Source organism: Cibotium barometz, chromosome 8 (genome assembly GCF_041138505.1).
Source record: "Cibotium barometz isolate CiBa-2024 chromosome 8, ASM4113850v1, whole genome shotgun sequence".
Taxonomy (NCBI): Eukaryota; Viridiplantae; Streptophyta; class Polypodiopsida; order Cyatheales; family Cibotiaceae; genus Cibotium; species Cibotium barometz.
The window spans coordinates 23,188,709-23,260,797 of NC_141053.1; the positions used below are offsets into that span (position 1 = coordinate 23,188,709).

General features: G+C 39.6%; 1 protein-coding gene and 1 long non-coding RNA gene across 2 annotated transcripts; one reads left to right on the top strand and one right to left on the bottom strand.

Moving 5' to 3' along the window:
• Positions 1 to 25,217: 25,217 nt before the first annotated feature.
• LOC147636058 (putative serine/threonine-protein kinase PBL21) lies at positions 25,218 to 29,735 on the top strand. The gene is made up of 7 exons (XM_086801083.1): positions 25,218 to 25,761; positions 26,553 to 26,851; positions 27,183 to 27,309; positions 27,420 to 27,488; positions 27,781 to 27,964; positions 28,836 to 28,974; positions 29,352 to 29,735. The coding sequence occupies exons 1-7, from the start codon at positions 25,488 to 25,490 to the stop codon at positions 29,628 to 29,630; spliced, it is 1,371 nt and encodes a 456-aa protein (XP_086657209.1). The 5' UTR covers positions 25,218 to 25,487; the 3' UTR covers positions 29,631 to 29,735.
• Positions 29,736 to 65,484: 35,749 nt separating this feature from the next.
• Positions 65,485 to 66,135, bottom strand: LOC147636059 (uncharacterized). Its single transcript, XR_015266387.1, has 3 exons — positions 65,969 to 66,135; positions 65,831 to 65,886; positions 65,485 to 65,725 (listed from the first exon to the last, which is right to left on the bottom strand). It is a non-coding gene; the product is annotated as an uncharacterized LOC147636059 (long non-coding RNA).
• Between the last annotated feature and the right edge of the window lie 5,954 nt (positions 66,136 to 72,089).

Sequence of the window (72,089 nt, forward strand, 5' to 3'; positions counted from 1 at the left end):
TCCATAATAGCCGCTTCAGCGCCGGTACACGGAGGAGGAAGAAATGGCGGAACAGAGCCCTCTGCTGCTGACTGTGAGCTTGAATTTTCCAGAAGCACATCATTGAATAGCACTCAACTTTCCCATCATTTCTAGCACCTAAAAGCAGTACACAGAAGATAAGCCCTTCCCATGAAATTCACTGGTCGCCAACGACGCTGTTCTCTTAACTCTGCAAAAATCCCCTTCACTCTGTACTCGCCGTTCTCTTTCCGGCCCTTTTTCTCTTTCCCCGCGGCGAACTCGGCGGCCCCCCCCACCACCTTCTGCCAGCTATACATGCCATAAAAAAAACTGCGCGTTTTCTAGAAAACCCCCAATGTTTTGTTAACCTTAGCACTAAGGTTATAAAGCATAACCTTAGCATTAAGGTTAAAGTCCTCAATGCACCTATTATTTCCCTTTTTTCCATTGTTATGGAGTGTTGACCATATATATATATATATATATAATCAACTCCTTTTCACCTTTACACCATAACCTTTCTAAAGGTTTTTCTCACGCCTTAGCTCCATTTAGCATCCTTATTGTGCATATGATTTTGCCATTTAAAGCATACAATCAAGATCCCGACCAATATGCACCATTAGGTTCTCTGTCTCAGTGCTAATGTCACAAGCAAAATCCAGTCCTATCAAGGCACAAGATATCTGCTAGCTCCAAAATTCTCCATAAGCATAAAAAAAAATCCTCCACAATTCACACCACACTGTCAAAGGCTTCAAAACCTAGCTCAGCCTCAGCTCATCTTATTGAACCTTATCTACAATATGAACATATATACTCAGGCATCATATAATGATTCGTCATGGCACTTAACCCCATGCATCTGGATGTGTATTTGATGAACTCACATGCACGGTTTCACATCATAGACGTGCCATGGCACGACATCCACCCCCTCTAAACCTGCACATCCTCTGGTATGTGCCAAATCATCATCAAGATCTACATATAGCTGGATGTCGTTTTCATCTTCTGCATTGTCAGGAAAATCATCCTCTTCCTCTTCAACCATATCCATACTACCACTGTCAAGCCTCTCATCCTGAATCTTTTGTGAATCAAAAGGATCACCATCATGCCTTCTTTTAAATATCTTGATTCTTTTGCCAGCCACAAGATTCTTTACTTCTGTTCCATCAAGCTCACACAAAGTATACGTGGCATTTCCATGCACATGCCTGACAATATAAGGGCCAAACCATCTTTTTGCAAATTTTCTTTGAACAGTGAATTGGTTGTCAAGGCTACTGTCATACATTAGAACCCAATCACCTTCTTCAATAGGTTTTGGCCGAAGTCTGTGTCTACTATCAAATCTTTCTTTATTTTTCAACCTTGCATCTTTTAAGCGAGCTTTAGCAAGCTCTACATCTTCAGGCCTCCTCTCCAACTGTCTTATTCGCAATGCAAGGAGGTCATCTCTGCTCAATCCTTCCACCCAGGGTAATACATTCCAAGTTAGAATTACTTCTTCAACTGGCATCACTGGCTTCTGACCATACATTAATTCTGCAGGCATGTATCCTGTCACTGAGCTATGAGTTGTACGGTCAGCCCACAAGGCATATGGTAGCAGCTTTGGCCACTCTCTTATCCTTTCTCTACATGCCTTAGCCAAAGCTTTAATGATTGGAGGATGTCCTCGTTCACTTTTCCCATTGCCCTCAGGATTGTAAGCACATGTTAGAGACAGTTTGATACCAATTCTAGAGAAGAATTCCTTTGCTTCTCCAACATCTAGCTCACCTCTATCAGCTGTTATTTTCCCAACACAACCATATCGGCAGATCACATCTTCCAAGAGAAATTTGCATACTGTTTTCGTACTCTTTGTTCTAAGAGCACGCCCTTCTACCTGATTTGTTAAATCTTCTCTTGCAAGTGCTATATACCGCATCTGCCAAATTCCCAAAGGCATTGTAACTAGATCCACTACCCATTTGTAGTGCATAGCAGGTGGGTAGGTTGGTTGCAAGCCATCACGATGCCGCACATTTGAGTACATTTGGCATACTATGCATGTTTCCACATATTGGGAAATATCCTCGTACATTCCTCTCCACCAATATTTTTCCTTTATTTTGGTAAAGGTGGCCCACACACTTCTATGCCCATCCCAGAGACTCTCATGGAATTCTTTCACAAGCTTTCCTTGAGTCTCTTTATCACATATGACTCTCTGTGGCATAGCATTTCTCTGTTTAGGATGCTTCCAGAGATATCCATCCTTTAGAAAGTAACCATATGCTTTTCTGCGGATCCTCTTAAATTCTGAGTCAGACCAATTCTCTTGCCTTGTCAGAGTGCTCAAATATTGACCAATAAGCAACCAATCCCCTTCATATATTTCCTCAATAAAAGACTCAAGTGCATTTGATAGGCAAATATGATCCCCCTTTGCATATGCTGTAGTATAGAACTTTGTACCCACATCATCAATGTCACTAACCATCTCTTCCTCTTCTTCATACCTGGCTCGTGATAGCATATCTGCAACTGGATTATCTTTTCCCGCAATATGCTCAAACTCAGGATTTAGTGACTTGATATAAGCAATCCACCTAAGCATAGCAATATCTGGAGTGGTACAACTTGCTATCATCCCAAGAAGTGGCAAGCAATCAGTCTCCACAAGTACAGATGCCCCAATAAGATATTCTTTTTCACATTTTAGAGCAGTGACAATCCCCCATAATTCTCTCTTGATCTGTGGATACTTTCGCTGCCGAAAGCTTAATACCTTTGCTCCAAATCTAATTACATACCTATGATCATCCTCATCATCTTGCCCTACTGCCCATCCAATCCCAGTAGGACTAGTATCAACTGTAACAATCACAGGCCTGCCACACTCATAATCTGCCTTTCTCAAAATGGGTGATGATTGGAGCAAATATTTCAGCTTCCGCATAGCTTTAATATGTACTGCACTCCACAAAAATTTTTGATTTTTCCTCAAAAGCTGATAAAGAGGATCTGCTACATGTGCATAATGTGGGATCCAAATAACATAAAAGACACATGCTCCAAGAAATCTCCTCAGCTCTGTAACATTAATGCATATTTCCTTCATTCTTTGTATTGCATCTATTTTGGCTGGACAAGGACGGCGTCCACTAGTACTACAAAGATGTCCCACTATTAGCACTTCACCAACCCCAAACACTGATTTCTACCCAGATAAAGTAAGATTCACTTCTTCAAGCCTGGATAGAATCATGTCACAATCCTTTATATGATCTGCCACAAACTTGCGGCACCCTTTTGAATCCAAATTCCCATCTTTGTCTTTCTCATCACAGCCCTTTATTGGCACATCATCCAAAAATGGCATAGTTTTTTGTGGTATGAAGTCCCGTAAGACTTTATTCATTCCATTCATCATATGTGCCACTGAGTTAGTGGCTCCCTGTGGTAAGGTACACATCCTTACTAATCCCAAAGGAGTTCTCATTGTGGTCAAGTCCCTGCTTTGTATATCCAGCTGGAACTGATCATATCCCGAATACAGATCACCCATAGAGTATATAGCTTTCCCTGCAAATGCTTCTGCAAACTCATCCACAATTGGACCTGCTCCCACATTCCTGATTGTGACTTTATTTACAGGTTGCATGTCTTGAATAAAGCGCAATGTCCCATTTTTCTTTGGTACAGTAAACCATCTGTTGGAATATGGGGCACATGAAGGCTCCAAGATTCCCATCCTGATCTTTTCCTTTAGTAATTCCATCAACTTTGGCAAGAGAGCCTTTGGTACTGGAATTGGCCGCAGGTTCCAGGGTACATGTGGAACAGTAAAGATCACCATTGGTGCTGTTACACTTGGATCAACACATCCTATCTCATGCGGCTGAAAGGCAAAAGCTTTCCCATGTTTTACAAGCATCTCCTTAAAGCATTCCCTTTCAACTGGCAACAGAAAATCCCTCTCACCAATCTTCAACTCTTTCAGAGTTTCTTGAGTAAATTTATGCCCAATTTTCTTCGGATCTCTAAGATTTGGCTGCATAGAAGCTTCATCTATCTTCTCCTTGCTTCCTGGTGGCAAGGGCAAGGCAACTGGTTTCACCTTCTTTGCAACCATTTTGTACTTTGTATCCACATGAGCATCCATTTCACAATTCATGTTTTTACATTCCACCCCCTCAAATTCCTGGATTATATCATACATCTCCACAGATGATACCTTTATCATTTCATTTCCACCCTGTAAGCATGCTCTTCTCATATCAAAAAGCACATCCATAGTATCTATAAATGACACCTCATCAAGCACCCCTGAAATAAACTCATTCTTCTCCAAAAGACCACACTGCTCAAAACTTTTTTGTTCATTTTGTATATGTTTTTGCATGCCACGCTTTAAATCCTTGCTTTTTACAAAAACCAGTGACCCATAGCTGGAGAATCCCTGAAAATTTGCTGAAAAACTATTTACATTGATTGAGTCCTGCGAGAACTCATTTCCCCTTGTACCATTGGAATCCCGCTTTACAATGGCACCTGGCCAAAATCCCTCATCTCCCTGTAATTCATGAACTCTCTGTTTATCTTTGGGAGTGACTGTGCCCGAAGAGATTCACGATTCCTTTCATGATTAATGCAAACTGTCAAAAACTGAACAGCTTTTTTGCCATCTTTACTCCTTATTCTTGCATAAGCTGAACCATCATCCAAAACCTTTGTTTCCATCCTTACAGCTGTAATGTAGGGTTGCCCAAGAATGAGGGGATACGATGATATCTCCTGAACAAAGAAATTCTGATCATCCTTCACATCCCCTATAGTTACCCTTACATTTGGACATGCTGCATAAAGCTCTCCAGATAAATTATTAGCTGCTTTAATCATCCACCCATGATCCACATCCATTGGCCACTTACATTTGTTGTAGAGATTTTTAGCCATAAGATTTATTTCAGACCCATGATCAATTAGAGCGACATATGGCTCTTCCAAATCACCTATCTTGACAAGGGTTTCAGTGGTGGCTCTTGCCCAATGGCTCCTGGAGTAATGACTCTTTGTAAGAACTTCTTTTTCATCATCTTCTTCCACAAAACGCACTTGTCGTGCCCCATCAGCAGAGTGATTACATTCCACCACATTTTCTCTCTCTTCCTTTTTCTGTACCTGTACACCATGAGTCTTGGAAGTGCTTGCTTCCCCTTGTGATGGAATAGATTCAATTATGGACTGCCTTTTTCTTCGTATAATATCAATTATCTCATCATGAAATTCTTTCTTTGCAATCCCCAAGACTTCCCCTAGTGTGAATTCCACCCTGCTGTTTAGAATTCTCTCTTCAAGCACCTTTTTGAGATCTGTTGCAACTTCAATATCAGATTGAAGCTTGTAGAGTGGACTTTTCCCTTTACCCTTCTCCTTCATTTTTGCTGGCACTTCTTCCATTGAAACATCATGTGGAGGTCTGCTATGCTGTGTAGGCATATGTGATGGCCCAGGATCCTTCTTTTCACTTCCACGTGTAACTCTTTTTGATGGCCCTCCTTCCTCATTTTCCCTTTTACGTTTCTCCTCTACCTGTGCCTCATTATTTTGACATTTGGCAATATAGGCATGAATGGATAAAGAATCCACAGGCTCCTCCCAGCCAGTCTCAAGACGTATACAATCACCTGCCTCATGCAAAGCTTGCTTTGACACTTTCTTTGATGCAATTAATTCCATTGTTGACGGCCAAAAATTCTCATTCTCATAATCCTCATCATTCTCAAATTCCTGCTTTTGTTGACCAACCTTTAATCCATAGGTTGCTGCCTCAACCATAGAAATGGCATGACTAGCAGCCATATCCTCTACCAGCTTTTTCATCCCTCCTTTTCCAAAGTTTGTACTCAGCGGAAGACCAGTCTCTGTAAGATGAATTTTCCCTTCTTTGAAGAACACAAGTTGATTTTTAAGAGCTTCTTTATAGCTGGTACAATCCTTCTTTGCATGCTCTGGGTCATCACACCATATGCATCTATATGTAAACCCTTCTTTGCTTTGAGGCCTTTGCATAGAAGCCTGCCCCAATGGTAGACCTTTTTCTTCGATCCTGGACATCTTCAATTTTAAATCACGCATACCCTTGATAAGCTCATCCATCGGCCCATCTATCTTAGGAATTGTGGCAGCTGGCTTGGATAAATTCTCAGGGGTAACAGCAGCTATGGGGGTTGCAGAGCCCATCACCATTTTATCCCTCCTCCGCTGCCGCTTTGCTAACATAGTGACTGCATCCTCAACATCATTCCAATCACTCTTTAATCCTTGCTCTGTATTTTTATCCTCAAGGAGGATTTCCAATTTCTCCTGGAGATCTTTCCCAGCTGCCTGCAAGAAGAGCTCTGTCTTTTCTCTGTCCAAAGTTGCACGCTCTATTCTTGACAACTGGGCATAACGCTTCTCAAACTCCCTTAGCAATTCTGTGGCAGAAATTCCCATTTTAGGTTTTGTGACCCATTCCAAAAAAGTTCGTTTGGTCACTCGCTCAGAATCCTCCATGAAATATTCATCCTTTAAAGCAAGCTTAAACTCTTCCCAATTTCTGCCACCCTGCGCTGTCTGCAATCCTTTTATACGCTCTCTTATTTCAGGAACGCACACCAGCTCGAAACTTCGAACCATATCCTCTTCAGTTACCCTGTTTAGCTCCATCTCCTTTATATAATTGCGCAGATATTTTGTAATGTCCTTCCCATCAAATTGATCCACCTTTTTCACAATTGATTGTAAGGCTTTGGTCGTGGATATCTGTCCCCTCTCAGCAGCTTGTTGCTGTTGCATGTACATGGTAAACATTTGGAACATCTGCATAACTCCGGGGTCAAAATGAACCCCCTAGCCCTCAGAATTCTCAGCCATAGCTTCCCTGTATATTTCACCACACTCTCACCCCAGCAGTTTCACGTCGGGTTCACCAAAAAGCTGTCGTGACGTGTGCGGTACAGCCAGGAAAGTACGAAACTTCTAGCTGTGAGAGTGAATGTCAAATCCGACAAGGAATTTCACGCACAAATTTTCCCAAGGAGTATTGAACATCGTTATTTCCAATAACAAATACATGTGTCAACTCCCCTCAATACATCCTTGAAATCATCCAGATGATTGCACAGAATTGCATGAAATCCTTTGAACCATTCACATGTGAGCATAACAAAGCTTTCTAATTTTTCCAATATACATGTGGCCAGCTACATCCATTACATCCAGTGCCCTCAAAACCATTAAATCATGATGCTCTTTTTCACCTGAAAACCTGCCTTAATATTCTAACATTTCACAAGCAAAAGATAGAATACGGCATAGCTATTTCATGTACATAATTTCCAAAACTCAGTCAAGCAGACACAAGGCCATCTTCTGTGATTTTACAAACTCCAGTTCTTCCAAAATTATATCTTGTTCATCAACCTTTGCCCATATATTCCAAAACCTTTAAAGGGCTTATTTGCCATGCCCTTTTTCTAAGTAACAAAGTAAATTTTAAATTAAGCTTATCTGAAATAAGCGAAGAGTGAACACGTCGATTTTTTCTTTGTTTTTATTAATCCATAATAGCCGCTTCAGCGCCGGTACACGGAGGAGGAAGAAATGGCGGAACAGAACCCTCTGCTGCTGACTGTGAGCTTGAATTTTCCAGAAGCACATCATTGAATAGCACTCAACTTTCCCATCATTTCTAGCACCTAAAAGCAGTACACAGAAGATAAGCCCTTCCCATGAAATTCACTGGTCGCCAACGACGCTGTTCTCTTAACTCTGCAAAAATCCCCTTCACTCTGTACTCGCCGTTCTCTTTCCGGCCCTTTTTCTCTTTCCCCGCGGCGAACTCGGCGGCCCCCCCCACCACCTTCTGCCAGCTATACATGCCATAAAAAAAACTGCGCGTTTTCTAGAAAACCCCCAATGTTTTGTTAACCTTAGCACTAAGGTTATAAAGCATAACCTTAGCATTAAGGTTAAAGTCCTCAATGCACCTATTATTTCCCTTTTTTCCATTGTTATGGAGTGTTGACCATATATATATATATATATAATCAACTCCTTTTCACCTTTACACCATAACCTTTCTAAAGGTTTTTCTCACGCCTTAGCTCCATTTAGCATCCTTATTGTGCATATGATTTTGCCATTTAAAGCATACAATCAAGATCCCGACCAATATGCACCATTAGGTTCTCTGTCTCAGTGCTAATGTCACAAGCAAAATCCAGTCCTATCAAGGCACAAGATATCTGCTAGCTCCAAAATTCTCCATAAGCATAAAAAAAAATCCTCCACAATTCACACCACACTGTCAAAGGCTTCAAAACCTAGCTCAGCCTCAGCTCATCTTATTGAACCTTATCTACAATATGAACATATATACTCAGGCATCATATAATGATTCGTCATGGCACTTAACCCCATGCATCTGGATGTGTATTTGATGAACTCACATGCACGGTTTCACATCATAGACGTGCCATGGCACGACAACGTGTTCATGTGTGTATGCATTGGTGTATGTGTGTGTGTGTGTGTGTGTGCGCGTATGTGCATGTGTGTGTGTGTGTGTGTGTGTGTGAGAGAGAGAGAGAGAGAGAGAGAGAGAGAGAGAGAGAGAGAGAGAGAGAGAGAGAGAGTATTTCCTCATAAGTAATTTCTTTAAAAACCTTATATTCAAAGAGAAATGATTTTTTAACATTAGTCTCTTAAAGTAGTGAATATAGCTATTTTCTGATAAGATAGTATGAAAAGTTATAATTTCAAAACATTTTAACACCAATTGGTTTCATTTTTTATTGTTTAAAAAAATCAAATATAAATATATGACTATATGTAATTTTTAAAATGGTATACTTACATCATCATCACTGTATCATCATCATGTATACGTCTCCATAGTGCTACTTGTGTTAGTAGAAATTTAAAGCTAAACTAGCACATGGTGTGTTAATTTGATCAAAGAAATTATTTTTCTCTTAAAGTCATTTACTATTAAACAATATAAATTATTTTTCTCTTAAAGTCATTTACTATTAAACAATATAAACTAGAAATTCTATGGCTATATGTAATTTTTGAAATGGTGTACTTGTGCCAAGTATATATTTCCATATTACTACTTCAGTCAATAGAAATTTAAAGATAAAGTAACACATGGTGTGTCAATTGGTCAGAGAAATAAATTTTTAGCATTAGTCCCTTAAAGTCATGAAAATAGTTTTTTCTTGTAAAAGCAATAATTTCAAAACCGTATTGGTGCCAGTTGGTCGCAATTTTTGTTTAACAAAATTGACTATAAATTATATGAGTAGATGTAAATTTCGAAATGGTGTACTTTCACCAAGCATATGTTTCCATAATAGTGCTACTTGAACTAATAGAAGTTTAAAGCTAAAGTATCATATGGTTTGTCAATCATGTTACTTTTGTGCGTAAAATAACATCATACAATTTTACACAAGAATTTTTATGAATTCTTACTTTTAACATCTAAAGCTTCATGAAACTACCGTGTAAATTCTTAATTTGATCGTGTAAAGAAGCTTCATGACACTACCATGTATCTCTTATATGTAAATCTTCATGAAACTACCATGTCTCTCTTATTTTGTTTTCAAATTTAGTTATATGCAATTTTCTATAGTGGTAGAGTGTTATCTTACTCACCCTATATGAGTTCTAAACAGAGAAAAATGATGCCATTATTTATTGTACACTTATTTTGAGAACTTAAAAGAGGAATCTAGTTGTAACAATATGTTACACAATCAACACTAAATTTCATGTATATAGGAAAGACATAAATATAGATATTAGTTTTTACAGCTATATATTATCCTTCAAGTCAATATTTTATAGATTAATCAAATAAAATAAAAGTTATGTAATGGAAACTAGTAAGAAAGTAAAAATCCAAACATAGCATTCAATATGAAAATATGAAGGTTTTTCCTTCCATATGTACTTCTTCTTGAATAATTTGAGTGGTAGGATTGTTGCATGACTTATTCTTCCACCTTGGTCTCTACCCCTTTGTTTGATTTTTCTTCTTCTTGTTGGGATATTTCTATGGCTTCTTTGAGGGTCTCTTTGGGATCCGTACTTTATTGTTCCATAAAAGTAGCCTTAGGTAGAGAGGAGAGGTTTGGAAACCCACCACCATTGATTGTTTTGATCATAGTATAAGATAGGGGTGCACCTTGTAATGGTGTCAAGTGGAGAGGCATGATTTTAAGGGAGAGGTAGGATTATTGCATCACTTATTCTTCCATCTCGGTTTCTACCTCTTTATTTGATTTTTCTTCTTTTGGTCTAATTTTATGGATTCTTTGAGAGTTTCTTTGGGATCCATATTTTTGTGTTTCATAAAAGTAGCCTTGGGTAGAGATGAGAGGTTTGGAAACCCACCATTAACTGTTTTCATCATAGCAAGATTGGTGTGCACCTTGTAATGGTGTTAAGTGGAGAGGCATGATGTTAAGGTGGAGGAAATTCAAGGTGAGGCCATAGAAGTGGTGGAGGTTATTGGTGATGATAAATTAAAGGAGTAATATCAAAGGTAAGGCCTTAGATGATATTAAAAGAGTAATATTCAAGTTGAGGCCTTAGATGTGGTGGAGGTTATTGGTGCTGATATTGCATGGATGTTGTTCTTGTTCAGTTTCTCACTAACAATATGATTGAGTCTGTGTCCTTGGGGGGTTCGCCTAAAAATATGTAAGTATACCACGTGAGTTCAAATGAAAGAGTATTTCAATTCAAAATTTTAAGGTAAATTTCTAGAAATACATTTATAGAAGGGGTTTTTTAAATCGATTTTTGAAAAAAAAACTCCTAAGTCCATAAAGAAAAAGGGGTCATTTTATTCATGAAAAAAATCATAGAGGTAAGGGGTTTTTTAAATACCCCTTCAACGCACAAGATACATAGGGTTTCTTAGTAGTGCACCCCCCGAGAGTCCATTGGACATGTTTGCCTGCAACAACAACAACCATAAACCTACATAGGGTTTCTTAGTAGTGCACCCCACGAGAGTCCATCGGACATGTTTGCCTGCAACAATAACCAGAAACCTACAAATAGATAATTTTCATATGCAACTTGTAACATAGCAGTATCTTTTGTTGTGACTGCTATATACAATAGTACTTCAACACAACCTCTATGTCACCAGATGTGACCAGAGTACACCTATATACACCCAAGTTTAGCAATACATTTTCAAACACTGTCTGCACTCCAAAATGCACTACTGCACTACTATAACCAGATTTTGACTAGAGATATTTCTCAAACAACACTTCCTAAAGCTGCCGAAAACACCTTACAGTGAGACCGAACATGCCCGAAATTTAATTTTGGCCAAAAAGCAAGGGTACAAAGTACTATGCACCTCAGAGGCACCTCCAAGCCTACGAAGACATTGGAGATGTGTAGCTCTTGGAGCTACCCACGGGGTGTCATACCCAAACAAAAAGGGGAAGAGATGATGATGCTCTTACTGTGTACCACTTCCTCGCTTGCTTTGTTCATACCTCTTGCTTGCATCCTTAGCTCTAAAAAGAAAGTAACATCTAGGTCTTGGATTAGCCTAATTATATTGGAGTAGGAAAATCTTGAGAGATTAGCACTAAGAACAATGGAAAGTAAAGTGTAACGATATTCCAAAAACTCCAAAGGTTCAAGAAGGTACAATAGTCCTAGAGCACATGCCTTTTATAGTCTCGAAGGCCCATGTGCCCTAATCCCACCTGTAAATGACCCTAAGCCCATGTGCCCTAATCCCACCTGTAAATGACCCTAAGCCCATGTGCCTAGGCCCATCCCATGTGCGTGTACATCCTAAAAACACTTTGTTACAAGCCATCCCCTCCTAACATGTGATCCTAAGCCCATGTGCTTAGTCCCATCCCCTATGCATGTGCATCCTAAAAACACTTTGTTACAAACCATCCCCACCTAACATGATTTCGTCCTCAAAATCTAAGGGTGGTCGTGCATGAAAATACACATACAAGAGGCTTTATAGAAAAGTCAAAAAAATCGCACAATTAAGGAAATAGATCTCATCCCAATGAAAGAAAGTAACATCTAGGTTAGCCTTGGGTGGATTAGCCTAATTAGCCTGGATTAAGAAATGCTTGAGAGATTAGCACTAAGAACAATGTAAAGTAAAGTGTAATGATAGTCTAAATACTTCGGCTAAAACCGCATGCTTATGGTTAAGAGCTGGGCACCACGAGCACACACACTAAATGAACCAGAAATCAAGGTAATGGTTAAAAAAGGTACAATAGTCCTAGAGCACATGCCTTTTATAGTCCCAAGGCCCATGTGCCCTAATCCCACATGTAAATCATGATCCTAAGCTCATGTGCCTAGGCCCATCCCATGTGCATGTGAATCCTACAAACACTTTGTTACAAGCTCTTACACAAACTAGAGCTCTGATACTGTAAAGAGAATGGGGGGGAGAGGGAGAGCTTGAGCTCCTTGCAAGAAAACACACACACACAAAGAGAGAAAAACACAAGAGAGAGATGGATGGCTGAATTTTTTTCTATCTTCCTCTCATCTCTATAACCATATAACTAGAAAGATAAGAGTACATACTATAAGGTAAAGTACTTCCTACAATAACGTACAATGGTCGGCGGTCCATAGTGTGAACCCGACTATATAAGCTCACACTATATCTATGCCATAACTCTAGTACTCCAAAGTGGCTGTCACATAGCCTATCATAACTCTAGTACTCCAAAGTGGCTGTCACATAGCGTGTCATCCACTAGTAGCATCTCAACCATAATCTCACCAACCATGCCAGTGGCATAAATGCAAAAGCTATCACCCAGGCGGGTCATCAATGTCTGTCGAACTAGTTAAGCTTGATATCTCAACATATTTTATAGTGATGTCTGTGAACACACTAGGACCAACCCCGAACACTTTTTCCCTCTTTAGGAGGCTTTTCCCCCCATGCTAGTATAAACCCATCTTGGGATGTACTTATAGTCTTTGTATAGCACACATTGATTATCTATCTATCATCTCATTGTGTGCTACCTTGAGCTTCTCCATTCTCTGTGTGTGTGTGTGTGTGTGTGTGTGCATTCGTACTACAGACCTATTTCCAATAAAAATGAGATGACCATAGAGGGACATGTGGTTGAATGTATATGGCCATAAAATGCCCTGGCTCCACATAGTTTGTCTCTCTCCTTTGTGGTGGAGAAATGGAAATAGCCCTCAAGAGGGGAGAGAGGGATCTCCGAAGAGAGAGAGGCTGAACCTAACGTCTAGTTTTCCCCCTCATATTAAAGAGGCTGGAGTAGCCTTTCGATTGAATTTGAAAAGAGAGAGGGAGGACATGTAAATGCTAGTCTAGAAAAGTGGCATTAAGGAGGAGAGGCCTAAAATGTTTGCCATGTGGCACAAAGAAAAGCACGCCCTCTAATATATATATATAGATATATATAGATATATATATGTTGACAATGAGCTAAATTGTTTGTGCGCACAAGTATACATGTGTACGAGAATGTGTTGTGAGCTCCATCTTGGTTAATTTTATGTTCTTTTATCATTAAATTATCTAACCCACAAAAGATCCTCTCATGAGACACCTCAACAATTTTCTTGACTTTTAATTGAAAATTAACCAAACCATTTGCTCTTCTATTTAGGGGTGAGATCTAAAACTTATAGAACTAAACGATGAGTAATTGTTCTAGATATGCTCTATTATGGGCTGATTATGGCTCCCCTACATGACAATTAGCCCTAATCGAAGCTCTAAGAATATTTGTTGGGTGTCTTGGGCCATGACGCAGACCAATGGGAGCCCTAGTTTGGTAAACTTTAAGCCAATCTATTGAGGGGAAGGAAAGTTTACCTTTTGCCCTTCCAAAATCCTCCTTCTTGTTAAAATTGAGGCCGCCTCCGTCTCCTTTAGAGACAAGTCCATGAGATTGTGTCTCTCCCCAATGACAGCTTTATGTGAGATTGATATCAATTGTTCAATCAGTTCCTCCTCTAGATTCCCATCCATCTTGATTTGATCTTTTCTTCTTCCATTGGGCATCGTGGGGTGGATGACAAAAGCACCTACATCGCTCTAGAATTCTTTACCTGATGAGCATGAGAGAACTCTAAAGCCCTCTTGTGCTATGAAGAGCAAGTTAAAGGGTAGGGAGGCTTGAAGCTCTGACTGTCTTGAGGGGTTAATGACATTGACTTACATGGCTCCCTACATGAGTTGAGGAGTTGGTAAAGGGGGTTGAAGAAGAAGTTAACTAGAGGTTAGACTGGCTTAGGCAAGGAAAGCTTTTGTATTAAGTATGGTTGAAGAAGTAATTAACTAGAGGTTAGATTGGGCTTGGCAAGGAAAGCTTCTGTATTAAGTATGGTTGAAGAAGAAATTAATTAGAGGCTAGACTGGGCTTGGCAAGGAAAGCTTCTATATTAAGTATGGTTGCATAGCTAACTGGATGTTGTGGTAGGCTAGGCGCCACATGCCATGTAGCCTCTTGCATGGAGTGGTGGGCATCATTGGGAGAGGTCAACAATACACTTGGTGAAAGCATGCGCTATGCTGCATCCCCGACCAACAAATCTTAATGAAGATGAAGAAGCCTGATGAGGTGGGGCGTTGATGCACCTCCTATTGCATCACGACAAGAGGGGGAGGACCATTTGGTCTTCCCTAGGTGCTACCACTGTGGGGCAGGAATATTAAAGGCAAAGCAAGTGGAACTGTTCTAAAGACCTGAAACTCTAAACACCTAGGGTTGTCTTACCATCTCCCTAGATTAGAATTTTAAAAGTTCTCCTCCTCTTGTTTGTAATTTTACTTTCATCCATTCTTTGATCCTAGTTTGTGTTTTTTTTCCATTTTTTGTTCTTAATTTTGTGTACTTGTTTTTGTGTTTTTGTTTTGTTAAGCTTATTTTAGGCTAAATTTTTTTGTGTATTCTATTTCCTTTTATTTTTTGATCTCTTAGTTTTTAGTTGGTGCATGAAGCCACCATAGTTTTGCACTTATTTTTTCAAATCAGAGTTGATTCTAAAAGTTGTTGATTTTCATCAAATCTACACTGTCATTATGTGAACTGTGGCCCACATAATGACGGTGTAGATTTGATCATTTTATTTATTTATAGAATTTTTTATCCATTGCTTCCAATATCGCACATTTGAACATAAATTTTTTTTCCCTATTTTGTTCATAATCCTATACTAACAACAATACTAATCTAAGGTGGATAAAAATGGACAATACTCATGGTGATGAGTGTGAGTTGATTAAGTTTGGACTCAAGTTCAGTTAGGTTACAAGATGGAAACTTATACTCATATAAAGACTTGTACTCATGGTGATGAGTGTGAGAGATGATTAAGTTTGGACTCAAGTTCAGTTAGGTTACAAGATGGAAACTTGTACTCATAGAAAGACTTGAGATGTTGTGCTTGTATTTCAATGCTTCAAATGTCTTTCTTTAATAATATGAGGAAAGTACAACAAAGCTATGATAGCTCATGTGGGATAATCTTGGCTAAGTGACTTGGCACTCTAGCATCACTCATTTCAACACCCCCCCTTAATGCTAGATTGGGTACAATTTTTAGGCTTTCTTTCTTCCTCTCTCTCCCCTTGTGCTAGGCTACTTTGGCCTTTATGCTACTTTGGCTAGGAATTTCAGCTTGAATGCATCATATGTCCTCAGAAGCTGATTACATCACACTTTTTGTAGAGACAAGAGGGGTGAAAAGTACAATGGTTCTTTCTCTAGAAGAGCACGTCTTTAGCTGGGATAGCTTTGGCCTCAATGCAGTTTGCCTGCTTCTTTCATTCTTGGTATGAGCAAGATTTCCACAGTAGCAGACCTAGGCTCTAATACCATGTTGAAGTCATGGATCAAGCTTCCTAATCAACTACCTAATTAGATCCTAATCCTATACTAACAACAACACTAATCTAAGGTAGTTAAAAATAAACAATACTCATGGTGATGAGTGTGAGCTGATTAAGTTTGGACTCAAGTTCAGTTAGGTTCCAAGATGGAAACTTGTACTCATAGAAAGACTTGAGATGTTGCGCTTGTATTTTAATACTTTAAATTTTCTCCTATATTAAATGAGGAAAGTACAACAAAGCTATGATAGCTCATGTGGGATAATCTTGGTTAAGTGAGTTGGCACTCTACCATCACTCATTTCAACATTGATCGGTTTGGAGAGTTTAAAAGTTGTTAAACAGAATGCTCGTTCATCAGGTATCTAAAATATCTAGATAAATTGTTTTTTATGATGTTTTGGTGTTTTAAAATATATGTGACATTTGGTATCTTTATGGTGACAGGTAGCTCTGAGAAGTCTTACGCTACAACGAAGAGGAAGAAGATGAGCAACATGTATGTTTCATCTCCTACGCATCCAAGCAATGTCGCTCATGTATGTCCACAGTTTCTAGCCCGTAATAACTTGAAGATGCTCAAGGTTTTAGTCATGATTGGGATTGGGAATGATGATGTGTATATCTCTGTGTGGGATTGCCTTGTTGAGTTTGTCTGCCCATGAGTGCACTCAAGCTGTGTTATGGTGGGAAAGAGGTGGAACTCTTCACCACCTCCACTTTCAAATGGTTGCCCGTATACTCTCTATGTCAATCATTTCAGTTTGGCAAAACTGTAAAGCAATATTTAATGTGGAACATTAACAAACCACCAAGGGGTATTGTCATGTGCTCATTATGCCAGATTAAAATGCATACTTTTGAGGGTATGGTAGGATATTGTCTAAAGGGTCTGCATAAACCTCACTTTTGATTCCATGCCCATAATGTTTCTGTAGAGGAGATGTCTAGAGGTGGAACTTTGTATGCATTGTTTGGCTAGGGTGGCCTTAAGAATTTAATATGTCTAACCATGATGAATGTATTTGAGAGGGCTTTTGTATATATGGAGAATTATATATTAAACAAATGGACTGTAACACTTGGAGTCACTCTTCTAAAGATGATGAGTGGCAAGTACTTTCCCAGTGTACAGTGGATAATTCCGAAAGCCGGTAACGGCATGGACTCAAGTAGAGCCCGTGCCGTGTAAAAATGCCTAAATACACCAGAGGTTATTGGCATCTCGACATAAGAAAAGTTTTCTTCCGAGATCACTACATAGAGGGTGAATCCGCAAGATACTTTTTGACAAGACCCAAAGACAATTATGAAGAACCACAGCTAGAAGAGCCTCTATTTGAGAAGGAAAATGTTGAACTTCCGAAAGGTGACCCCAACAGAATCCATTCATTGTGAAGAAAGCCTGCCTGATGTAGATCTCGATGAGTCATACATAAACTCGTCTAAAGAAAAAGCTACACAGTTTTTGGGAGAAATTATTGAAGGAGATGACTTTATACCTATGCTTCCACGACATGACCTTAGTCATGAGGCCTTCTTGTTTGTAATAAACAAGCAGTATATGTGCTCCACTGTATAGAATGAAACTTTCCCATGTTTATGTCGTGCACTAGAAGTTTGTAATTACTTTTTTCTCAAGAAATAAAATATATATTACCTTTTCTTAGCGAACTTGTAATTAGGTGAAAGACTAAAGCTATACCATTGTATTGATTAAATGCCACGATAGTGGCATTTAAGTAATACATTATCAATGGCATTTAATTAATAAACTATCAATGAAAAATATGTAATCCACGTGCCAAAACTGGCACTAGTAAATGTTTAGGCAAATTGATGAATGAAACAGACAGGTTATAAGGCCTTCGTAATAGATGGCTTCCATTTTCCAAGTAATTTAGTGTATGAAGCTGCATCCTCACATGCGTTTATATCATGACACACTGCTAATTAGTTAATTAGCAGTGTGTGCTAAGCTTGTCTAAGGTTTGCAAACTTATTAATAAGGTTAGCAACCTTATTATCAAGCTAGTGCAGGCAATGAGCGCGAGAGTCGCGGAGAGCAGTGCTGACAACAAGCGAGAGAGAGACGCACCGGTGGCGGAGAGAGAGAGAGAGAGAGCACGAGCCTGATGGTTGGGACCTAGAGCGCAACCTGACGGTTGAGACCCCTCAAAACGGTAGCAAAACGAGACGGAGAGAGAGAGAGAGAGACGGAGCTCCACTAGAAAGAGAGATCCACGAGAAAGAGAGACACAGAGAGAGGGGTTGCTTCTTTTTTTTTTCCCAACTTCATCATCACTAAAATCCGGTTGACCGTCTCCCGTTCTGGGGTTCGGGCTATACCTGAAGGCAGCAATCCGTCTACAAACGGTCGGTTTTTAGCCCGCCTATGCGTGTGAAATAAGTACAAAGCTTTGGTTCAGAATGTTCCTATAACTTTGGACTGCACTGTGTGGACTGATTTTCTGATCTGAAGAGGAGGCGGAGTCGCTGGTGGGCTGCCTGCTGGTTTGGCTAGATTTCAGACTCGATCGCTGCACGTTGTTGTCTTCCCCGTCGTCCTACTTCCTGTTCGGGCTTTCCGGCGGGTCCGGCCTGTGCAAACGGGGCCTAAACTACCTGTGCAAGACAACACATGGGCTAATCCGGGTGGCAATAGGCAATGTGTCCCTGTTGGACAACGGCTCACAACATGCCCAACGCTCATCCCTAATTTCGGAAGGCAACCGTGCACTCTTGGACAAGCATGGCTCCCAATACTCATTTTTGTATAAGCCCAAGGGTCATTAGCTTTAGTTCGCAATAGTTCTCTCGAATGTTCCCAAAAAATCTTAAATAACTTAGGCTAATCTTCGTAGACCTTTATACACTTGGATCACTGCAAGTGCCCTCAAAACATCCATGGTTCTCCTTACACCAGGAGTAACCATAGATAGAATGTGAAGCTCCTCATCAAGGCTTTGTTCAGAGCTGCTAGAGTCATCATCCACATATGAGTGACCTTCTCACAAAAGGTTGATCTACTTTTTTCTTCCTTTTCATGATACATGTGTACCTACATCTATTCTCAACCTGCTTGACCATGGATTAACATTGGATCCACTGCTAGAGGACTCTCCAAGTCCACTAAGCATGTGTCATTGTTGCTCTACTTGTGGTACAACATCAATACTTCTTACATCTACATCTTTTGTTGCCCTCACTATTGGTGCATACCAGCATCAAAGACAACACCTTTGCTTACTGGCATCTTATGAGTGATAGGGTTATAACATCTATAACCTTTTTGCTGTAAAGAATAACTAATAAATATGTAAATTTGTATACGTTTGGATCCAACTTTGTTCTTACTTTATCAAGAACATGCACATATGCAATACACCCAATATCAACAATACATGTGTAAACACTATTTGCACTCCCAAAATGCACTGTTGCACTGCAATAGCCAAATTTCAACCAGAGACAACACTCTACTAGACTTTCTCAAAACTATCGAGAATACTTTGTAGTAACCTAGGAGACCGAAACATGCTCGAAACGTGATTTTGGTCGCAAAATAGTAGTACAAAGTATTGCATACCACACAAGCACCTCCAGGGCTGTGAAAGACAGCTCCTTAATGGGAGATGTGTAGGTCCTAGGGCTGCTGAGGGGGTGTTGTACATAAACAATAAGGGGAAGAGATGATGATTCTGTTACAGATCTGTGTACCGCATCATTTCTTGCTTGCTTGTTCTTGCCTCTTGCTTGTCTCCTTAGGTCTGACACAAACCGGAGCTTTGATACCATAAAGAGAATGTGGGGGAGAGTTCCTTGTAAGTAAACATACAAACATAAGAGAGTGAAAGACACAAGAGAGGGATGGATGGCTGAATTTTCTTCTATCTTCTTCTCATCTCTACAACCATATAACTTAAAGATAAAAGTATATACATAAAGGGAAAGTACTCTTCTACAATATAAACAATGGTCAGTCCATAGTGTAAATCCAACTATATGAGCTGATGTTATAACTATGCTATAACTTTAGCACTCCAAAGTGGCTATCATAACCTCTCATTCATTGGCTAGCATATCAACCATAATCTCACCAACCATGCAAGTGGCATAAGTGTGGAAGCTATCACCTAGGCAGGTCATCAATGTCCGCCATAGCACTAGTTGAGCTTGACATCTCAACATCTTTCTCTTTCCCTATCTCTCTGTCTCAGTGTTTGGTTGATACCCGGCACTTAAGTGATTCCAAACCACCTAGTTGGCTCTAGAGGAGACGCGACTAATACCACTATGCCCAACACAATAAGCCAACGCTAACACATTGTGCCGTCGATTTGCCTATGCTAAAGGAGTTAGTCACGACAGGGAAGAGATTAGTTCCTGCACCTGATGAGATTCCTAACATGGCTCCTAACTCTGTTTCCAGATAGGAGTCACGTCCGAACAAGAATGACGTTGAACCTAGATTCTAACGAGAAGACATATCCAAACAGAAAGCACTAGCACAAACGAAGAATTAAACACTGTATAGTACAGAGAATAAAGAATCACACCAACAATAACTACATATCAGAGTGAAGGCTTAGCTCAAAGTATAATGCAATAGTCCCCAGTTGACACTCCCTACTCCCTTATCTATTCTATATCCTGGATAGTTTTCCTTTTTCCTTTTACATATGCTTGGGTACTACCCGTTGGCAAGATTCAGTTACATGGTTGTTACAAGAAAGTTGCTTCTCAATGTATATACAAGGGGCCAAAAGTAGCGGTAAGGCTGCTGATTGAAAGTTGGATAACCCTCAACATCGTGTGATCATGGTGGACACTGCGAAGCCCACATGATTCCTGATTATTTCCCTCCAGACCGCTTCAATCCTTTGAAAATTAAAAACTTTCATTTCCAGAATTTGGGTCTAAACCTAAGGCCCATTCCAGCCCTCTTCCTTCGCTCCTTCCTTCGTGGGGCAAGGCCCCCAAAGATGAATTTTATTGGCTTGTCTTGGGCATACCTGGGCTCATAAGCCCTCTTCCTGCTGCTCACCCGTGCATGCATGACTCCTATCCTTTCATAAGCCCTCTTCCTGCTGCTCACCCCCCTAAGGCCCATTCCAGCCCTCTTCCTTCGTGGGGCAAGGCCCCCAAAGATGAATTTTATTGGCTTGTCTTGGGCATACCTGGGCTCATAAGCCCTCTTCCTGCTGCTCACCCATGCATGTATGACTCCTATCCTTCCAGCCCTCTTCCTGCTGCTCACCCCCCTAAGGCCCATTCCAGCCCTCTTCCTTCGTGGGGCAAGGCCCCCAAAGATGAATTTTATTGGCTTGTCTTAGGCATACCTGGGCTCATAAGCCCTCTTCCTGCTGCTCACCCATGCATGCATGACTCCTATCCTTTCATCCGCCTATAGAAACTGTACATCAATGGGATTGGCCTAGGTTTACTTCTTCATGGCCCTTTCCATCACTTCAATGGCCATCCCTGCTACAAAGGCATGCGACTCAGTTTTCTCTCGGATGATAGCTGCGTTCTCAAACATTGTCTGCTCCGGCTCTCTTGATCTCCTTCTTCCCCCTTGACTCCACTTCCACCCATATGGTGGTTTTCCTATCGGTTCTAATCTGGCATGTGCCCTTTCTTCTTCTGCCAGTGACTCCGTTGGTGAGGGGCATTGGTGAGGGGCACTGGCAGTCCTACCATGTGCATGGGCTATGGCATACTCACGGGTCAAGATCCTCAACTCATAAGATTCCTTCTCAGGTTGAGGGAATTTTTCCTGGCACCGATTCTGCCACCTGGGAGTTGCTCTACCCTTGTTTTTCTAGCTGCTGCTGTGACACGTCTAACTGGGTTATGAATCTGGCAATCTTCTCCCAATTAGACGGTTGTACCACTCTTGCCTTCTTGGCAACATGAATCAGACTCTTTATATGTGCGAGGGCCATTTCCCTCCAGCCAGTTATATTCTTTTGTGTTTTTTCTTCGTGGATCCTATGCTGCAGCTCTTCTTTTTTGTTCTTCTCCCTTTTTGCCCACTTTTAGAATTCTTCAATCGTTTGATCTTTGTTATGTATCTCGGCAGCATGGGTCTTCTTTATGGTCTCCACCTACTCTTTCCTCTTCGTGAGTTAAGATTTGGATGCCTTTAGCTCTTCTGCATGTGTTCTCCTTGTAGCATCCAGCTAGTCTTATCTTATCTTTAGATCACCATGGGCTATGGTCAGAGGGGCGGCATTCAGCTCATTAACCATCACTTTTTCTCCTTTTCCTCTTGTGTTCTTCACAAGGGTTGTGGAATCAATCTCCTTCTTGAACGCTTTTATAGTCCACACACAAACACACACACACACACACACACACAATGACAACAACAACAACAACAAAGGATAGTAGTAGAGAAAAAAAACATATTTATCCATGGTTGTAATCTATACATATTTTTACAAAAGTTCTCAAATTTGTGTATTTATTAGTATAGTAAAAATATAAGACAACAATTGTTTTTAATATATATAAATCAATGGCATGTACCTTGACAATTTTCTTCCATGTGCATTGTGCCATGTTTTTATATGCTTTTTCAGCTCTAAGCAGAGATATATATTTAAATCACACTCCCATGCCTTGTAAATATTTAAACATGCAAAATAAAATGCTTTTTCAGTTGTAAGTAGATATATATATATCACACTCCCATGCCTTGTAAATCTTTAAACATGCTCAATAAAATGCTTTGCTATACAGGGATCATCTAACATTGTGAAAATAACCTCAAAAAGATTCTCTTTCAAGATGACATAGTAAATTAATGAGATTTTCAAATTATCATACTAGATAGTATTTATTAGAAAAGAGTCTTAGCACCAAAAAAATAGAATATAGCTATAGTACAATTGCATTGTACTATGTGTAAGGAGAAAATGTGGCATAAAGATCACATTTATGCTGTGGAAGACGTCCACATTGGGCTACCATGTAATATAATGATAAAAAAAAGAAGTCATTTTCTAAGAGGTTTAGCTTAGCTTATTTTCATGTACAAACTTTTATGAAGTCTATACACATTGATACATTACCAACACAAAACAATCATGACAATTTTTAAAACTGAGGCCGTTTTTCAACATGATAAAAGTAATGAAATTAGCTATCCAATATTTATTAATTTTGAGAATAAATGAGTACCACGAGTGAAAAAGACAAGATCTTAAATGGTACAAATGTGAATGTATATCCATGTTCCATGGTTGTCACGTAGGCTGTAATGCCTGTGACCGACGACAGACCGGATGGCCATGTCCGGGGTTCCGTGGGAGAGGACGCCCATGCGGAGTCATGGGCGGCCAGGCTAGTGTGGACGACAGGCCACACACTATATAGCCTGGGGGATGAGGGGCAATCCTCATTCTTCCTCTATGGCTGGGTGGTGAGCCAGAGGCCGTCCCCTCTTGTGGTAACGCCCGTAGCGGCGTTACGAGCATGTAAAGGACGAAGAAAGGTGACCTTTGCAGAAGGTGACTTTGTATTCCTCAAGGTTCCTGCGCAGTCAGAAACCATGAAAACGGGAAAGTGTGATAAACTTTCTCCGAGATATTGTGGTCCTTTAAAAATCCTTAAGAAGATTAGGGACGTAGCATATAAACTTGAGTTACCGGAGAGTTCTCAAGTCCATCCTGTCTTCCATGTCAGTAAACTGAAGAAATCAGTTCACGGGTTAGAGAACGCAGTTTCTCCAGAGATTTTGGTGGACTTAATAGAGCCACCAAAGATACCACATGAATCTGAAAAGATTCTATAGTATCGTGACAGACAAACCCGATATAAAGTGTACCAGGAGGTACTTGTTAAATGGACAGATAGGGACGAGGAGGTGGCAACCTGGGAACGCCGTAGTGCAATTTCCAAAAGGTTTCCCCAGTTTGTTTTCGAGGACGAAAACTCTTCTTAAGGGGGGGTAATGTCACGTAGGCTGTAATGCCTGACCGACGACAGACCGGATGGCCATGTCCGGGGTTCCGTGGGAGAGGACGCCCATGCGGAGTCATGGGCGGCCAGGCTAGTGTGGACGGCAGGCCACACACTATATAGCCTGGGGGATGAGGGGCAATCCTCATTCTTCCTCTATGGCTGGGTGGTGAGCCAGAGGCCGTCCCCTCTTGTGGTAATGCCCATAGCGGCGTTACGGGAATGTAACAATGGTTGTTATTATATCCCAACGTCATATAAAAACATTTATTTTTAGCACTAGTTTGGTAACAAGACCTAAAAGCATATATTTTAATGTCCTCTTAATTTGGAAAACTCATAGAGTATTATTGACACACATCAATAATATCTTCTTGTATCCATATCTTTTGAATCATGATCGTTCCATATTGAAAATGCATTTTTTTCTAAGGACAATCAACACCTCCAACATGTCCACTTCAATGCCAAATTTAGAATCAAAATTTCATCGTGGTTCTTGGTGCTAAGTAGGAAAAAGTAGGATGGTATATATCCATGATGTATGACCTTTTAATTTTAAATGTTTTTTTGCAACCTATAAAAGGACACTTTTATATCCTGGAGTGTTACCAAACTATTATTAAATCCCAAATTGTAGGAAAAAATTGATATAATTCAATGTTTAATGCCAAACATTCATATATATTTGGTGTTATGTGATGGCACGTGAAAATATTAGCAAGTCATGGAGATTGCATGGAGAAAATAGGTTTGTTGGGAAAAATAGTAATTTATCATGAGTGGGAGAAAGTACCATGGCTTGGTGTAACATTTTCAACTTTCTCAACATCCAAGAGAAGAATTGAGAAGCTTTTTGCAAAATGATTGTGATGTGTTGATAGAGCTAAATCATACTGATGTGGTTGCAAAACTTTTCCATAGAAAAGTTTTTTTAAAAGTGATTTGCAAGCGGCTACATGAGAAGAGTTAGGGAACTTGTAACATGTAGTCCGAAGTCGTGATAAAATCTAGGAACATGTTGGGCTACCAACCGTAGATTAAGACCAATAAATGAAATCATGGCCTCGTATTGGGAATAATATATGGTTGCCCCATCACGATCCCACATGCATGGAGAAATGAACCCACAACTTGCATGTGGAGGCAACCTCAAGCCTATGTCTTTTTATGTGTTCTTTGCCTCCTTATATTCTATGGAACTAATAAGTCTTCTTAATGGGGTCAATAAGGTGATGGTGAGCCTATTTGTTATTGTGACTTTGTGCTTCCATTGAAAGGGTCTTAAATTGGGCATTGTTTGAACTAGCAAGGCCACTATAGATAGTAACGTTCATAATATATATGAGGTGTAACTATGTAACCCAAGCGAGCATGGATTAAGGGGGGCTTGACTTGGTTAATTAGTCCCTAATGATTCTTAAGAATGCCTGCTAAGCAGCTGCTTCCTCTAAGCTCGTTATCAAACATGGATTAAGGGGGCTTGAATTGGTTAATTAGTCCCTAATGATGCTTAAGAATGCCTGCTAAGTAGCTGCTTCCTCTAAGCGCGTTATCAAACATGGATCCTGATAATAACAATACTAATAATAATTATAATCCAGATAGAGCATCAGACTTCAGCACCCATGATGAAGCCCCGCAAGGCTTCAACCCTTGCAGTAATATTCCACCCTCTCCGACTGCAATCCTTCTCATCTTTGTCGAAGCTGCAGCGGCAGCAGTGCTTGCCTATGGACTGTGCTATCTGGTCTTCAGATTCATCAAGGGCAGCTTTATCTTTGCTCAAGCATCTGCACGTGATTATGGCACAGAATCTGGGCAGAAATGTCATGGTGAATTTTCCCACTTTTGCCTTATCTAAATCTTAACTGTTTTGCCTGAGATCGATCGATCTCTCTCTCTCTCTCTCTTTCTCTCTCTTTCTCTCTCTCACACACGCACGCAAACGCACACACCCACAAGGAAGGCATGAATGGGATACAAGCATTGACTGAGAGAGAGCCTCTCTTTCTCTCTCACATACACACACAGGATCAATGGCGAAACAATATTCAGCATGACTCCTCTCACACACACACAGGACCAATGGCGAAACAATATTTAGCATGACTCCTCTCTCTCTCTCTCTCTCTGTCTCACTCACACACACACACACATTCACACAAGGTTGGGATGAGAAGCACTGTGAGTGTGTGTGTCTGTGTGAGAGAGAGAGAGTGAGAGAGAGAGAGAGAGCTCAGTACTTTTCATCCCATCCATACCTTGTATGTGTGTGTCACTCATACCTTGTGTGTGTGTGTGTGTGAGTGAGAGAGCGAGAGAGAGAGAGAGAGAGAGAGATCTCAGTGCTTTTCATCCCATTCATACCTTGTGTGTGTGTGTGTGTGAGAGAGAGAGAGAGAGAGAGAGTGAGTGAGAGAGAGAGAGAGAGAGAGAGAGAGCTCAGTGCTTTTCATCCCATTCATACCTTGTGTGTGTGTGTGGGGGGGGGTGGGGGGGGGGGGTGTGAGTGTGTGTGTGTGTGAGAGAGAGAGAGAGAGAGATTGAGATTTTGGAGTCTAGCAATGCTTAGTAATCCTTTTGCTCATCATTCCTCTCTCTTATTAACTTGATTTGTTCACAGATAAGGCCAGTAGCAAGAAGGGTCTTCTGATCAGCACAATTGTGGTGCCTCGTGAGTGCCCATCAACTACAAGAGAAGTGATGAGCCAAGCAATACCCATCAGCAGAAAGTTTCCCAAGGCCAAATTAAAACAGTTCACCATAGCAGAGGTTATGCACATCTCAGACAACTTGAGAATCAAGCTTGGCCAAGGAGGTGTAGGGGCTGTGTACCATGGAAGGCTTCCCAGTGGCCAGGATGTGGCCATCAAAAGGCTCTCTTCAACATCTACACAATCTGCCACACAGTTCAAAAATGAGGTACAATATCTTCTTCCTTGATTTTAAAGGAGTTATTCTCTTCTTAATAGCTTGATTAGGAAAATGAAAAACACTTTTATGGCTCCTATTAATTAATGGCTCGATTAGGAAGCTCAAAGCTTGATTAGATTAAACCCAACATAGAATTAATCTCTTATTAATGGCTTGATTAGATTAGATAAAGCTTGATGCTTGATTAGAGTATCTACTTAAAATCTGTAAGACGTCAATATATTTATTAGATCCATAATCTAAAAGAGTGATTAGAGTAAGATTCGATTATTTTATCAGATTAGCTGTGCAATGGCTTGATTAAACTTTACTAATTCAGGTGGAGCTTATGTCCCGAGTGTGCCACGAGAATCTCGTGTACATGATTGGCCATTGCTGTGAGCTCGACGAGAGGATAATTGTATGTGAATACATGCCAAGAGGGGCTTTGCATGATCACCTCTATGGTACCAACCTAAACATCTATTAATTCAAATCAGTCTCAAGCTTTTAAAATCTTTCTTCTATTATATAGCTAAATAAATTAAAACTTTGACTATTGATTGGTTAAATTCAGGCCGTGAAGCAGTACTTGAACCTTTGTCTTGGCAGCAAAGACTCCAAATCGCCATAGACACAGCAAAAGGTAATTAATAGCACTTAAAATTTAATCAGTTCTTTTTCAATCAAAACAATTGAGATCTTGAAATAGAACTTTGTTAATCAGCATTTTTTCACTTAAATCAATTAACAAACCACTAATTATAAGTAGCCTTCCTTAATGGGCATGCCACAATCGTGTGCATTTATGTGGTCATCACATCCTAACCAGGGGTACTTATGGGATCCTTGTGTGATTAGGGTTTGATTACTTCGATTAATATTGTGATCAAGAGGGGTATTTATGAGATCCTTACTGTGTATTAATGTGTGATTAGGGCTTAATTACTTGCACACTGGATGCAAACCCCCCATTATTCATCGTGATGTGAAGAGCAGCAACATACTTCTTGACCATAGGTTCCGAGCGAAGGTGGCAGATTTTGGCCTCTCAAAGGTCATGCGAGAGTACCTTGACGTCTCAAATGGAGTCAAAGGCACCGTGGGTTATCTTGATCCTGAGTAAGATAAAACCATAACCCAATTTAATAGGCACCGTGGGTTATCTTGATTCTGAGTAAGATAAAACCATAACCCAATTTAATTAAATAGCCATTTACTGCATAATTTTTCATTACTCAAGAGATGGGAGATTTGACCCTTCCAATGACACTAAAATATAAATGTCCCATCACACTAATACACCCAAATGATTTGTCCCTTCCAATGACACTAAAATATAAAGTTGTACCATGCCCAAGTTAGTGCAAGTGCCACTAGAAATGGCCTTCCTACCTTTTTTAAAAAATACTTTTCATAATGGAAAATAATTTCTAGGTTAAAGGCACCAAATTGAGAAAGCCAAAAAAAAGGGGATTGAGCAAACTTGAGGTCATTTCTTTATAAGATTCCATCATCACACCTCTTCTAAATTTGAGATTATGGTTTTGGTAAAGTGCACAAGTCCACAAAGGAACTAGTAATAGGATACTTTTTCAGCTCCTTCAACCAATCAAAATGCAACAATAGTCCTTGACTTAGATCTTAATCAATGGGTATTATAGTTAGGGGATGCCCCCCTCTAGGGTGGCATATTATTGGTGCCTTTATTCGAGGACTAAAAGGCCTTATAGTTACCCAAACTCTTCAATAACATGATATAGATGGCAATGAGCATTCAAAAAACTAGCTTATGCTATATATCACAATGACTTAACCCTTCCCTAACTAAAACCTAGAATTGAATAACAATGGCTAATGTGACAAACTATCTATCACAATGACTTAACTGTGGCCTAAGTAAAATCTAGTATTATTGAATGCAATGGCTTATAACATGAGAAACTATTCCAAAATTATACACATTTCTCATTTTTTTCTTTTATGTAAGCAGGTACTTTGCATCTCAAAAAGCAGATGAAAAAAGTGATGTTTATGGATTTGGAGTTGTGCTATTGGAGCTCATTTGTGGCCGCCAAGCACTTGTTCCAACACTAGAAGATCCTTCAATTATCCAAAATATTGTTGATTGGGTACTCTCTCTCTCTCTCTCTCTCTCTCTCTCTCTCTCTCTCTCTCTCTCTCTCTCTATGTGTGTGTCTCTCTTTGTATTATTTATATATACATATACATGTATGTGTGTGTGGTGTGTTTAGCCTTCTCATCTGTATCCCTTAAGGTAATTAAACACACATACACACATAGTTCTCTCTCTCTCTCTCTCTCTCTCTCTCTCTCTCTCTCTCTCTCTCTCTCTCTCTCTCTCTCTCTCTCTCTCTCTCTCAATCTCAGTCTCTCTCTTATTTTTTTGCGACATGTGTACACATATTTAAAAGTTATGAATGCTTTGTGTCCCCCCCACTCCAACAAGTGGTCCTAGTCACTAACCTATAATGTTGATTTTTTATAGGCAAAGCCTCATCTCAAAGGTGATGACATTTTTAAGATCATCGATAAAAGATTGGACAAAAAATTCAACCATGTTGCCATGGAGAAAGTGTTGAACATAGCACTCATGAGTGTGGAGCGTAATAGTCCAACAAGGCCAAACATGAAAGAGATTTTGGAAACTCTAGATCAAGCCTTAAAGCTTGAGCATTCTAAAGATGAGATGTTGTCTAAAAAGAAGCAAAAACCCTTGACATTTTTCCCAAATAGATCTAACTTAATACAAGTTACCCCTATATAGTTCTTTAATTAGTGATAAAAAATCAAGAAAATTTATGCTCTTCGTACCTTGGCTCCAAACTTCACACCTACTTGTCTAATGGCCACAACAATTGAAAACTTTCTATATGATGTGCTCTAAAAGCATTGTTAGTACAAGAATAGAAGAATGCAATCATAAATTTCTTTAAAGTTTCAATTTCCACCTAGTATGCTTCCTAATGTTCTCATTCTTTAGTTTATGAGCATGAATAAGTGAGTGCAGGCAAGTATCTAAAAGTGTGTTTTATAATTTCTTGCATTTTATGTAAATTATTGTTATAATAACTATCAATAATGGTTTTACAATATTAAAACTTTTAGACTATTAGCACTAGTAGCACTAGTCTAGTTTTTAAAAATACATTTTATGACTTTTGTAAAAACTACATTTCTCTTGAATGATATATTTCAAAGGAATTCCTCTAGGAAAATACTCTTAATACAACATGTGTTAGGTGAAATTTGGTGAGATTTTTAAATTAATTATTAAAAAGTTTACAAAGTGTAGTTTTTCATGGTTTGAAATACACAATCTCTAGCTAGAACTAGTCATTCTAGCTAGCGAGCATTCTTTCCCTACTCTTGGCACAATGTTTGAAATGTAACAATATGCTCTCATGCATTTCTTTGCTAGCCTTGAGGGTTCAGCATGTGTCATGATTAAATTCTTTCCCAAGCTAACTCGCGAATTAGAAATTATTCATTTTAGTACCAACAAAATAGTAGTGGCTAACATTTTGTATAAGAATCTACTGGCTTCATGCTTTTACTATGTTCATATCAACCACATGGCAAAAGACTGACGGGGTGAAGAAAAACTAGACCTTCAAGGTGATCCGCAAGCCACCATGAGGAAGCCATGAAGAATTTGGTGATTAACTCAAAAGAAAGAAAACAACCTCAAGTTCTACAAGCCAGCCCTTATGACACCAATGGACATAAATGGAAGGAAAATCTATCACACCTTAAGCCCAAATGGATTTTTAAGAGGTTACAACTCCAAAGAATGAAATTTGGATTTTTTACTCAGAGACTAGTAGAAAAGACATACAACACTATTAATACACACCTATTAGTAAAATAACTAACATTCGCTAGAGAAGAAGTGGTAAGACGTTGCTAATGAATTAGTGGACTTCAAGCCCCTACGTAGAAAGCCTGAAAAAATGTGACCCACCATTGCAAAAAGGAGAGGGAATCATGAAGATCGTCTCATGGAACATATTAAGGGGGCTTTTTGATAACATGAAAGTATGGAAACTAAGAAATTAGTTTTACAATGAAAGATTTGCTTCATATGTTTATCAGTGTTGTAGGAAGTTAAGGTTACTGACAATCCTCTTTTCTCTCATAAACAAATCATTAATATAGAACACTTATAAATTGGTCAAAGAGGACACCATGTAATGGCCATTCAAACTGCCTTGTATGATGGATATGGGTTTCCATTGAGAAGGGAGATTTGCACTGGAGCATCCTCTAAATTTATCCTCCATGTTTTGAGGGAGACATCTAGAAGGAACTTGTGGGTAAGAATGAGGAATCTCCAAGTTTCTGAAGGAGACATCTAGAAGAAACTTGTGGGTAAGAACAAGGAATCTCAACAAAGTTTATTACTATATATAAATACCTTAACATGTGCATGCACATACATTGCATAGAAGGTATCTCTTGATTTGGTATCTATCAAAGGAAGAGAATGGATTTCTTGGAATGAATTTTACCATAAATTTAAACTCTTATAGAAGTGGCCAAGGTAGACATTAACCGTAGTTGGCAGAGTAGAACTTGTTAAAGAACTTAGACATGGTGTACCTCAATGCTAAGTTACTTCTAGACTTCATTATTCAATCAAACTATTTAAATAACCTATGCTAGATTAGACATAGGTGTACCTTAATGTTTAGTTACATCTAGAGTTCATTTTAGTCAATCAAATTATTTAAATAACCAAACAATCATCAATGACATCACTACCCTCTTCCTATTAAATTAGGAAAAAGAGAATTTCAAAAGCATAAGAGGGAATTTACTTCAAACTCACCTTGACATTGTTAAAGAGAAATCCTCAAAGATATACTTGATAACATGTGGAAAAACATTATAATTTTATCCAAGGTAGGGGATATTTGGAGGAAAAATGTGGATAGAACAAAACAAATACTCCTTTAAAAAAAAGAGAAAACTAAAAAAGTAGGCACATGGTAGGATTAAAAGATATGGCCTCAAGAGATGATCTCCTCATGATAAACTAGGAAGAAGAAAGAAGACCAAGGTTTGACTTTGAAAATAGCAGAAAGATTGAGAAATAGATGGGAAAGGCTTCTCCAAATTCCTTAAAGACAAAAGATCCAAATAAGATACCTCTAAGTTAATTATTGAGAAAATAATGTTATAAATCAATAGGAAATCAAGGCATAAGTACATAGGTTTTACTCCTATGAACCTACATAAAAAAAGCAATAACTCAGGAAAGATATAAATCATCCCCTCTATAATTGGCCTGCCACAACTAACCTCTAACTCTTTTTGAGTGGGAAAAATCCCTCAAACAAATTGAAGATGTTAAATCCTTAGGGCCGGTTGGGCTTACAATTGAATGGTACAACAATGAACCTAGTCTCTCATCATTATGATTATTGGAACATGGTCTAGGAAGCTATTGAGAGTCCTCAAATCTCAACTTTGGATTGGTAAAGCTTTCAAATTTTCCTACAAGAGTGTGGCTAAAAGAGAGTCTTGAGATTAGGAATTAGACAAGGAATATGACTTGATTTGGCACTTCATCATTTTTATGCTCAAATTTCTAGTTTTGAGGATTATTTTATCTCTTTGGTTCAAATGTTGGATCCATAAAAGTCAATGGCCAATGGTCTACTCCAATACCTTGAAATTCTATGTTTGAACCATTCCACAAGAAGATATGTCCAACTTAGTGACCATCGGATGCCCAAATGGGTTGTCTTGATGGTCTAATGTCTTGTTTTCAGGGGATATTTGGAGCTAATGGACTCCTATTAAGATGTGGCTTTGTATGAATATTGAGAACACCTCCTTAAACCTTTCTAGCCGACAAGACCTCACTGTGAGCCATCCTTCCAAGAGATATGCCCTTTTATACACGATCACCAATTTGATGTTAAATGATCTTTGAGCTACACAAAAAGGGGTAACTTGTTGGGGATATTTACGGAATCATCAAATTGGCAATTTCACCACCACTAGAACTACATTTCTTCAGAATAAAATGAGATCTTTATGGACAAAAACATTATTGAAGCTATGATAAATTTTAAGCCTTCAAAAAAAATTCACTACCTTTAGAACCAGAGAGACAAGGGTGGCTTAAAATGTGGAGATTGGTGGGGGAATTAATGCTCTTGAATGGTTACTCCAAAAAAACCTATATAGTTTTCTTTAAAATTTTCTAGGATATTTGTTAACCCTAACATACAACCTTACACACAAGGGAGAGGGAGAGAAGAGGAGAAACAACATGCAAGGGTCGAGTTCAGAGATGTGCAATTAGCCAACCCTAATGAGGACTAACTCCCTTTTGTGAGGCTGCTAGGGGCTCACTCCACCTCCACTTGTGTCACCCTAGTGGAGACTCAAGAGCTAGGTAGAGAGCAAGGAGGGAGCTATGGAAAGCTCAACCTTCACTCCATGCCACATGCATGCAAGAGGGACCTTGGTAGAGATCAAAGAGAGGGGAGAGGAGAGGAGAAGCTAGATCATCACCATCCCTACAAGCATACACAACGACAATCAAGCATACAAGCAACAACAAAGCAAGCATGCATCCACAAGCTCAAGAGAGTGAGACAGAGAGAGAGAGGAAAAACTCAAATGACACTAATGGGATTATCCCTTTTCATATTTCATAAAATGTCTTGTATATAAGAGCTCTTGGTTTACAATGTCTGGCTTCCCATTTACAATTGGGGGCCCAAAACTAGTCATCCTAGTTCTATGTACAACTATTTCCTATAATCGGCAATACACAAGCCATAAATTTTGTCATCCCATGTCTCTTTATCATTAAGTACTTTGCGCGATTACAAAAGAAAAGTTAGAATGAGAATATCCACACTTGAAAAGTAATGTTAACCAGAATGAGAATACTTTGTCATCCCATGTCTCTTTATCATTAAGTACTTTGCGCGGTTACAAAAGAAAAGTTAGAATGAGAATATCCACACGTGAAAAGTAATGTTAACCAGAATGGTTAACATAGCCCCTCCCTAATTCAGGTCCATCCTCAGAGTTGGCCAGATCTATCGGTAGTAGATCATCGAATAGGTGTGGATAAAATCATGGCCGCGTGAGGTAGGAGTTGGGGGTGCTCGATGGAAGTCTCGATAGCTTTTCCAAAAGGTAGTCTCCATCATGTCTTCAAACGTTTGGAGGCACTAGGTGGGCATCCACATGATGTGCTCGTAGTAGCCAAAAAAATTCTTTAGTGTGGACCCTTTGTTGATGTCGAATGCCAATCCTTGCGGGCCTTCATGGTAGTGGTCCCAATCGGGGACCATGGAATGCCTCCAACAATGTAATGATCAAGTTGAAGAATTTGATCACATCTGGGCCGAGGACCTGATCATATCTACAGATGAATTCGTGGAATCACTTAATCATGCTCTCGTCTTTGCACAGGGTTGTTGGGGCATCCGAGGAGCGAACCATGAGAAGTTGAATTGCAGCTTGGGGTTCTTTTGTTGCTCCTCCTGGAAGAGGTTCCAAGCCCACCGTCTTTCAATTGACAGGTACACTTAGTTGATGCAAAGGGAGCATAGTGCCTTGCAGCACGTCTCCCAAATGAATGGCTTCAGTAAAAACAGGCACCTCTAGACCATCGGCTTCTTGCCCATGAGATCGAAAGTTATGGGGCGAGTAGTGCAGGGTGGCCGATGATGGTAGTCTCCACGCTATTGAGGGGGATGCTCTTGCCGCCATTCGCGATGCTTTGCATCAATGTATGGATGCAAGAAATGGATGTCCATGCAATCCGTGATGTGTGTGATTGAATGGAGCTGTTGACCGAGAAGGATTTGAATTGCCTGCGCTCGAACTCCATTATGTCGAGGGGGTACCACCAATTGAGTGGTTTGAGAGGAGGATCAAATTCCTTATGCTCGGGTGGTGGCGGCGGTGGAATTTTGCTTTCCTCCAAGGGTGGGGGGAGGGGATATTGGTTGGTAGTGGCGTGACGAGGTTGGTGAGGATGAGGGTTCAGTGGCAAGGCTTGCATGCACTACGGGGGGAGGTTTTGTCAAAGTTGAAGATAAATCTTAGAGGGTGGTGTGCATGCCTAATTTCAATGTCAAGGATGGAGTTGGTGAGGGGTGGGAAAACGGAGTGGTATAGATGAGTGGGAGGGGAAAAGGGTGAGGGTTGAGGTGCCAAGTGGGGGTGGCTGTTTTCTAGTACTTGGGTGAGAGGGGCCAGGGGGTGGAGGTTGATTGGGGGGAGATGATGGGGGAGGCTGTGGGGGTTGGGCTCATTGGGTGTCATCTCCTCCATCATGGCCATCGTGGTCATTCTTGTTGTCTTTGTCATTAGAGTCTTCGGGGCCATGTGATCTAAAATAGGCCTTTGCCTCTACAAATTCCATTGTGAATGCCATGTGTGAGTCATCAAATTGCATGATGCCTGTGGCTTCCATCACCTCCGTATGTATATGGCATCTTTAGTAAAATATTAGTCGGCGAGCTGGTTGTCTCTATGGAGGAAGTGGTAGGCAATATTCACTATGTGCCATCCCTAATGATGATGCAGATATTGAAAGGCTTCAATTGTCCTTTGAGAGGAGTAAGGGTATGGACACAGGGCGTCTAGGACCGAGAGATTGATGTGATCAGCTCGCTCGGTGGGCTAACCAACGATGCGGACTAGTAGGTGGCACCAGCTAATTAGGATGGCTTAGAGAAGGTGGATAGGGAGGTGAAAGAAGATATGGGGGTGGGTGAAGGAAAGGAGTCCTTAGAAGAAGAATTGGGGGACGAGGGTGATGCTGTGGAGGGGGATCTTTGTGAGGATGTAGCCGTATATGTTGTGTAGGAGAGGGTGGATGGAGAGGTCGAATAAGATCTGGGGGTGGGTGAAGGAAAGGAGTCCTTGAAAGAAGAATTGGGGGAGTAGGGCGATGCTATGGAGGGGGAGCTTGGTGAGGATGTAGCCGTATGTTGTGTGGAAGAGGGGCTCATCCAAGAAGATGTCATGCTGCAAAAGATTGAGACAAACACTTCTGTAGCGTAGGTCAAGGAGATGGAAGGAGTTCTGCACGGGAATGGTGAGAGGAGAGGTAGCTCCGTTTTTGCAGAGTCCATGAGGGCATCCACCTTCCTTTCTATGTCATTCGAGGAGGGGGTAGAATGCATCCGTAGGGGTTGTGTTGCTCTTACCGCTTCTGCATCTAGCTGGGCCTCCTTTTCCTAGAGTGTCTCCTATGACATTTCTCAGTAGCATTGGAAGGCGATTTGTGTCTTGCTGAGTGCCTATTCTGTGGTAGTAGCTCGGTGTGCTGGCAATCTCTAGCAATGGCTTGGGCTAAAGAGAGGTCGATGTGGGCCCTTTGTGTGGCTTCATGTGCTTGCTAGAGCTAGGTGCTAGAGCTCTGAGATAGTTGAGATGGCTTGTAAGAGCTGTTGCTCGTTCTCATCAATCATTGTTTGGAGTTGGAGGTTAGTGGTGTACAAATCTTCAATAGTTTGCCTTTTTCTTGAGCTTTTTCGAGCAACATTTGTCATTGTGCTATTGTTGAAAACTCCTGCTGCCTGGCAGTAAATGTAGTCTTTCATTTGGGTGATGAGCTCACGGGCCATATGAGAGAAGGACAGGGAAAAGTTTGGGACAACCCGATGCGTAGCATGTACACTTTATGCACAGGCTTCATTGGACATTGGATCTGAAGCTGCATGTTCTTGCCCAACAAAGGGTCTCCAGCATGTTGGAATGAGATGAATGAGGAGATGATGGGCCAGCTTCTGTGCAGTGGGGGGTAAATTTTTTGAGTCATTTGGGGGCGGGGTTTCAAAAATATTTTGGTCAAATAATGCCTGTTTTTGCCTCTCCTCCTCAGCAACCTTGTGGCATACTTCTTCAATTTCCTTCTCTCCTTAGGTGTAAGGCCTTGGTTGGAGAGCCCTAGTTGGGTGGTGGGGGGAGCAGCTCTTTGCCCTTGGGTTTGGGTTGATGGCACTTTGATGGTCATTCTTGTCGAGAGGATGGGGGTGGAGGCATAGAAATGGGTACAACATCCGGCCCACTAAGCTGTACGACCCTAGGAAGCTCCCACCCCCTGAAGCATGGTAGAGGACTTTTTTGAGAAGTCTTTTTGCCATGAGATTTCCTTAAGGGTTGGAGTAGAGTGCATGTAGCTCTTTGTGTAAATATTCTTCCCAATTATTCATGGGGGTCCCTTGGTGTACTCTGGCTTATGTAGACAGGCTACAACGGCTAAACCTCTCATTCCATCGAGTGGTCAAAAGAAAGGAAAGTGCCCTTACTGGCATCACCATCTCCATGTCAATGATGTTATTCCAAACCATGGTCCCTTTGTAAGTGCCTCTTTTCAATTTTGGGCCATTGGTTAGCCCCACATAAGGTTGGTCAAGTCGGGGGAGCGGGAGGGTGTCTTTGATGAGGTCTACGCTTAGATGTATCGTCTATCTCTGCCCCTCATTGTTGAGTGCTCCTCCTATTTGCTTGTTGGCATCATAGGTCTCTACAAAATATAAGCAGTTATAAAGGTTTGGCCCCCATGGCTCCATATTTAGCATACCTCCAGTTGCTCTAGCCGCATTTCCCTGTAGCATGACCCTGTGAAATATAGCACTTTGTGCTCCACTTTATGGTTGTTCTTCATTAGTGAGTGCATTGTATGGCCGTTGACCTGCTTCATCAATGGCTCCCCCAAGTGTGAAAGCTGAGTGCGGTGGTAGCTATATTCCTTGAAGCGTCCCGCCCACCGGGCACTTCTTCCAGCAGAGGTGGGGTTTAGTACCTCCATCAATTGAGAAATCTGAGGTGTCAGCCATGGGTGAGGGAGGATGGAAGAAAGGGAAAGCTTGAGAAAATAAATTGCAAGAGTTCTGTTACGCTAAAAGTTGAAACTGAGGAAATGAGGGGGTGGGGCCCATATATATAGTTTTCTAGAAGGACACAACCGTGGCAACCTGAATGGTATAGGCGTGGCATTCCTAGTGAACAGGCAAGGCAACTTGAATAGAATAGGCGTACCAACTTGAATGGAATGGGCATGGCAATTGGAGCTAATGATAGAAGGATCGTGTGGCAGCTTGAACGAAAATGGTACGGTCGTGACACTTCATGTGGGGGTTGGTAAGGTTGTGGCATCTAGAGAAAAAGTTGGAGCAGCCGTGGCATGTTCGGAATGGTCGTGGGGGGCGATTCAATTAGAATTTTGAATGATACGGCTATGGCAAATTTGGTACATCCATGGCAAAGCTGAAGTTCTAAATGGTCCAGCTGTGGTAAAGTTGAAGTTCTGAATGGTCCAATAGTGGCAAAGGGGGATGTGAATGGTACGGCCATATGCATGGAAAATGTTGTACGGCCGTGGCCATAAACCTTATGTATCATGTGCGTTTGTTCAAGCGGTATTTAAAAAACCCCTTACTTGTGACATGAATAAAATGATCCCTTATTCTTTATGGACTTACGGGTTTTTTTTAAAATTGATTAAGAAAACCCTTCTATAAATGTATTTATATAAATTTACCTTAAAATTTTGAATTAAAAAACCCCTTCATTTGAAATCACATGGTATACTTACATGTTTTTAGGTGAACCCCCCAAGGTCGTGGCACTTGAAAAAAAATATTTATTTATTTTTGTGGGCACCCTGATTCAAGTTTTCTACCCTTGGGCTACGCTGCCAGCACCCCATTATGGGTTTTATACTAACTGTGTGCCTAGTTTTCCAAAGTGATGAGTCGGTTCCAATTAGGTGAAGACGAGCGTGGGACTTCCTTGGGGAGTTCAGAGCTTGGTGAGACAAGGGAGTACTTGAGATAGGAATGGTTAGTGGTTGATTGGGAGTACTCTGATGTAGCCTGATAATAACGAATGGAGGAGTTTCTCACATCTAGGGTTTATCAATGGTAAGGGTTCTCGGCTACTGAATGGGGGTCAGAGAGAAAATATCTAGAGGAAGGTAATTCAAAATTGAGATATTTTTGGATACAAAAATCCTCCTAGTGTCTAAAATGATTTTCCTTGAAACAGAAATTCAAAAAGAACTTTCCAACGTGCAATTGGAGTTAATTGAAAATAGTTAAAAAGGACCTTAGCCTAAGGGTCCAGATTTCTAAAAGATTTTGGATTATTTTCTAATTAAGGTCCCTATGGACCAACAAGATTAATCCAAATGTAGGGAGGAGATAAACTGAAGAATAAAAGAAAAACCCCCCAAAAATGAGTAAATGCTCACATACGCTTAAGAGTGGACTAAGGACCAAAGAAAAGAGTAAAAAAGCTGAATTTGGACACTCAAAGTGTGGGGATCTCCCCTCATGAAGTAGGCACCTTTTTTCATCATTATTCCCAATTTTAAATCAATAAAATGATATATTTCATCTCTCCTCTCTCCTATTTCAAAACTTGATCCAAAAAGTAAGCTGAACTGACCCAAAAATGGTCAAAAATTGACCAAGCTAATCTGGAAAATTCTAGAATCAGTTTGCTTGGTTAGAGGCTCACTTTTTCCTATAAATAGAAGCCTCCCCCTTTGTAAAAGCTTAATGGTGTTTATGCACTGTTACTCTGCTCCTGTCGCCTTGAGCCATCTACATTGAAGTTTTTTAATAATTCAATTATTTTTGGCCTAATCCTCTCCAAAGTGAATTTGTGGCCACTCTTGCTTCAAACAAGAGTAGAACCCTCAATCCCTCAAGCCAAAGGAGAGCTTACAAGCTCTATGTAAGTTAATTTTCTTACTTGTTTAATTTTAAATCTATGGTTTTCTTTATTTTCATGTTTTATAGTTGATTGAATTCAATTCAAATGCTATACCCTTGAGAAAAATGCCACCCCCTTCTTTGCCTTTCTTAATCCTAGAAAGATTAACTAAACTTTTCTTATTGTTTACTCTCTTGAATTTAGAAAATTATGTAGATTAGAGTTCTATGAATCTAATATGGGTCAATTTAAGTTTAATAAAGAATGATAAAAATGAGAAATGGTCAGCCATACAAAGGGAGTTATGGTAAAATTTTCCAGAATTTTGTGAAAAAGAAAGTTATTTTTTATGTTATTCCAAAAGAGTAATTCCCACCATTTTTGCATCTAAAAGAAATATTCTAATTACTCCATGTACATATTCACCTATGAATATGCATGGATATCACTGATATTAATTATTAAATTTAAATTTTATGCATAGAAAGATCCATAAAGAATTTTTTTTAATTAAAAAAGTGTTAGTCTCATTAAATTTGATTTTTATGCATAGAAAGATGCATAAAGGAATTATTTTTATTTCAAAAGTGTTATTCTCATTAAATTTGATTTTTATCCTTAGAAAGATGCATAAAGGAGATTTTTTTAATTACAAAAGTGTTATTCTCATTAAATTTGATTTTTATGCATAGAATGATGCATAAATGAATTTTTTTTAAATTACAAAAGTGTTATTCTCATTAAATTTAATTTTTATGCATAGAATGATGCATAAAGGATTTTTTAATTACAAAAGTGTTACTCTCATTAAATTTCATTTTTATGCATAGAATGATGCATAAAGGAAAAAAAATTTATTACAAAAGTGTTTTTCTGATTGAAGTTGATTTTTATGCATAAATAGATGCATAAAGAATTTTTATATCAAAATTAAAATTCTCTTAAATTCTATGAATAGATGTGATGAGATGTGAATGAATGGATGGATGGATGTGATGTAAATAGAGGTGATGAGATGTGAGGTGAATAGATGTGGTGAGATGTGATGTGAATCAGATAAATGTGAATGAATGGATCGATGGGATGTGATGTGATGTGAATAGATGTGATGTGAGGTGAATAGATGTGATGTGAATCAGATAGATGTGAATGAATGGATGAATGGATGTGATGTGAATAGAGGTGATGAGATGTGAGGTGAATAGATGTTATGTGAATCAGATAAATGTGAATGAATGGATGGATGGGATGTGAATGTGTATGTGAAGAATGGATATGGATGTGTATGTGAAGAATGGATGTGAATGTGTATGTGAAGAATGGATGTGGATGTGTAGGTGAAGAATGGATGTGGATGTGTATGTGAAAGAATGGATGTGGATGATTATGTGAAAGAATGGATGTGGATGTGTATGTGAAGAATGGATGTGGATGAGTATGTGAAAGAATGGATGTGGATGTGTATGTGAAAGAATGGATATGGATGTGTATGTGAAGAATGGATATGAATGTGTAAATGAAGAATGGATGTGAATGTATATGTGAAGAATGGATGTGGATGTGTAGTGAAGAATGGATGTGAATGTATATGTAAAGAATGGATGTGAATGTGTATGTGAAGAATGGATGTGGATGTGTATGTGAAGAATGGATGTGGATCAGTATGTGAAAGAATGGATGTGGATGTGTATGTGAAGAATGGATGTGGATGAGTATGTGAAAGAATGGATGTGGATGTATGTGAAAGAATGGATGTGGATGTGTATGTGAAAGAATGTGATGTGACATGAATATATGTGGATGTGAAGTGATAGATATGAATGTTTGGATAGATGTGAGTAGTCATACATGTGAACGATTGGATGGATGTGGATAAATGAGATAAGATGTGTATGAATGAGATATGATGTGGATAGAAGTGATGTGATATAATGTGATAGAATACATGTGATGGGATGGCTATGAGAATGAATGTGGTGGAGATGAATGAATAAATGTGATGGATATGAATGAATGTGATGTGATGGATGTAAATGGATGTGATTTAAATGAATTTGATGGATGTGAACAGATGTGATGTGATGTGAATCGGGATGTGAATGAATGAGGTGTGATGTCATGTGAATCATGATGTGAGTGAATGAGATGTGATGTAAATTGGGATAGATGTGATATGTGATGTGAATGAATATGATGTGATGAGATGTGGATATGGGTAGATGCGAGTGATGAGAACTGATGCGGATAAATGAGAAAAGATGGAAAAAGATGTGATGTGAATGGGAATACATATGAAATAAATGAGGATTGATGTGGAACAATGTGAAAAGACGAGAGTTTGTTATAGAAACTGTATTTATGACCTGTTTTTAAATGACTGTTTTATGTCAAAAATGTTGGGGAAGCATTTTTATTGTCTTGTGAATGAGGTCGTGGAGACGTATCTGATAAAGTTGTAACAGCTGACGGAGAGTCAACGGAGGACATCTCGCGTAGCAAGGTCGGCCAAGGTCTTGACTAGCCTCGGTTCGATTTAAATGGTGAGCTTCTGGTACGGTGGATGAGGGACCAAGGAAGCGGCCTATGAGTGAAACGCTAGGTGACTGCGAAGGATCCTAGAGGGTGCTGACCATACGGTGCTCGGGCTCTGGGTCGCCGAAGATATCCACACGTGTGTCGGGGAAGATATTAGAACAAGGAGTAAATGGTGAGCTTCTGGTACGGTGGATGAGGGACCAAGGAAGCGGCCTATGAGTGAAACGCTAGGTGACTGCGAAGGATCCTAGAGGGTGCTGACCATACAGTGCTCGGGCTCTGGGTCGCCGAAGATATCCACACGTGTGTCGGGGAAGATATTAGAACAAGGAGTAAGAGTTGTTTTCTGAATTCGGGCATGGATCTGGTTGATTGACCTTGCTGGTCCTCAATGGATGAATCCATGGCTCTTTTATATGGATCTATTGGTTGATCTTGTTGATCTTCAACGGAGATTCCATTTTGATTTTTTTAAAGTGAAAATATTGCCAGTTTTTACTATGAGCTAGGAACTATCGAAAAGGCCCCTGAGTGGACAGGTGGTGAGCGTTCTGGTTGCCAATGATGCCATAAGTACACCGATGAAGGAAAAATTGGAAATTAGGATTCAACCGAATATTTTGGAGGATTATGATCAGTGATACTATAGTTTCATTAAATGATTGTTTTAAAGACAGTTGAATCTGTAAAAAAGGCAATTTCATATTGGGAGTGTAAGTGGTGTGTCTAGATTTAAGTTGCATGAATATCCGACTAGGGGGCATGGGAACTCTTTTCCTCCCTCGTACCCGAGATAAAACCTAAGCAAATTCTTAAATGGATTCCATCACTACAGTGGTTGGTCGGTTGGCTAACCAACTGGACTGGATGGAGTTAGGCTGGACTGATAGATCCCTAAAATGATACTAAATTCTCTTATGGTACGATAGGTGAAGTAAATCCTGGATAAAAATTGTTCTATAGAAAAGAATCAACGACTATAACTCTCAATGAGGGAAAAAAGCGTTGGTCTCTATGATACAAGTGCAATCTTTTCCTTGATCTAACTATGGGACTTACGGGTTCGGTCAATCAGTTCGGTTAGTTAAGCCTTTTGACTACGTTAGAGTAAAAATATCATAGAGGAATCGCCCGTGTTTTCTGGGTGAGAGAAGTTTTGGAAGAGCCAAGGGATTAGTCTCTTGTCTGGATATACGTGGGCGAGGCCCCGAGTGAGGGACCCTGCCCCATGCAAGAAGTGCTACTTCCGTTGCTAGCACCCCAAAATTCATTGCGTGGTGGGGACAGGGATCTTTTAGGAGTGGTGAGCGGCCTCTTTTTGAGTGGGATGGATTTGTGAGGATTTGAGGGTGGAATGATGGTGGTGAGTGGAGGAGTCACTTCTTGGCATAGGGGAGCAATGGCAGGTACATGCTTCTTGGCATGGGGGAGAAATGGGGGGTACAGGCTCTTCATCTATCATTGAGGAGGATAGTAACTTGGCCATAGGCCAGCTTTAGGGTAGTCGTCCTTGCATCCCAATCGATGTTACACTTGTTGTGTCCCATCCAACCCCTTCCGAGGATTATTTCTTCGCGCATTGTTCTTGCACGCATCACATAGAAATTCCCTTTCTTGTTTTGAGCTTCAAGCTTGGGTGGTTACCCTTCTCATACATGGGTGAAATTAAAAAAATACAACACATTTTGGCCAAAGTTGGGTAGCGAACCCAAGTGTGTGTGAACATATTATGAAAAGGTTTTAAAAATTCAATTGTGTGTGAATGAGCCCTTGATATTATAAGCGTCAAGATTAAAAGTTTATTAAAAACTTAAATTCACTTTCATTGTGTGTCTGCAATGATCCCACCACCTATCCTGCACATCAAATTTGGCTACACTCCAAATGCCACCTACAATATATGGACGTGCAGCTCCTAACTTGGCATCACTACCTTCAGTCCATGTGCCAGCATGACTATGCATCGATGAATTTGGACTCTGCATCACTTTCGTAGAAACGGGACCCACTTCACACAAAGTCGTCTTCTTCATCCTTCCTCTCGACTGTTCTTTGGTTTGAGTCTCTGCCTGCTGCAGCTATTCGCCATAGCCACAATCTCCTTTTGATAATCTAAGGTTTTCAAAATAACCCCATGTTCTTGGGTTGTGTACGCTACTCTGCTACTATTGTCTATCTGCTCTATTGTGTTGATGCACCCAGTTCATTTTGCACCTTCTGATATCCATCTTCAGTTGTTGCAACAATTTCTCTTTTCTGTCATGGGCAGTTCAGTCCACTATACAACAGCAACCCTCGCTACCTTCTGTCCCCATAGCTCCTATGATGCTACTTGTTGTTCAAGGGCTAGCCACAGCTGCAGCCCCTTCTTTGTTGGCACGTTGTCGTGACGTGTGCGGTCTAGCCGGGAACACACTGGGTGTCTGGCTGTGAGAGTTACGTTGATTTGCATTCACTTGATTTGATTATTCAGAGAAAATAAATCCCGCCAAACCTCCTCCCTCCTCTCTCAGAGACGCATGTACAAGGGGGAAAAGGTATCTCTCTTGGCTAAACACCAAACCATCATGATCATCAAGTCTTCAATTAAAGCAAGAACATGGCCCAAACACCGTCAGCACCCATTACACATAGCTTCAAGAGCAATAAGACACCAAAATCTCAACAACAACACGATCATATAATGATAATACCTCAGACATACCAGACATACCAGCAGCATGCCCAATTCTTCCTAGTGATTAACTTGCCAACCAACTCTTGAGATTCTCCTCTGCCTTGACATGAACATTCCACAAATTGACTTGAAGAGACTGTAAGGCAAGAGGTTCTTGCAGAGCTTCAGCAACCACATCAGCAGCTTTATTTGCCAGATCAACAGTTTTTCCAAAAGCAGCTACACTGAGTGGAACAATAGAAAACATTCCTCTACCACCAAGATGTGCAACTGTAGCTGGTTCTCGCCACTGCCAGATATTGCATTGGAATGGGGACTCGAAACGTGAACTGAAACCGTTTCGCGATAGCAAGGAACCACCTTGAAGTTACAGCCGGCACTTCCTCTCGTCACCTTCAGACCTTCACCCTCTTCCCCCCCACTCTAGACTGGCAGCAGCCGCCTCTCTCTCAAGCTAACCGCGCCCACTCAAGCTTCATGCACACACCATAGTCTGCAATCGGCGCAAAGGCTTCTCTCCTCTCTTGCTTCCCTAGTCACAACAGACCCTTGCCTTCCTTGTGTTGGCTGCAAACCATGGCACACACTCATCAAGACTGTGTTTTTCACCTGCATACAGACCCTCCTCTCGTCGCCTTAGCTGGTCAACACTTCTCCAGCAGAGCTACAGATACACACCCAGCAGCCGGCGCCTCTTCCATCTCTCTCACGTCTGCATACACAGCCGGCCCTCGGTCACCACCTCTGAGGCGGCCACTATTCGATTCGCTGCAGCTCTTCTTTCCAAGCGATCTTCTACAAGGTAGCTTCTCACCTCGTCTCGCCTCTCTGCAGCGTTCCAGCCCGGGTCTGTTGCCCTTCTGCTCCCTGCACTTATCGACTACCACCACCTCCCTGATCCTCCCTTTCTCTGGCTTTTTCTGCATTGTTCCGGCTCCCTTCACACCAGCGGCCAGCTTCTCTTTCTCTCCAGCCTTCTAGACGTAGAGCTGGCGGCTACGCTGGCATCCCCCACACAAGTAGCCATGTGGCTCCTACTTTATTGGCCATATTATTTATTATTATATTTTGTTTAAAGCCCAATGTAATGGCCACCATCACTCTATTAGGAACTCAATGGAGTCTTTTTGGGCCCTTTAATTTGCCATGAGGTTATGGAAACGTTTAACTTTTTGACAAATAGGAGCCCGCCATGTAAGCAAAAACCAATGGTTTGTAAGAGAGGTGTAAGAGTGGTCAAAGAGTGCACTTTTTTCCCAAAAAGGGGAGGGGGCAATTTTACAATTTTCGGACCTCCATAACTTCTACATACAAGCTCCGATTTGAGCGGAGATTACAGATCCGTGATCTACGCATCAAGAGCTTTCCATAGATATGTTACATGATATGGTTTTATCCGCTAGATTTTAAATTCCATTTTCCTCCCAAAATTCAAATTCGAATAAAGTAGCCGTTTTGAAGCTTCAAATTAGAAAACGTTTCTTCTTAAGAGAAAAGGTTTGACTCCCTTAAACTGCCAAATAAAAGGGCCCAAGAAGACTCCATTGAGTTCCTAATGTCTCCACACAAAAGCTCAAGGCTACCTCCTTGGTCCCTTCTCCTTTAAATTGCCCATGTCTCCACACACATTTCAAGACGACCGAGCAGTTAATATCATCACCAGCCGACCTTCGTTCCGGACAGGCCTGTGCTCCCAGAATTTCATCATTGTCCCTGCACATACACTCCATCAAAGTCCCTAGCTTGATTGCCGCATCCATGACGCCCTCAAAAGCAAAACCCTCCACACGCCATACATCTCGTATGTACACAGACACTTAATCCCATGCATCTGGATTTGGATTTTATGGCCTCGCATGCATGGTTTCACACCATAGACGTGCTGTGGCACGACATCCACCCCCTCTAAACCTGCACATCCTCTGGTATGTGCCACACAGGTCCTGGAATTCAGTGTCCATGCATTATTTACACACCAACATTGGTATATGTACAAGCCTCAGCAATCACATCTGAATGGTTCTGCTTTCCCACCTGGATCAAATACCAATCGCTTTTGGCATATGTGGCATATTCTTTGCTCATATGAAGCCCTATCCTCACTTAGATTCTCTGCATATGCATAATTATCCTCATCATTCAAAGTGGGATGCTCTTCAAAATGATTTGCTTCAAAATTTTCCTCAGGCCATGTTTGAAGCCTTTGCACCACATATTGTATGGCCACACCAAATAACAACTGCATTAACAGCATGGAACACACACTTGATAACATCCCATCCAAATCTACCTTGCCTGGATCCAGCTCACCCACTGACAAACATTCATTCTTCTCATCCAAAGACGGAAAAGCATCAACACATACAAAATCCAACAAGGCATCATCAAGAATAGCCTCCAGATCTGAATCAATCTCATCACAATCATTTGGCTTACATAACACCTGCACATCCTCACTTGCAACCAACAGTTGACTAGCATCAAGCATAGAAGAGCCCAAAACTGATGGGGATCTATTATATACCATGAAATCATCCAATGTATCATCTAAGATAGCATCCAATCCAGGATCAATCGCATTGAAGCCATTATCATCTTGCAATCCCACATGTTGATTATCATGAACATTCATACCCCCATAGCTGTATCCATTTGGTTGCTCATATGCACCCTCATGAGGCTCTGTGACCACACTTTGCATATCCTGCATGTTATCTCCCAGTATTTCTTGATACCTGTCTGCAGATGGGCTTAGAATTATGGGTCCCTCACCCAAGTACCCTTGAATCTGTATGTCATTGAACCCTGCATGATCCAAAAAGACAGATTCAATTTCTCTCTCCAAATCATCATCATAAACAGGCTTCCAAGCTCGAGATTGTTGCTCACAACTGTGGTTGCAAGGTAACCCTGACATTGATGACATAGCATCACCCTGTTTATTGTTGGAACACCCTGTTAGCATTCCAAGATAACCCAAATCCAAAGAACCTTGGCAACCAGCCTCAGAAGCAACATCACTGTTGGAATCACCCATATCACTCACCCCCTCTAAATCAATCACACATACTTGTGGCCCGTCTGCATATTCATGTACATCATCCTGCTTATGAGCATCATAACCAGATAAGAATGCAGTAATGATAGCATCTTCTTCTTGTCTTAGATCTTCAAACTCTGCAATCATGCTTTCAGCAAGAAGCATTGGTTCCTGCTATTCTTCACACATATGATACGACACCTGAGGAATACCCTTCAAATGAGCACTTTCGTCATGAGAATCCTAAAATTTACACAGCTTACATGCTTCACAGCCCAAGAGGAAACTATTAGCGATGTCCTCTTCCTCGTGTATTGGGTCTTGAGTACCTTTCCTGAAGCTCTCTGAATCAAGTGTCTCCTCAAGCATAGGCATACACACATCATTTGGTATGATCATAGGACCCTGTATGTCTGCACCCTCAAACAAGGAAGACAGATTATACTTGCAGAATTCACCCATTGCATCTTTATGAGGCTGTAGCAAAGCATCCCTTTTGGCACTGTGAAGGCCTTGTTGCTCACTAATGGCTTTTTGCAATCCCAATTTAGCATAAACAGCCTCCACAATCTCTGTATCAGCCTTGAATAGCAATTGATTATCCTCCATAAGACATGCATCGACAACCGCTTCTAAATTGGCTCTGATTGTTGCTGGAACACTATCACAGCTCACATTATACCTGGAACTCGCATAAATAAGTGCATCTGCAAAATCACTCCATCGTTTGGAGTGATACTCTGCTAGTTCCAGCACTTCATCTTTTAAATCAGGACTTACAAGGTATGCAAAAGATGCAATCATTATGTTTTCTGGAACCCCTTGATTCTTCATCTCTGTCTCGTAACACCTTAGATAGCTTTCTGGATCATAACCATCAAATATATTGACCTTGTCATACACCAATTGCACTGCAATTTCCACCGCTTCCTGAATTCGCTTTTCTTCTTCAATCTTCCTGAACCGCTCTTCAAGCTCTTTCATCTCTGCATATAAATGCTCCATTTTGCTAGCTATCTCTACGTACTCTCACCCAAGCAGTTTCACGTCGGGTTCACAAAGCTGTCGTGACGTGTGCGGTCTAGCCGGGAACACACTGGGTGTCTGGCTGTGAGAGTTACGTTGATTTGCATTCACTTGATTTGATTATTCAGAGAAAATAAATCCCGCCAAACCTCCTCCCTCCTCTCTCAGAGACGCATGTACAAGGGGGAAAAGGTATCTCTCTTGGCTAAACACCAAACCATCATGATCATCAAGTCTTCAATTAAAGCAAGAACATGGCCCAAACACCGTCAGCACCCATTACACATAGCCTCAAGAGCAATAAGACACCAAAATCTCAACAACAACACGATCATATAATGATAATACCTCAGACATACCAGACATACCAGCAGCATGCCCAATTCTTCCTAGTGATTAACTTGCCAACCAACTCTTGAGATTCTCCTCTGCCTTGACATGAACATTCCACAAATTGACTTGAAGAGACTGTAAGGCAAGAGGTTCTTGCAGAGCTTCAGCAACCACATCAGCAGCTTTATTTGCCAGATCAACAGTTTTTCCAAAAGCAGCTACACTGAGTGGAACAATAGAAAACATTCCTCTACCACCAAGATGTGCAACTGTAGCTGGTTCTCGCCACTGCCAGATATTGCATTGGAATGGGGACTCGAAACGTGAACTGAAACCGTTTCGCGATAGCAAGGAACCACCTTGAAGTTACAGCCGGCACTTCCTCTCGTCACCTTCAGACCTTCACCCTCTTCCCCCCCACTCTAGACTGGCAGCAGCCGCCTCTCTCTCAAGCTAACCGCGCCCACTCAAGCTTCATGCACACACCATAGTCTGCAATCGGCGCAAAGGCTTCTCTCCTCTCTTGCTTCCCTGGTCACAAACAGACCCTTGCCTTCCTTGTGTTGGCTGCAAACCATGGCACACACTCATCAAGACTGTGTTTTTCACCTGCATACAGACCCTCCTCTCGTCGCCTTAGCTGGTCAACACTTCTCCAGCAGAGCTACAGATACACACCCAGCAGCCGGCGCCTCTTCCATCTCTCTCACGTCTGCATACACAGCCGGCCCTCGGTCACCACCTCTGAGGCGGCCACTATTCGATTCGCTGCAGCTCTTCTTTCCAAGCGATCTTCTACAAGGTAGCTTCTCACCTCGTCTCGCCTCTCTGCAGCGTTCCAGCCCGGGTCTGTTGCCCTTCTGCTCCCTGCACTTATCGACTACCACCACCTCCCTGATCCTCCCTTTCTCTGGCTTTTTCTGCACCGTTCCGGCTCCCTTCACACCAGCGGCCAGCTTCTCTTTCTCTCCAGCCTTCTAGACGTAGAGCTGGCGGCTACGCTGGCATCCCCCACACAAGTAGCCATGTGGCTCCTACTTTATTGGCCATATTATTTATTATTATATTTTGTTTAAAGCCCAATGTAATGGCCACCATCACTCTCTCCACACAAAAGCTCAAGGCTACCTCCTTGGTCCCTTCTCCTTTAAATTGCCCATGTCTCCACACACATTTCAAGACGACCGAGCAGTTAATATCATCACCAGCCGACCTTCGTTCCGGACAGGCCTGCGCTCCCAGAATTTCATCATTGTCCCTGCACATACACTCCATCAAAGTCCCTAGCTTGATTGCCGCATCATTGACGCCCTCAAAAGCAAAACCCTCCACACGCCATACATCTCGTATGTACACAGACACTTAATCCCATGCATCTGGATTTGGATTTTATGGCTTCGCATGCATGGTTTCACACCATAGACGTGCTGTGGCACGACAACGTCTTCCCTAGTCTATAGTCGGCTACTTTTTTCTCTTCCTTGTGATGGTCTTGGCAGCACTTTCTGTGCTTGCAAGTTGCAGCCTTGCTCCTTCAATTTCTCTTGCAGCTCTGCCATGGTTGCCCAATTTTTTTGCTCATGCTCACCTTTGTGGAGTTGTTCACAACTCACATTGCTTCTTTTTTTTGCCCCATTGCAATCTTACTTTTGATGTATGAATACTTTTGATCCTAGCCGTGCTTCTTTTGACCACAATCAACACTTCTCAACTCAATATCCTTAACTAGGATGTAACTTTTTTCTAACAATTACAACCTCTCTTTACTGTGTTTTGTCACATGTTCCATGCAACCTTGTATTCTTGTTGCAAAGCCCTTCTCTCCTCTTTAGCAATCCTCTCTTGCTGCTAAACGTGTTTCACCTTTGACATAGCCACCGTCACCATGGCCACAATACAATAAGCTCTCATATGATCTTGAAAATTCCATAGAATCTCCCTTTGCTAATTTGCCTCTCCAAGGCCTCCAAGTTGAGGTCTTCAATGAGACCATCAATAAGCTCCATTTGCATGCTACCTTTCCATAAAAACAAGCATCTTCAAAGGGTGCTCTTCATAGGTTTCTCAAAAGAAACCATTGAGGTGCCAAATATGTGTGAAAGCTCTCATGGCTTCCACCCAAACATGCCCATCTTCCATGAGCATTTTACTGCAAATCTTCTTCTCAATGCACACACATTAACTCCCCCTTTAGTTCACATTTTGCATGCCACCATTTGACAAGCATGCACCTCCACACAAGATTCATGGGATACACAAATCCCATACATAGAAACCCTTCACAAACATGAATATTCTTCCATGCTTAAACACCAAATTAGAGGCAAAATCACCAAAAATACCTTCACAAATCTCCTTGGCAACTTCTCATGGATATCACCGAAGACTCCATAGCTTTCATACTTACTGAAATGTCCATTTTCAGCTTCCATGGGTAGCACCATAAACTCTAACTCTCCATGAGCAACCTACAAGACACCAAATGCAATCTATAATGATAAGTGTGCATAATTTATTCCATAATAAACTGAAAATAATGCTTAATCAAATAAAAACATAACCAAAAAGCTATACATAAGTATTCACCATGACCAAGAGCCCATCCTAGCTCTGATACCATGTTAACAATCCTAATATGGGATTGATAACGCTGATAGACACAAGATAAATTAAGCATAACTAAGGTGGGTTATACCACACAAGAAACTCCATGACTAGAGAGAGAGATTGCACGGTCAACAATAATACAATGATATATGCCTTCTAGCCTTATCTCACTTTACACATCATTCATGTGGCACTCCCTTTTCCACTCTTTTTGGTCAACACTCACACACCATACAATATCACATGTGGCATTCTTATCTTAGCACAATATTTTGCACCTCTAGGGTGCTTTCCCACATAGACACAACACTATGATTACATCTCTCAACACCCCCTCTTAATTGTGCTGTTCCATTACTCACTCTTCAACCATCAATGTAGCATTACACAACCGCAATTGCTACCTCTCAACAGTTCATGCACCTTTTATGTATGTTAATTTATGCTTGTGTATATGGATTATGAAACATTGATTGTATTCTCTTGTCCTATACAAAATGGAGGCAATGGTGAGGTAAGGTAAGATTCAAGCATTCATTTTTGGGAAAGTAATATTGAGCTTCATTAAAACTTGTGCTAATTGTGTATTCATTTTAGGTACATAAGTTGAAAGTTAATTGATCCATGCACTATCAATCATGTGGCTTGATTAATGGCGGTGGAGGTAGTGTGTATGATTGAGAAGAACTTTCCTACGACTATTCTCACTAGTTTGTTACATGTGGTGGTCCATCTTGGGGAGGTCACTACATGTAAATATATCACATTCATTCAAGGCCTATATCTAAAACTCCTTATGTAGATTTTTCATATTTAAAATTAACCCTTTTTCAATATAAATTTGTAAGTTTTAAAAAAAATCATACTAATGGCATCCTTTTGTAAATAAATTTCTCTCACAAAATTCAAAAAAAAAATGGTCCTTCTATTGAGCTTGGGTGATAGGTTACATACTTTATAAAAAAATCCCCTGAGCGGTACATTTACTGGATGAGATGAAAATATTTGTTATTCATGATTGATGGATGTTCTTCATCGAGCATCATATCATGAAGACCCTAAGGGACGTTTTAAGGTAAAGCCATAGTCCAGAAGGAAGTATGTTAGAGGGTTAGTTGGTTCAAGAATCTCTAGTCTACATCTAAAAGTTTCTTTCATAAGTGCATGCCTTAATTGTGAGTTAATGGGAACAGTGAGAGAATGATGTCACATGTACCAACATGTAAAGGGAAAAAAAGGAGGATGAATAGTGTAATGTAGCACAACGTGACTAAATTTTGTAGTTTTCAATAATGAAGTCATAAGTTTATTTTTATCACCAATAAATTTGTAAAAGCTCATTCCAAAACGGCTAAGGACCTGAAAAACACATATGGTCGCAACCTTTGACTACAAATTTGAGAGAATGTCATTTAAAAAAATTCTTGTCTATGTAACCATGTAACCTTTGTATCATAAATAATATCGCTACATAATAGATGCCAAAAATTCATGATAGCAGAAGAGCTAGATGAGATAATCTATGATGACCTATAATCCATTGGTTTTAATCCAAATATGCAAGGCTCCATTGATTTGGAAAACCATGAGTCAATTGATTCGCCAATCTTGATTTTTGTTCTACAATTCAATTTTAAAGTTGAAGAACTATAAGCAAATACACGTGGTGGGACCATCTATGTCGAGGAGGGGGTGCATGTGAGACTGGACTCTGCCATGCTTATGTGCAGTAGTATGCTCTCCAACCGTAGGGGACCTTGAATCTACCATCATCATAAAAGCTACAAGCTCTTCTCTACCACCATTCCAGAAGCCCTAAGCTCCTCTCTTTTCTCTTTGTACACAAAGACAATGTCAAGCAAAGATTGCATCTCTCAGTATCCTTTGCATATCCTCCAAATCATTATAACTAGAGTTCATTCTACACTACCCTTAGACATACCATATCTCAGAATCCTTCACATGTAGTCTAAATATTTATAACTAGAGCTCATTCTTGCACTACTCTTAGATATACCATCACCTACATTCATGATAATGGCTATCAGGATCAAACATCAACATATGCATACTATGAATTTTTGCCACCACCACCACATATGTACATGATATAGGCTACAATTTCTCCCGCCACCCTTATTCATATTGCATAACAAGAATTTCCTTCATGAAAACAAATGCCTATGTGGGTCAAAATTTACACCCATAGGCTATATGATGTCTGTCTCTAAATTTGTCCTATCAAAAAAATATTTCAATTTTATACTCTTTTAGCATGCTTAGTTTACTCAGAGCCTCCATAGTTACCATCTTCTACATATATATATGAATAGGAGTCTACCTTTGCACACCTATAAGTTGACCTCTTTAAACTCTTAGCATTGGTTGTATATCATGCCCACTATTTGCTTATAAATAATAGAGCAAATACTTATGTCATGCAAACTGTCAAGGTAAGTATATACTAAAGGCTTACTATTTGGGTCTAGAAATAGACTCTCAAAGATGTTTGTAGAATTTTTTTAAATTATTGAGCTTATATTGTTATGTATTTTAATATTTTTGGAGTTCTTGTCAAATAATGTGCATATTTATGCATAGCGGTAAAATTTGTCCCAAGAAAGTCCATTAAAAAAAGTGTCTTACCTTACATTCATGAAATTTATAAAATAAATTTTAATTTGAAAAAGATTGATATTTCTTTAAGTTATGTAGACTCCTATGTCATTTTGTAAGTCGAGATTATTTTTATGTCACAAACAACAGCAGTTTATAAATCTATGGTCACATGTGTTCTCAATCTTGAAAAAAATAGCAAAATTCATGTAATTTTCAAATTTATACATGGAATTCTAGATGTGTTTTCAAAAAACTACGTTTTTAAGCTATTTTTGAGATTTCATACATTTTGGTAGGGAATCTTTTTAGGTAACCCTCATCAGTTACCTATTTTTCTCGCAACAATGTTTATGCTAGTCATGTAAACAACAGGGAAAAATGTATCATGATAATCAACACCTGCAACTTGTGAGTATCCTTTTGCAACCAAACGAGCTTTGAACTTATCAAAAGATCCATCAGCCTTTGTCTTTGTTTTATATACCTTTTTGCACTTGATAGGAGCACGATCAGGAGGCAAATCAGTAAGAACCCATGTACCTTTGGAAATCAAAGAATCATATTCGACTCGCATAGCCTTCTGCCATTGATCCTTTTGTGGACAAGAGATAGCTTCTGTATAAGTTGCGGGATCTTCATGAACATTCATAGCATCATTAAAACTCTCATCATAGACATAATTTGAACCATGTTCAATATCAATGGGAAGATCGATGTATATATCAAGATTATCACTAGAATGTCTTCAAAATCCTTCATAGGAGAAGAAGGATGCACAACATCTTGAGAGATAAAAAGATTATCAAACAGAAAAGGAAAAGCAGTGAGTAAGGATTGTGTATTATCAAAATCCATACTAGACCATGACATACCTCCCATCGAACGTTCATCGAATATAGCATCACGACTGATGATGACTTTCTGAGAAGTAGGATCATAAAATTTTTATCCTCTAGAATTATCAGAATATCCAATAATATATAACTTCCAAACCAAGAGGATCCAACTTTTATCGCGTTTCTTTTTCGGCACATGAATATAAGCAATGCATCCAAAGGTGCGAAAATGTGATACAAAAGGAGTTTTTCCTATCCAATTTGTAATGCAAATCTTACCAACACGTGTATTTGAAGGAAGATGATTTTGAACAAAGACTGTTATATGAACTGCTTCAGCCCAAAATCTCCTGGATAATCCATAATAAATAAGCATACATCTCATAGCATTAAGGATGGTTTGATTCTTACGCTTTGCAATGTCATTTAATTGAGGAGAATATGAAATAGTGAACTCATAAAATGAATTCCTTGTTTAATACAATAGTCATCGAAGCGATTTGAAATATATTGTCCACCGTTGTCACTACAAAGAGTCTGGAAAGAGCAACCAGTATGAAGTTGAACTACTTTCTAATATTGCTTGAATATGGATAAGGCTTCAGACTTATGCCTTAAGAGAAAAACATATGTGAAATGAGAGAAATCATTAATTAAGGTAATGAAATAACGATAGTGAGATTTGGAGGGAGAAAAAGGTCCACAAATATTTATATGAATGAGATCTAAAAGGGCATGTGAATGTGTAGAGGTAGAGATATGAAAAGGTTGTCGATGATTCTTGCCAAGAGCACAATACTCACATATCACCATATGACAATGAGCTTTAAGATCCATACCTCCAACGAGATCGTGACGCGACGATGAATATTAGCAAGCTTTGCAAAATCCAAATGGACAAATCGATGATGCCATAACTTGCAATTAAGATCTCCTGGAGAAGTAAACAATAGTTGCAATATCGTCATTCAAAGAGAGCTCAAACAGATTACCACATCGAGGAGCTACCGTGATAGTATGCCCATCCTTCTCAACTCGACACTTTGTATGATCAAAACCAACAAAAAGATAGATCAACAAGCCGAGCAATAGAAAGAAGATTCCTTTGAAGATCTAGAACATGCAAAACTCCTGGCAATATTCTAGTAGAGGAAAGGGTGCCAAGATATAGATCACCAACACCAATGACTTGACAAGTAGTGTCATCAGATACACCAATTTCTTAATTGGAAGAGAATGATAATTATAGAGCCATTGAGATTGATAAGTCATATTACCAGTAGCACTAGAATCAACAATAAAAAGAGAACCATCCCGAACAAGTACTCTTCCTCCAAGAGAAATATCTTGATAAACACAGTTTACCTCCTGATGATTATGTTCATCACTACTTGTATGTGAGCAGTATATGCGTGATTGCAATCTTGATCATATCGCCTTTTGAAACAATGATGAGATGGATGATCTGTACAACCACAATAGTGATAAGGAGTATGATTTTTAGAGGAAATCGAACGAGGTTTCTTGGTGGTAATGCCATGTTCCTCATCATATTGATGTGCCCAACAATTAGAGATAGTATGACCATTCTTATTATAATAGGAAAAATGTTTATTAGGATAGGAAAGTCAAGAAGAATTGCCACCTTGATAAGAGCGACCACCACGAGTAAAACGTGAAAAGGAACGCTTACGAGCAGTACGAACTGTTTTGGAATCTGCAGCTTCTTGTGTATTCAAAGCAGTGTTAAAATTCTCTGTATGTACGACATTCATGTTGTGGAGAATATTCAATGAGAGAAATACAAGCAGTGTCAAAATCAATGCCATCCTTGTTAGACATAATAAAGACAATATTATCATATGAATGATCCTTGACCATATGAAGAAGACATTAGGAAATTTTTGAGCTCATTTTGGGGCCCTGTAAGGAAGTTTGATCGGAATATTCCCTCCAAAAAGGGGCACTGGATAAAATTTTTGCAAACAAACTCCAAATTTGTCGGACCTCACATATTTAGATTCTACTCTTCAAAAGCTATCCATTGATATATAACACGATAGGGTTGGGAGAAGGGACAAGATAGATACCTAGAAGATTCCTTTTCACCTAGGAAAGATTCACGTTACGTGAATCTTTCCTAGGCGAAAAGGAATCTTCTAGGTATCTATCTTATCCCTTGTAACGTGAATCTTTCCTAGGCGAAAAGGAATCTTCTAGGTATCTATCTTGTCCCTTCTCCGAATCCTATCGTGTTATATATCAATGGATAGCTTTTGAAGAGTAGAATCTAAATATGTGAGGTTACATGAATCTTTCCTAGGCGAAAAAGAATCTTTTAGGTATCTATCTTGTCCCTTCTCCGAACCCTATCGTGTTATATATCAATGGATAGCTTTTGAAGAGTAGAATCTAAATATGTGAGGTCCGACAAATTTGGAGTTCGTTTGCAAAAATTTTATCTAGTGCCCCTTTTTGGAGGGAATATTCCGGTCAAACTTCCTTACAGGGCCCCAAAATGAGCTCAAAAATTTCCTAATGTGTGTAACCAAGTGATTTCATGCAATAGGAGCATCAACAGCAATAGCAAGTTGATTGACGATGTCTTTGAAGGATTCAATATGCAAAGTCATAGGAGTACCGATTTTGTATTGTAAATTGTTTAGGAGATTACGAAGATAGAGAATTTATGTAACAGATTTCTTCTCAAAAATAGTAAGAAGATACTGTCATATATCATGAGAAGTAGGAAGATTGAATACATCCAGCATAAGAGAATCATGAAGAGAAGATAAAATATACGGATGAGAAGCTTTATCTCACGACGGATCCAAATTCGAGTAATCAGTTTGCCATTGCTAAAAAAAAGGGCCAATAGTAATAAGAGTGTTATCCTATTCTACATCAACAAGTTGAGACGAACACACAAGATTTCCCAAAACAATATTAGAAAGTTTGTCACCTTCAAGTATCAATATTATCTTGGCCTTCCATCCGGGAAATCCTTGACCTTGAAACACGGGAACACATCCTTGACCAAATGGAAAACCATTAACCAGAATAGAAGCTTCCATCTCGGATTGCGAGAATATGTATAGAACGAGATCACAAAATTTGTAGACCATGAAACGAGAACATAAACAAGGAGGACCCTGAAAGTTATATTAGATACGTGCACGAAACGCGAGTGGCAATGAACTCGTCAAATATACAATGTGACTTATGGGTTACGAAAAGCAAGTGGCGATGAAAAGTAGTACCCGAAAATAGACAAAACATGATATGTAATAAGAGAGTAACTCCAAAAATGGTTGGAGCACTGCTATTTAGAGATATGGAGACGAGCCCAAAAATTGGCTATCACTACAAGGGATCGGGCTCATACCCGCGCTCCTAGTCACTAAAAATGACTTGTGGAAAAAAAGTAACGGGCCCGTGTATCAGCGCGTGTATCATCACGGCCAGAGACATTCGCGTAAAAGCGCGTGTATAGGAATAGTCAGACGCACTGATACACGGGCATATACACGCATTTTGTCAGTTTAGCTGCACTTAGACGCGCTAATACAAGGGTGTATACACGCGTTTTGACATTTTAGCTGTGCTTATACACGCGTATTTCACAAATTATCCGTGTATATACACGCGACTTTTCCAGAGTTGACGCGTCTATACATGCGCATTTCATAAAATATCCGAGTATATACACGCGACTTTTGGCAGAGTTGAAGCTTCTATACACGCGAATAGAGAGCCAAAAAAAGAAATCCAGAGAGTGCTATTTGGTACCTGAATGCTGTTCGAGCATTCCAGCACCCAATAACACTCTTTGGATTTTTTTTTTGGTGCATTGGACCATCCACGAGGAAGATTTAAGACAAGAACGACCTGAATGCATACATTGTCAATACACGATTCAAGATAGACATGAATGCAATACTATCGATTCACGATTGAATATTACTATCAAAATTTTATGTGTACACATATATACAAGGGAGTCCATATGTCAAAGTAGCCCATGGCTTCAGTTACAAAAATAAATATACAAAACACATCCTCAATATGGAATGTGATACTATAAATCTGAGTACTACTCAGACCCAGATGATGACTCGGTGCTCCCTCCATGATCAAATGAGCTCACATCGATCGAAATGTTCGCTCACGTCCACCCTCTGCAGTGGGGGCGGGTGGATCATCAGAAGCTTGTGCCTGTTCAAGTAATATATAGTATATAAGTATATATATATGTAATTCAATAAAACAAAATCATTCGTTTAGAGTTTTCAAGTACCTATCGACCGTATGGTCTCATGGCCATCTCAAACTGCGCGTCCGTAATACGTCCCTCGGCTCTGAAGATGGCCCACGTATCACGTCTGCTATGCCGACGAGCATACCCAGTATCGTGGACTGTGGGCTTCCTCCCCGCAACCCGTCGCTGTATCATAATCAACACAATTTGTAAGATTAAAACAATCATAGAATCAATGAATTAAGTAAACAATCAAAGAAAGTGGCAAGATACTTACGAACTCTGTCTCCCATGACTCGACGCCGCCAGATCCGAAATGCGAAGATCCAATGGTCTCCATCTGGATCTGTCGTGCCTCCACATGCTGCCTGCTCTTCACGCCACCCTCTGCTCATTTATTTGCCTCCTTCCACTCGCAATTGTGCGTAGTGACAGGTTTCTCGATAGGATATCCACCCGCAGCTACATTTAGCCCATCATCATACGCGAGTTTCTTAAGGTGAGATCTTTTATTACTTAAGATCTCCCTTATTCGCGTCCTTCCCCATACATCCGAGAATGTCGCATGTGGGGGATTGGGGTACCAACTATGTACAGCATCTATCACCTCCCCAACTAATCGTCTATTTTGATCTTTAAATCTAATAAAACAATTTCTATACAAGTTTGATACTACCCCACGCATGTACTCCATTACCTCTTTCCCCCTCACATCCATCACTATCCCGCCCCTATCCGTCACATCATAGCAGATCACTCCCTCCACCTCTCTCATCTCCTCCTCATCCTCACTGTCTCCTCTAACTCTTCTCCCTCTATCTCCTCTCTCACCGCGTGCCCTACTACCTCCCCCACCAAAGCACCCGCCGCATCCTCCACTCCCACTCTTCCTACTACTGCGGGTGGAGTCACGACTGAGGGATTGTCTATGTGACGGTGGCTGTGAGCCTTGACGTGACGGTGGCTCTCAGGGAGTATGTGATGGTGGCTGTGAGCCCTGACGTGACGGTGCCTAGGAGGGTGTGCGTGAGTGTGTCTGGGACGACGGGGTATGTCTCCTCGGCAAGCGTGGAAGAGGAGAAACTGCATGCCGTCTCGTCGGACTCGTAGGCATAGATGGCAGTGGAGTGACCTGGATACTCATGGGCAGGGTATAGATACCAGGCATGGAAAGAGGGGGATGGGCATACATGTACTCTATAAGCTCAACTGGACCAGGATGGTGCCCAAAATGTTTTAGCATAGATCTCCATCAGCCAATTGTTGTACGCAAATGGATCGGATGAAGAACCTGGATCCATAAAGAATCTGCAAAAAAAAAAGTATATACATGATTGCATCAAAGCACAAATGCAAGCTAGCACATATGATTTTGTGAAGGCAAGCCATATGCAGATGGGATCATCTCTCTGAAGAACCTGGATAGCAAGCATGGGTGAAACCGAGTCGCGTGTATAAACCAGTCAAAAAACGCATGTATACACTCATCAAAAAACGCGTGTATATGCCCGTGAAAGTCTGTGCAGACAGCATACACACAGACATATACGCGTTCCTACATGCAGCTTGCGAAATTTTTTTTTTTTGAAAGCAACCGACCTCCGACAAATCGTACTTATAAAAAGCTCACTGTCACCCACTGTCACAATCGTTCACCAGATGGCAACCAGAGAAGGAGAAGGACAGAAACAAACGCATAAAGGAAAGAGACAATAGCATAAACAAATGGAAGGAAAGAGACAGGACAAAGGACAAACTGACTCACCTCTGAAAAAGTGAGTCTTCTTTTTGGCTGGTTTCCTTCACCCGTGTGTGCTCCTTGTCTACTCCTTGCACTTAGGTTTAGTGCTTTGTTGGAAGAGGCGGCGATGAAGGAGAGCAAATCTTGAGTTTGAAAAATGTTTATTTGGAGAAGGCGGGTTATTTTTAGATGTGGACAGGTCGTCGCATGTAAAAGCCCGTGTATTTTCGTGTGTAGAATAAATCAGCCGCGTTTATACACGCAATTTTTAGGATGTAGCCGCGTTTATAGATGCGATTTTTATAGTTTAGCCGCGTTTATACACGCAAAGAAGAGGATATAGCCGCGTTGATATACACGATTTTTAGGATGTAGCCATGTTGATACACGTGATTTTGAGGATATAGCCGCGTTATTACACGCATTTTTTATAGTTTAACTGAAAACTGATTATGATTTTGTGTTTACTCTTTTGTACATAGGATGTCATCAACCTCCTCAAGCAGTTCTGGTGAGGATGAGACAATGCGTCATCGCAATCGCGATGTGTGGTTGGGACAAAGGATCAAGTGTATGTTTCACATAATCGATATCAAGGATGCATTGTACGAGTGCGTCGAATTACCTTGAATCACATCTCCATGTATGGAGAATGGAATCAAATAGGTTTAGAGGTGAGTAGATGTAAATTGATAGTATTCAAATGACTCATGGTATCCTAAGCATCTAGCAACACTTCCGAATGATATCCATGCTGATTGGTTGCATGAGGAAATGGAGAGAGCAGAGAGCGACGAGGGGCTGCATATCACGACGAAAGAATGGGAGTATGCACGAGGATGCATGTTAAAGGTATATAGAACTAATGTTTTGCATTAGTTGTAAGTGATTTGCTTTTAATATTTATTCACATTGCTTACACAAATATTGCTTTTATTTTGGTCCAGTGCACTATGTTCAATGCTATATGGTGTGAAGGCAAGCATTTTCGAACACAAAGAATTGATGAAAAGAGGAATACACAAGATTACGGTATCATTAGTAGCTTTGAGGGAGCTAATGAAAAAATGGATGATTATTGTGGCACAATCCAAGACATATTTAGGCTTGACTTTCGTCGCTTCTTTGTGTATGTTTTGGATGTCAAATGGCAAATGAATGTGGTGGAAAAAGGGCCTAATGCAACAATAAAACGCTATGCAAGTGGCTATGTAACTATTGACTCTGCAAAGTTTTGGCAAACAAAGAAAGATAGGCTCGTATTGCCACAACAATGTGAGCAGGTATGCATTTTTTTTACTAATGTGTTTCATGTACATATATATCTAAGCTCGCGTACCCCTTGACTTTTGATATGCTAATTAATTACTGCAGTATGTGTATTTGAGTAGGTTATCTATCTGCCAATGGTGCATGACATTAAATGGTGGTACGTCATCCCTATTTCACCACGTTCCAAAGTGATGTATAATACATTCACTGATATGGAGCATATGGAGGATGTAACAAGCCGCAATGAAGATGATGTCGAACATGCCAATGAAGATGTTGTAATCGATGATCAAGAAATAAGAGATGATCATGGTAATGAGGATGAGCATGCCATTTCTCATGATCATGAGAATGACCCTACCATTGAGGATGATGGTGATGTTGATGAGGATGATCAGGACATTGATACCATTATCAATGGATAGAATATCGATAGTGGAATAAATTTAATCGTAGCCTTACAAATTGATCAAATGGATATTGATGTTGATCATTTGGCAAGGATGGATCTTATTAAAGATGAGATCGAACCCTAACTAATCCATCACTGTATCGTTCTAAATTGATGACATTTCTATTGTATATGTTGTCTTTTAATTATCTCATGATTTATTTTTGAATATATTTCATTGTTGTAAATGCATGTAGTGGGATTGTGTAATGATATATACTGTAATGTACTATGAGATGGTTTAAAGAAAATAGTTTTTAATTTTATAAAGGAATTTAGTTTTTCTAAATAAAGCCTGTATTGATGCGTGTATTCATGCATGTATAATTGCGTTTATATACACACACACTTATACACGCGCTGGTAGACGCGTTACATAAAGTTCAATACACGCGAATTTAGATGCCAATATACACGCGCCCGATACTATTCAAATACATGCGTGACCATACACGCGCCGGTAACTTATCGCCTGTATGGAACACGTGTATGGCAGCAGTGTCTTGTAGTGTATTTTTGGATTAAAACATGAAAAGCATGTAGCACACAAACAATGAGCCAAAGTTTGTTGCACAAAAAACACCATAACTTTCAACGCCGAATTCGATGAAGCTGAAAAAATACTCAAAGTTTATCGCATGAGTTGCACGTTGCCTATTTTTCTATTTTAAGTGTTGTTTATTTGAAATGACAACTTTTGATATGAATATCAGATTGACAAACTAATTGTTTCTATAGAAAGCTTGCGATGCTATGCACACACCAAAAATATGATTGGTTTTGGTACCAATTATGTTTCTATAATACAATTCCAATTAGGATACAATAGGGTGGTCCAGCTCGACCATCCAAGGACTTGCATAAACTTGTTAACAATGATTAATCACTGAAATTCTACAAAACATGAATAAGAGATTGAATGAAACATAGAATATGCACATGAATGGAATTAATACAATTGATACTTTCCTTCTCTTCTCTTTATAATAGAAAGATTGATGATGCTCTGATACCATGTTAGAAATACACAAACACGAAGAGATAACGATAGAGTGACTCAGAGAGAGAGAAGGAGGAAGAGAGTTACACCATATACTCTCCCAAACGACTAGTTTGTATTGATTATGAGTTATATATATAGGTAAGATCTAGGTCAAGTTAGGGCGTGATATATATAGTTCCAACATCACGGCTATAAATGTAACTAAACACGACTACCTCGGGGCTAGGTGGTCACGTGTATAACCACATTCATACCACATAATAATAACCACATGTATAACCATGTGTATAACCGTATTCTTATCGTGAGATAAAAACTAGTTGGTTATACACGTGTATAGCCACATGTATAACCATGGGTATAATCATATTCTTACCACCAAATACCATATTAGAGAGTTTGGGAAAATCCCAATTCCCATTTTGCATGATTGAAAAATGGGGGCATGATGGTAAACTCTTTTAAAATTTTATCAAAACCCCCTCATGTGAGAGATGATTGGAAAGCTCTTGAAGAGTGGGTTCTAAATCCATATTCTCCGAGAACTTTGGAATTGGTATGCTCAAGATATACCGAAAAGTAGATTGAAAATCAAATCTTCAAAGTATTGGGATTTTTCCAAACTCCCTAATATGGTCTTACCATGAGATAAAAACTACTTGGTTATATCGGTGTACAGCCACATGTATAACCAACGAGTATAATATCATTCATACCATGAGATAACAACTACTTCCCTCACTACCTTCTCTCTCTCACTACCTTCTCTCTCTTAATTAGAAGGTTAAGTATCATCGCTAGACCTCCCATTTCTCTTGTAGTGCAAGTTATTGTACTTTAGATAATTTTATATATCATTATAATTTAAAACCTTGATGATTTTATGAACAACAGGTCACATAAAGCTATTCAGATTTGTGGATGTTAGTTCTATTGTGCTACATGCTTCATCATTAATAGATGTAAATTCTTCACCATTGGTGGATTACTAGTGTCATTGTACTACGTTCTTCACCATTAGTGGATTGCTAGTGTCTTTGTGTTACATTCTTTACCGTTGGTAAATGTTTTTGTCAATGTATATTTTCTTCAAAAATAATCATGTACTTGAACAACCGGCTTATCATCATTATACTCATCTATGCTCCATTACGTGCTTCATAATTTATAACCAGCAACCCTAATGCTATGCATTTTGATTCTAGTTCACCTTTCATAAAATTCAAAATCTTTTTAGTATATCTCCTTCAAGGAAAAAAATAGGGGTTAATCTTCTCCAATTGGCTATTTTTGGTATTTTTTCGTGAAGAAATTCGCCCAGTATCTTAAAACATTTGCCCAATTTCACCGTTTTGAAGAGTTTTAGAAACTATTTGCCCAATTTTGAACATATTAAGATATTTTTTCAAAACATTCACTCCATTTTCTATAATTTTAGATTTATATAGGAAGAATAATTGCGAAATCTATAGCATTTTTTTTGGTTAACATGGCATAAAAATGCCCTGTCGAGCTACAGTTCGTGTTAATAATGCCCCCCGTCATTGCGATGTGCTTTTTGCTTTTGATCCAAACAGCAATTTGGAATTATTGGCATTATTATCGGTTTTTTTTGGGGGACAAATGGGACGAAGAGGCCTTACGAGGGCGGTTTGCTGGTTGGCGGCTTTTTGGGATCATGATTTGTGTTGGGCCCTGGTGGAACGTAATCCGCAGAGAAAACTAGCAGTTTTCTAGTTGCGCCGAGCAAAGAGTCCTGCATTGGATTTACATTCACCGCATTAACAATGCTGCTCTTTTTAATCATGCTTAGAAAGCTTGAGAAGATAATGATCAAAGAAACAATGTGAAGAGCACAAACGAGCTGCTCGCTGGCAGGTTCCAGTTGTATTGATGAACCACTTGCAGGACTAGAGGCTGCCAAAAGCCATTTCAAAGTTCTCAAAAAGGTACGAAGCCTTACAACGAAAGCAGCTATGGAGATAGCTAAAGTACTTACAGCCAAAAAAATGTTGGTGGCCTCTGCTTGAGATCTCCGCAGAGTGCATAATCAATATTAGCACAACGCATGACATTAAAAAGTTAGACATTATAAGGAAAGATGAATGAGAGTAAAGTGCCGCCCAATGAGAGTAAGGAAAGATCAATGAGAGTAAAGATCAACGCAAGTGCCGCTCGCATTTGCTCAGGAGTGGAGAGAAGGAGGCCAATTTATGTAAATTGCCCAGGTCATGAGTTAAAAATTGAGCACAAATTCCCGAGTATATTTAAGTATGCAATCCCCAAAACAATGGAGATCTTATATGAATTGCCCACAATAGCTTGTGCTGCACTCCACGGATACATCGTCATGATTTTTACTCCCCCGAATGGAAGGCAGGCGATATTCAAGAATGAAGAGGCATCATGACTCATGAGAGAATCCGCATAAGTGCCCCAACTTGTCCATTTCTTGTCCTCTCGAGCCTCCATGGCACTGTGTACGATATCACAAGGTTCACAAACATTTATAATCTATATTTAAATCTGGTCATGTCACATGTGTGTTTCTTTAGAGTAAAGAACATCAGCTTTACAACCCTAGCAGAGTTTAGCACAATCGTGAAAAAATCAAAAGGGTGGGAAAAGATAAAAAGCCTTGACAGAGAATCCTCTTGGAGATAGGCCTAATGTGAAGACCTGGACCAAGAAAGAGTTTATGGAGGAGCAGACTCCTAAGGGTGCATAACTGAGTCTTTGTTGGTGGCTAGGTGGGGTATCACATTTCTTGGGATCATTTGTCTTTTGTGTGGGAGGAGGATAGGAGGGATCAGATTTGTGGTTTACTTAATAATGAAGGGCTATACTAGATCTTTTGATGGGATATGTGGGATATGAGTGGCTTGTGTAAAAAGTAGGCTGTTGTATATGTATCTTGGCAATTTATAAATATTAATATAATTATCTTCCCAAAAAATACGTTTTTAAGTTCTCGTTTTGATTGGAAGAATAGAGAAACCACTTGTTCAAAAATTACAACTTCCTATGGTGAAAAAGATCGATGAAATTTGTGGAAAATTTGGATTCTTAAGAACATTGCCATAGTCATTGGAGCACTATTTCCCAAAGCTTTAACACATGGAAATGTGGGCTCCATTGGTTATTGGAAACTAGAGCCTACCTCAAAGAAGATGTGGGCTCTAACTCCATCGGTTATTGGAAAGTCCCTTGTAGCCTTTGTAGTTCTCCAAAGAAGATATAGGCATTAAGCTATCAAGCTATCAATTCTTTTTCTTATGGAGAAGGAGTACCAACCTGCCCTGACACACCCACGTATAAATAACATGTAATATACATGCATCTAGAGTTTATAATCTTAGAGGAGTATATACTCATTATGTCCACTTGTTTCAATCATTCTTAGATTTCTTAAAAGTAAGGTAGACACCCACAACATATATACATATACATACACTACACACACACACACACACACACATGCAAATATGCATGTATGTATGTATTTACATATTTATATATACATATACATACATACATACATATATGTATATATATATATCCATACATACATTTATATGTATGTATATATATATATATATACATATCCATATACATACATATAAATGTATATATATATATATATATACATATCCATATACATACATATAAATGTATGTATGGATATATATATATACATATATGTATGTATGTATGTATATATACATACATACATATATGTATGTATGTATATATATGTATGTATATATATATGTGTGTGTGTATATATATATATGTATATATATACATATATACATACATATATAGATACACACACACACGCGCATACACACACACATATATATACATGTGTGTGTGTGTATACATACATACATACATACACATATATATATATACATATATGTATGTATGTATACACACACATGCATACCTACATACATACATATATATATGTATATATATACATATGTGTATATATATAAACACACACACACACACACACACACATATATATACATGTGTGTGTGTATACATACATACATACATATATATGTGTGTGTGTGTGTGTGTGTGTGTGTGTGTGTGTGTGCCTGCATGTGTATTTATATATGTATGCATATATGTATATACAAACATATATAGATATACATATATATATATACACATATATATATATGTATGTATGTATGTATGTATATGTATATATATATATCTGTATTATATACATGTGTGTGTGTATGTATACATACATACATACATATATATATATGTGTGTGTGTGTATACATACATATATACATACACACACACACATATATATATAATTTTCCTTTATCATGGCCATGGACAAGTAGATGGTCATGTTAGCTAATCTTGGACCAACAAGGCTTGATAACCATATAGCTACCCTTGATAACCCATTGGTGACTGTGCTCCAAGATTAAAGGGTTTCAAACTTTAACTTGAAACATGCTTGTAAATTCTCAAATGTGAAGAACGAGCATAAGCAATTAGGTGGATAAATTGGGACACTGAAAGCATCACTTAAGAAACACCAAGCACGTTGCCTTGGCAACCGACACAAAAAATCACCAGTAAAGAAAGCCTTTAATTCAGTCATCTTAAAACTACCACTAAAAATGTGTAACCATAAAATCCAAATCTAGAATTCCCATGAGGGATCAAGTTTAGTGTTTCCTAATGACCATTGTCTTGAGAACCAACACTATAATTGCCTTGAACGTCATCCCTGTGGATCGCCATTAGCATTAACATTATTGATCTCCTTTTTGGGATTCTTCCTTGTTAAGCTCCTATTTGAGTTCTTCTTTTTCTTTCTATTTTTCAACTTTAGAGCAACATTTGTTCATGGACTGAAGTGCTAATGCTTGTTTCCCAAGGTGAGTGGGCCAAATCCTTGTTTCCCAAGATAAATGGGCCGAATGTTTGTTTCCCAAGGTGAGTGGGCCACACACTTATTTTCCATGGTTTCCACACACTTATTTTCCTGGGTGTGTGGCACACTCACCTTGTTTCCCAAGGTAAGTGGGTCACCCTCTTATTTTCCAGGCTGAGTGGGTCACACGCTTATTGCACAAGGTGAGCGAGCCACATGCTCAAGATGTTGAATTCTCCAAAGTTTATTGCTCCTGTCCCTTAAGATAAAGGTGTGATTAGACACAATTGGGGATGGGAATGAAGCCATCCTTGCACAAATTTATTCATGTGAAAATAATATTTTTTTCAAATTGTTTTATGTCGCAAAAAAAAACTTGCAAGAAAAATATGATCTAGACTCATTATAAGTTTCTCCCAAACCTTACATAATATTAAGAGATGAGAGATCGTTTTTTAATGGAAAAAAAATATTCTGTAATAATTAATTCAATTAAAATTCTTATTTAAATCTCTTTTTAGTTGTTCAGTTTGAGACTTGAAAATGTCCCAAGCCTAGGACATAGTATTCAGCATAGGAGTAGGGAAAAGAGAAGGGTGGCCAGATGTAAAGGGGAAGCCAAGTGGAGGAGCCTTGGTGGCTTCTACATTAGTCCCAAAGACACTCCCAACTCGCTTTACGCCATGGGATCCCCCACTAAATGCTTCTATTATGATGGCGTAGGTGGTTTAAGCTAAGGTTGTGTACTTCAAGGGAAGATATCCCTTGATGGTGGACTCGATAGAGGTATTTCTATCCATGAAAGATAGGTTTGACTACCTTGATTGAGGAATTTAATTGAGGTAGGATAGCACGATTAAGTGAGTTCTAATATTTTCTTAGATTAAGTTGTGTGATTAAGATATGGCTAGATTTGGAACCACCACAGAAATGTTGAGAACCACTGTGTAGAAACCTCGAGGGGTTCACCAAAAATATGTAAGTATAGCACTGAGTTCAATTGAAGGGGTTTTTTATTTCAAAATTTTATGATAAATTTTAAAAATATATTTAGAAAAGGGGTTTTTGAAAACAAAACCCATAAGTCTATAAAGAAAAAGGGGTTTTTGAAAACAAAACCCATAAGTCTATAAAGAAAAAGGGGTTTTTGAAAAAGTACATATCCAGAAGGATTATTTTGATCAATTTTGGGAAAAAAATCCATAAGTCTATAAAGAAATGTTGGAGCTATATATATCACACCCTAACTTGACCTAGATCTCACCTATATATACAAACTCATAATCAATATGAACTAATATTTTGGGAGCGTATATGGTGTAACTCTCTTCTCCCTTCTCTCTCTCTGAGTCACTCTGTCCCTATCTCTTCCTGTTTGTGTATGTCCAACATGGTATTAGAGCATCATCGATCTTGCTATTGTGAAAATACGAGAAAGGAAGCATCAATTGTGTTAATTCCATTCATGTGCATGTTCTATGTTTCATTCAATCTCTTATTTATGTTTTGTATAATTCCAGTGATTAATCACTGCTGTTAACAAGTTTATGTAGGTCCTTGGATGGTTGATCTGGACCACCCTATCTTATCCTAATTGGAATTTTATTATAAAAACACAATTGGTACTAAAACCAGTTGTATTATCGGTGTGTTCACGGTGTCGCAAGCTTTCTATAGAGTCGATTGGTTTGTCAATCTAATATTCCTATCAACAATTATGTCATTTCAAATAAACAACACTTAAATAGGAAAACAGGCAACGTGCAACTCATGGGATAAATTCTGAGTATTTTCTCGGCTCCATAAAAGTTCGACACTGGAATTTATGGTGTTTTTTCATGTAGCAAACTTTTGCTCATTTTTCATGTGCTACACACTTTTCATGTTTTAATCCAGAAATAGCCAATTTTTGGGCTCGTCCACGTCTCAAAATAGCAGTGCTCCAACTATTTTTGGAGTTACTCTCTTATTGCATATCACTTTCGTCTATTTTCAGGTACTACTTTTCATCGCCACTTGCTTTTTGTAACCCGTAAATCATGTTCTATATTTGACAAGTTCATTGCCACTCGCTTTTCGTACACGTATCTCATATAACTTTGAGGGTCCTCCTTGTTTATGTTCTTGTTTCATGGTTTGCAAATTATGTGATCTCGTTCTATACATATTCTCGCAAGCTAAGATGGCAACTTCTATTCTCGTTAATGGTTTTCCATCTGGTCAACAATCTATTCCCCTATTCCAAGGCCAAGGATTTCTCGGATGGAAGGCCAAGAAGCTGTTGATACTTGAAGGTGATGATATTTCTAATATTTTTTGGGAAATCTTGTCTATCTTTCTCAACCTGTTGATGCAAAATAGGATAACGCTCTATTACGTTGGTCGTATTTTTGAGCAATGGCAAACTGATTACTCGAACTGGATCCGTTCGTGATAAAGCTGCTCGTCGGTATATCTTATCTACTCTTCATGATTCTCTTATGCTGGATGTATTCAATCTTCCTACTTCTCATGATATATGGCAATATCTTCTTACTACTTTTGAGAAGAAATTTGCTACATAAATTCTTTATCTTTGTAATCTCCTGAACAATTTACAACATAAAATTGGTACTCCTATGACTTCGCATATTGAATCCTTCATAGACATCGTCAATCAACTTGCTATTGTTGCTAGTGCTCCTATTGCACAAAATCAGTTGGTTACACATATTCTTCATATGGTCAAGGAACCTTCATATGATAATATTGTCAATATTCTGTCTGACAAGGATGGCATTGATTTTGACACTGTTGTATTTCTCATTGAATATTCTCAACAACATGAACATCATACAGAGAATTTTGACACTGTTGTATTTCTCATTGAATATTCTCAACAACATGAACATCATACATAGAATTTTGACACTGTTTTGAATACACAAGTAGCTGTAGATTCTGAAACGTCTTGTATTGTTGATACGCGTTCCTTTTCACGTTTTACTTGTGATGGTCGCTCTTATCAAGGTGGAAATTATTCTTGACTTTCCTATCCCAATAAACATTGTTCCTATTATGATAACAATGGTCATATTGTCTCTGATTGTTGGGCACCTCGATATGATGAGGAACATGGCATTATCACCAAGAAACCTTGTTTGAATTCCTCCAAAAATTGTACTCCTTATGACTATTGTGGTCGTATAGATCATCCATCTCATCGT

Coding starts and splice junctions, on each gene's coding strand:
- LOC147636058 (XM_086801083.1), top strand. CDS start 25,488: ATGGATCCTGATAATAACAATACTAATAATAATTATAATCCAGATAGA. Junction 26,852..27,182: donor CCACACAGTTCAAAAATGAG/GTACAATATCTT, acceptor TTACTAATTCAG/GTGGAGCTTATGTCCCGAGT. Junction 27,310..27,419: donor TTTGCATGATCACCTCTATG/GTACCAACCTAA, acceptor GGTTAAATTCAG/GCCGTGAAGCAGTACTTGAA.